The 72089-nt window shown below is 41.9% G+C and overlaps 1 long non-coding RNA gene across 1 annotated transcript; it reads left to right on the top strand.

The window, feature by feature from the left end:
• The first annotated feature begins 19851 nt into the window (after nucleotides 1-19851).
• Nucleotides 19852-33236, top strand: LOC115086211. The gene is made up of 2 exons (XR_003855156.1): nucleotides 19852-19933; nucleotides 31457-33236. It is a non-coding gene; the product is annotated as an uncharacterized LOC115086211 (long non-coding RNA).
• Nucleotides 33237-72089: the final 38853 nt, after the last annotated feature.

Raw genomic sequence — 72089 nt, 5'->3', positions numbered from 1 at the left:
GTAGTTAATTTTTGGGTCTTAATGAGGCCACACATGAAATCCCTTGAAGGATTTAATGTGTGTTATCAAATCACATGTTTAGATCTTATTAAGTGAATGTGCATACATTTTCATCTCATCAACTCATTAACATGGGCACTGACATTACTATACTGCAGGCTTGCTTTAGATTTAACATAGGTGCATTAAAGCTAATACATTGTGCATTAGGGGTCTGTGAAGTAGCACATTAAATAATGAAGTCATTAACATGCATTAAACACGAACATTAGCACAAATATGCTTTGCTATATAGACTCCGTGTTTCCTTTAAATGCTGCTTGGTACCAGCAATACACTATGAATATAAGCATTTTATAATTCTTATGTAAATTCATGCCTAATATCCACATCTAATTCCTAAGGTAGAAGGCAAAGCAGACAATTTGCCTTGCCTTCTGGTGACAGCTATCTTTGATGTGCATATGGGACTCTTAACAGGGGAGTACAATACCTGTTAATGGCACAGCACAGTGACTTTCTCTGGATGGCAGTAGTATCCATATGGTGAATTGTTTGTGATCTGGTTGAAACCAGATTGAAATGAAAAGTATTACGATACTATGTCATTTAGGACTTGATTTTAATCTGTGGAGGTAAAAAAAAAAAAAACCTGCAAAAACAAACAATTCAGTTATAGCGATGCATTTGATAGAATGAATGTGCCTACTATCCTCTAGCTTCTCTTTACATTTTTTTTATTTTGCAAACTATAATTTTCTACGTGGAGCATATTCTACCAGTTTTCTGTGACCAGTGAAGGACACTTAATATGATTTAATTATATTATCTAACCAAAGAAAGCAAACAATTAACACTAAAAAATAAATCTTAGAATATAGATCCATTATGCTGCAAACCATAGTATGGAACAGAACAGAACTTTATTTTTATTAATGGATAGGAGTGAAGCCACCTAGGGTTCAAACCTCACTCCATCTCCTTATGACCTTGGGCAAGTCATCTTACTCTCTGCTGCCTCAGGTAAAAATATAAGGCCGGATTTACTAAGCATTTTTCTGACAGAAACAGAATGGGAGAAAAGCCGTAGTAAATCATGGCCTTAGATTGTAAGCCCTTTTGGGGATAGGGAAATATTTATAATACCTGAATGGAATCCTCTTTGAAGTGCCAAAACTTGGAATTTAATTATATGGTAAAAGGATATCAAATTTACTAGAACTACTTGTATAGCAAAGGCTTTTATAATATGGCCAAAGCATTGCATGTGGAGTTAATATCAGCCATAGTTGCTTTCATTTGGCTGCAGCAAGCATCAATTGAGGTAAGATCATTTCCAGCCAATAATATTTCAAGATGAAACCTTAATACTCCACTAATAGGGATTGTATATTTTAAATAGCTGCACGGGCACACATGTACATGTATATGCCATTTCTTGCTAATGGACGCGGCCATTTTATAACATATGAGCATATGATATAAAATAGGCTGTGCGTGCGTGCATATACATGCAATTTTATATTGATGCGTGCATGTGCGCACAAATGCCACCTCTACCGAGTAAGTGAAGTGGTTTTAGTACACACACAAGCCAACTCAATTTCCAGTTTCCCCAGTTCATCCCCAGTTTGCCCAGTTAAGGGATAGGACTTCCTAACTCCCGTAGTTAATAAGCCTACCTTTTACCATGTTAGCCCCAACTCTTAGATCCCTGCTAACCACTTCAATTTTTTTTGTTTCAGAACTTGCCCGCCATCCATAGCAGAAGTAAAGATATGTGGTAGAGGACTCCGGCGCATGCTTGTGGGCATAAATACTTATGTGCAGATTTCATGGGGAAATCTAGGAATCATGCCCTACCTGGAGGGCACCCACCCTTTATTGTACATTTTTTTGTGCATGTATTGGGAGATACGTGCACACTGACACGCTTTTAAAATCCGCACAGTGAGGAGATTTTAAGATGGCCGTGCTGACTCGCCGCTTGTGAGTCATCTGATCGAACCCAGCCGTTTTTGCTTCAAAAAATGCCCCACTCTGGCAGGAAAAGAAGGGCCAGAGAATGGGATTTACCTGTTCAGTCGTCGGCTGTGGACTTCCAAGTACGCGTGGAGGAATTAATCCGGGAATGGGCTCACTGGAGGTGAGCCGGCAAGCAGAGGAAGCCGGTTCCCTCCCTGAGCTGTCCGTTAGGGATGTGCAGAGCAAAATTTTATGTTCATATTTTTTATGTCCGAAAGGGGGTCCCACTTGCGGCCAATATGGACATAAAAAAAATCCAATGAGTTGGGTATATGTACATATGTGCAAAAAAAAAAATTTAAACCCCCTCACCCTCCTTAATCCCCCCCCCCCCCAGACTTACCACAACTCCCTGGTGATCGAGCGAGGAGTGAGGACGTCATTTCTGCAATCCTTGGCGAGAAGCATGTGACGTCGGCGGCACGTCGAGTGACGCCGGCGTCACGTGATTCCCGGCTCGTTCGCGCCGGACGGCTCGTTCGGCCCAAAAAGAACTTTTGGCCAGCTTGGGGGGGCCTCCTGACCCCCCCAAGCTGGCCACCCCTACTGTCCGTCTCTCTCTCCCCGGAGGAGCGGCTTGCCCCCTCCAACCCTGCTGAGGCATGTGCACTGAGCCGATCACAGGGTGAGCCAGCAGAGGGAGATCTTGGAGATGCTGCAGGGCCTCCCGATTCAGCGTTTTTTCAAATAGCACCGATTGGGGACTCAGGAAAGGCAGGAGACTCGTCTGCCGACGGTGAAGAAAAGCATAGGGAAGATTCAACATTTACAGAGACAGTTTGCCAGCCAGTGGAACTGGTAAGACCCTCATTAATAACTTTGGATTCTTTATGAGATGCTATCCAGACTTTAAATATTAATATTGCTCATCAAATTAGCTCTGCATTTAACTCTTTTTCTAACTTGGATACTTGTCTGAGATCTGTGGCGGTAAATGTGGTTGAAATGAAGAACTGTGATTTAAACAAGATGGAGTTGGGAAAAGTGATACGTTTACAACAAAATGTCATAAAGGAAAATCAAATGCTGGAAAATTTAGAAAATCAATATAGGGGAAAATATTTACATTTTATTAATTTCCCCAAGGATCTCATAGTGGCCCCAAAAGAAATGTGGAAGAGATATTTAATGGAAAACTTGAAAATTCCTGAAAATGTTTTTCCACTTTTCTCACATGTATATTATGTACCATCATTTAAGAAGGGTCCTGAAAATTTAAATGAAGTGGCAGAGCTTAGACCTATAGTTAAATCTTCTTTGGATGTTACAGCGCTCTTGGAAACTTCTCAAAAAGATTTGATTAAACCTGCTACACTGATAGTCTCTTTTCTGATGGAATCAGATAAGGACTGCATCCTCAGAATGTTTTTCCGCCATAGGCTGGAGCTTTTTCTCAATATGAAGATCTACGTGTTCCCAGATTTCTCAAAACAAACTCAAAAAATAAGAAATCAGTTCTTGTTACTTAAACCAAAAGTTTTAGAATTGGGAGCTTTTTTCATATTAAAGTTCCAGAGCAAATGTTTGATAAAATATCAGAATGCCTTTTATGTCTTTTTTCAACCTCCTCAATTGTCTGCCTTTTTCTTGAGTAAGATAACATCTACTCCTTTGTCTAACAAACCGTCTTTGACAGAATGAAGTTCTGCTCAATGTATAGGTCCTCAATATAGTCAGCTTTTCCTATACTTATTAATCAGTTTAATGTACTTAAAATTGTGACCTTGACGTACATAGGGCTTTTAAAATCTACCTGTATATCTCCCAACAGAACTTCTGAAACTGGCTATATCTTATGAAAAGTCCTACAAGAAATAATAATCATGGCCCACATAAATTACTGTTTTAACATTTCCCTCCTCTAAATAAATAGCAATGGGTATGGGTTGGCAGTTATCATGGTACAATTAGAAAACTCTGCAATTTTGACTCATTATAGGTATTATCAGGCAGCTGTAAAAAGGTTCACAATTTTTTAAGGCCTTGCATGTACTTGTTCATTTTAATTTATTTATTTATATTTTTTAATTACATTTTTTGGCACTTCAAAGTGTACATCAAAGCAGATTACATTCAGATACTACAGGTATTAGATACTTGTCTTAGTAGGAGGTAATGCCTTGTAATCTTATTGTTAGTAGTAATGTGCATGCCAGATCCTGAACTCACTTTCTCACAGCAGTGGGAACAACAGAAAATAGATAAAAAGGCAGATATTATAATAAAATATTTTACAGACAATAGAAGCTTGTTAGAAAGTTTATATTACAAAGAATTGTGCAGCTGTTATAGTGAATGAGAGAAAGATGGAGGAGGGGGAGGGTATTGAAAGGGTGAGACCTGAGAAAAGGTTGTGAAAGGGTTTTTTTGTGTGTATATGAACATCCCTTTTTAATAGTCAGAAGTGGTTCAGTGATGTAATCAAGACAAAAAGGAATGATACAATTTCTTTACCTATAAGTCAAAAGCATGTTTCTTTCAAGTTTAAATCTGCCTTCTTATTTAGTCATTGTTTTTGATGGTTTTAATCTTTGTTATTCAAAGGTTGTAATTAGGTCAATTTGTATATCTTTGTTTCCTGTGAAAGCATATAGGTAATTAATTTAGAAATTACTTAGTGTCTTAACAAACAAGGCATTACCTCCCACTATGACAGGAGCCAGGTGTATGAGGACTTCCTTCTTGTGTGATAATTTAGAGAAGCATCTATTCAGACTTGGTTAAATCAAGATTGGTATATGTGTATACAATATATATATACACACAATGCATGTAGGCCCAATAGCCTTACTGAATTACTCGAGGGAGTATATTTGTAGGCATACAGAAATCCTTGCAGTATCATAAAATAGCTTGCCATATCACCGTACAAGTGCTTTTTTTTTGGCAGGTGGAAAAATTATGGGTCACAAATTATGAGTATATTCAAAATGCCAAAGCCTTTCTATTATTTTTACAATGAGCAATTATTAGGACTATAAAATACTGTGAGGGTAACTTTAAAACAACATCACACTGCTGCATATAAATGTGCACAGATCAACAATAGGATTTTATAACCCATGCAAATCAGATACATATGTATTATAAAATATGCACATTTCTATTCCGCAAAATATGCATGCAAGAACGTAAGAACATAAGAAATTGCCATGCTGGGTCAGACCAAGGGTCCATCAAGCCCAGCATCCTGTTTCCAATAGAGGCCAAACCAGGTCACAAGAACCTGGCAATTATCCAAACACTAAGAAGATCCCATGCTACTGATGCAATTAATAGCAGTGGCTATTCCCTAAGTAAAATTGATTAATAGCCATTAATGGACTTCTCCTCCAAGAACTTATCCAAACCTTTTTTGAACCCAGCTACACTAACTGCACTAACCACATCCTCTAGCAACAATCTCAGAGCTTTATTGTCGTTGAGTGAAAAAGAATTTTCTCCGATTAGTCTTAAATGTGCTACTTGCTAACTTCATGGAATGCCCCCTAGTCCTTCTATTATTCGAAAGTGTAAATAACCGAGTCATATCTATTCGTTCAAGACCTCTCATGATCTTAAAGATGTATATTTATGCGCAAATACTCACTTTCAATGCTATTTTTACCCCTGGGGTAATTGCGCATCGAAAACGCGTGGCCAACTCCCCGAAACTAATAGCGCCCTTGACATGCAAATGCATGTTGATGGGCCTATTAGTCATTTCCGCGCAATCCAGAAACAAAATGTGCAGCCAAGCCGCACATTTTACTTTTAGAAATTAACACCTGCCCAATGGCAGGTGTTAATTTCAGCCGGCACTTGGAAAGTGTACAGAAAAAACTGTTTTTCTGTACACCCTCTGACTTAATATCATAGCGATATTAAGTCGGAGGCCCCAAAAGTAAAAAAAAAATTTAATTAAAAAAAAAATTAAATTAAATATGCCCGTGGCCCGCAGGTTGGAAGACAGATGCTCAATTTAGCCGGCGTCTGTTTTCCAAACCCATGGCTGTCAGCAGGTTCGACAACCGACGCCGGTAAAATTGAATGTCGGTTATCAAACCCGCTGAAAGGTGCCGCTTCTGTCAAAAAGGAGGTGATAGGGATACGCTAGTGTCCCTAGCGCCTCTTTTTACCGCAGGCCCTAATTAGCATACCTGGGCTTCCTGAATCGCGCACCCAGGAGAGTGGCCTAGGCGTGCTTCGGGAGAGCGGGCGCTTGCCGGCTCTCCCGCGCGGTTTTCTGTATCGGCCCATATGATATCAATTCTGCAAGATAATTAGCAGGTATAAAATTACCCGAGTAAGTTGCCAAATATACTGTGTATCAGGTGAATTTTCAAAGAAGTTACATGCGTAAATGTCACATACTATTGTAGCAATTTTCAAAAGCCATTTATTTGAGTAAAGTGCACATACGTGGGTAAATTCTATGGACAATTCAATGGCATATACTGTAGCAATTTTCAAAAGCCCACTTACTCAAGTAAAGTATATTTACTTGAGCAAAACCCAGTTTTATGCATGTAAATGCTTTTTAAAATCAGGTCAAGCCAAGCAAATTTTAAACGCCACCCAGATGTGCACGAATCTCCCTCTGTGCACACATCATATTCGATTTCAACAAGGGGCATGATCTCGGTATGGTCTGGGTGGAGCATGGGCATTTTGGGGCATGGTCAAGAGATGCGAGTGTAAATATGTGCCCCAGTGCACAGCCGGGACCTTTGCCATGAAACTTTACTTCTGCAATGAAGGAGGTGTAACTGTAAAAAACAAAAAAAAAATGTCATTTCAGAGGGTTTAAAGGGTCTGGGGTAACAGGGAGGAGTAGAGGCTATTAAACCAGGGGGGTGTGGAGGATCTAGCTCAAAACTGCAAGAACTGGTGGACTAACTGGTGAAACTAGTCATGGCAGGGACATGTGCCGGTTTAAAAATACCCTGACTTACATGGTAGAAACCCGATTTACGCACCTGGGCACACTTAAAATTGTGTGCACATGAACACACAAGTTATAAAATGGTTGAATATCTGTGTGCACACCAGCAGCGCCGGTTTGAAAGTTGCCATCTCTGTGTGCTGTTAGAGTCACTCGCTGTGCCTAGCTGTAATTTGGTGTGCAACCAAATAGCAGGAGAAAGTCCCTAATCTCTCTAAGAGAGTTATAGTGTGCTTCATCAGTGTAAGACTACAATACAGCTGACACTGTACCAGTGGCTAGTAGAAAGACAAAGACAGAGAGATTACCTGTTCCTTGCAGTGTGTATAATGATTTAAAGGCAACCCCCCTCCACTTTTGCTGTGTAAAAGAGTCAAGGGGAATTTAATTCAGACAACAACTGTTGAGGGCCTTGACTTTTATGGTCTGGGGAACTGATGAGCATAGGGGTAACCTGCTTGGAGCAGCAGTTGTTACCCTTAAAGAAGGCATGGGATTGCTACCCTTAACTAATAAGCCTTGACACCTTAGACACAACTGAAATCACTCTCTGCTTTGATGGTGGGGGGTGGGGGGAAGAGGAATTACATTTATATGACAACCAATACAGACACTGACATTTATAATTTGGGGTATTGATATGCAGACATAAGGAAAAAGCACAAGACTGCTTCAATGGCCAAGTCCATAAGCAATGCACATCATCTCACTCCCTTTTGATTTCCATTACTGTTCTTGTGTTTACCACTTCTTCTGGGAGGACATTACAGAGTCAGACATCCATCATCCTTTCCATTAAAAAAAATATTCCCCGTCTGTGAATCAGGTGACCATTTACTAGAACAGCTCCCCATTTGTAAGTAACAGTTCCATTTTTGCCCCTTCCCTTATTGGTTCTTTTACTGACAGTGCCTCAACCCTTCCCCATATCCTCTGAAATTCAATTGCTTTGTCTTTCTTTACATAAAGTGGTACTTCTTTCACTTTCCAGTCTACTCTTTTCTTTCTGAACACATTATAGGCTGTCATGACTATAACCCTTTCATGAGACTCATTTAATCATATCTTTTTGACAGTAATAAATAATAATAGGTAATATTTATCTGTCATTAGGGCTTACAAGTCCAGGATTTTTTTTACCTGGACTATGAACTTTTGTGATTATAGCCTTCTAGCTATTTTTCCTTCCATTGTCTCACCACTATAGATTCTCATACTTCCCGACACTTTTTACAACCTGTTGTTTATAGGTAGTTTCATAAAATACCTTTTTGTGTATTCTAATTCCCCCACTTGCTTTTTTGCAGTGACAGACTGATTCAACAAACTTTCATCTGCCATGCCCGTCATCTTGTTTTAAACTCTTGGAAATGTATGATCTTTACTATACCCCTAGGATTTTGGTTCCTCTTTCAGGCAGATGCAGACTATCACTGTAGTAAAGTCTTTTATGTTTTCATACAATATTAATCCCCAGGAAATCTAAAATCCTCCTTTTTGTGCCTGCTGTTCAGCCACACATTGTGAAATAGCCTATCTTCAGGTAATACATCAGAAAATGCCACACTAACTGCCAAAGACCCTCCTCTATGTTTTTGACTATAACATTAATCATATTTTCTTTCTACTTTAGCAATAGCTAAGAATGTTCTTTATATTCTGGCTAGCTATAGATACCATTTGGCATTTGAACTTCTATCCTCTTAAAAGCCTGCCCTCAGATCTTCTGAATATCACTTTTATGACCAATTTGCTGTTTAGGAAAATCTGAATCTTGCCAGGCATTTGACTTCTATAGTCAAATATAACTGAAGGATGAATCAAGCCCTGAGTAAAATGACATGTACCATTAGTGAAAGTCAGACCCAGATACTATTAGGGATGTGCGCTCATTTTGGATGAATTAGGCAATTTCAAAGAAATTGCCTAATTCATTCAAAGAAATTGCCTAATTTGTCCTGTTTCAGGAAACCCAAAAAATGAACGTAATTTTTATGAAATTTTGGAAAAATTTGTTTTTCAGGTTAGTGCGTTTAAATGTTAGCATGCACTAATGGGGAGTTAGTGTGCGCTAACCCGAAATTTTGTGTTCCCCGAAAAAAAAAGCCCAAACCGCAGAAAAACACAATTTCCCGCTGCGGGCAGAAACCGAAGCCTGAACCGATAGGTTCGGGCTTTGCACATCTCTAGATATTATCAGCAGCAGGCAGATTTTACTTTCAAAGAAGAAAAACATTGTTTAATTGAAATACTTGTTTCAAATAAAAGTATTGTATAACAAATCGCAGAAAGATTAAATGATTTCTTTGCTTCGGTGTTTACTGAAGAAGATGTTGGGGAGGAACCCATAATGGAGAAGGTTTTCATGGATAATGATTCATATGGACTGAATCAAATCACGGTGAACCTAGAAGATGTGGTAGGCTTGATTGACAAACTGAAGAGTAGTAAATCACCTGGACCGGATGGTATACACCCCAGAGTTCTGAAGGAACTAAAAAATGAAATTTCAGACCTATTAGTAAAAATTTGTAACTTATCATTAAAATCATCCATTGTACCTGAAGACTGGAGGATATCAAATGTAACCCCAATATTTAAAAAGGGCTCCAGGGGTGATCCGGGAAACTACAGACCAGTTAGCCTGACTTCAGTGCCAGGAAAAATAGTGGAAAGTGTTCTAAACATTAAAATCACAGAACATATAGAAAGACATGGTTTAATGGAACAAAGTCAGCATGGCTTTACCCAGGGCAAGTCTTGCCTCACAAGTCTGCTTCACTTTTTTGAAGGAGTTAATAAACATGTGGATAAAGGTGAACCGGAAGATATAGTATACTTGGATTTTCAGAAGGTGTTTGACAAAGTTCCTCATGAGAGGCTTCTAGGAAAAGTAAAAAGTCATGGGATAGGTGGTGATGTCCTTTCATGGATTGCAAACTGGCTAAAAGACAGGAAACAGAGAGTAGGATTAAATGGGCAATTTTCTCAGTGGAAGGGAGTGGACAGTGGAGTGCCTCAGGGATCTGTATTGGGACCCTTACTTTTCAATATATTTATAAATGATCTGGAAAGAAATATGACGAGAGAGATAATCAAATTTGCAGATGACACAAAATTGTTCAGAGTAGTTAAATCACAAGCAGATGGTGATACATTGTAGGAAGATCTTGTGAGACTGGAAAATTGGGCATCCAAATGGCAGATGAAATTTAATGTGGATAAGTGCAAGGTGATGCATATAGGGAAAAATAACCCATGCTATAGTTACACAATGTTGGGTTCCATATTAGGTGCTACAACCCAAGAAAGAGATCTAGGTGTCATAGTGGATAACACATTAAAATCGTCAGTACAGTGTGCTGCGGCAGTCAAAAAAGCAAACAGAATGTTGGGAATTATTAGAAAGGGAATGGTGAATAAAACGGAAAATGTCATAATGCCTCTGTATCGCTCCATGGTGAGACCGCACCTTGAATACTGTGTACAATTCTGGTCGCCGCATCTCAAAAAAGATATAATTGCGATGGAGAAGGTACAGAGAAGGGCTACCAAAATGATAAGGGGAATGGAACAACTCCCCTATGAGGAAAGACTAAAGAGGTTAGGACTTTTCAGCTTGAAGAAGAGACGATCAAGGGGGGATATGATAGAGGTGTTTAAAATCATGAGAGGTCTAGAACGGGTAGATGTGAATCGGTTATTTACTCTTTTGGATAGTAGAAAGACTAGGGGGCACTCCAATGAAGTTAGCATGGGGCACATTTAAAACTAATCGGAGAAAGTTCTTTTTTACTCAACGCACAATTAAACTCTGGAATTTGTTGCCAGAGGATGTGGTTAGTGCAGTTAGTATAGCTGTGTTTAAAAAAGGATTGGATAAGTTCTTGGAGGAGAAGTCCATTACCTGCTATTAAGTTCACTTAGAGAATAGCCACTGCCATTAGCAATGGTAACATGGAATAGACTTTTTTTGGGTACTTGCCTGGTTCTTATGGCCTGGATTGGCCACTGTTGGAAACAGGATGCTGGGCTTGATGGACCCTTGGTCTGACCCAGTATGGCATTTTCTTATGTTCTTATGTTCTTAAATGAATATCCGCATACCACGCTACTCTACTTCTTTCATGTCATCTTGATTTTCTCTCGCTCCCCTTACATTAGGATACAGGCTACACCACGTGTGACTTTCACCTTTCGTGCATTGCATTGTTTGTAGGTATAAGCAAGCTTATGGCAAGGGAAGCTGAAGAAGCAGTTATGAAGGCAAAAACAACTGTTCATTAGGCGTCAATACAAGGACAATTTTCCTAAATCAATGAGTGTAGTCCTGGCTAATAGGGAGTAGGGGATCTTTATCATTTTTTAGATTCACTATATTCTGTAATCTTTGCACAGCATGTAGTTTAAGGCATTTATCAGTTGATCTATATGTGTGTTGAATTTTCTATTCTTTATCATATGGCACATTGATATTATAGACAGAAATCTTGGTACATGTAATGCCATATTGCTATAGTAATGTCTGGATGATTGAGTGATGGGTGTTTTTGACTTATCTACATTGATGAAACTATACTTACATGTTGCTGTTGTGCATTCTTTGTGCTCTATTTATAACCTTTACCAAATGGTTAATAGTGCTGTGTACAACTACCACCGAGCTCGTTGGGTAGTTTGTGTATTGAAATGCAACTATAACAGTTTAGGATTTACAAATAATGGTGTTGCATAGCTAAAGGCAAACCTGCATCCATTGCATCACTTGATAAGATCAGCTGCCAGCGCATTTCACGCAGTCTCTGTGTGGCACAGGTGATTCAAGATATGGTGGCCGGCTGTGGCTTCCTACACCTATAGTTATCTCTAGAACACTAGAGGGGAGGCATAGTGAGGCACTCAGGTCCATTTGCACTGTCATCAAAAGTACCTTTGACATTTTAAACAGTCACCTCAGGTGTCTGGACAAAATGGTGGTGGGGGGAGGGGGACACTTACAACACAACATACGCACAGCTGCTGAGATCATGCTTTCTGCTGCATGCTTCAAAATTTAATAGTCAGGTATGGCATCCCTGCTGAGACAATCCAGAATCTAGAGGAGGATCTTGTGGTGCCCTCCTGCTTGTCATCAGGAGATGACATAGAATGGGAGCCAGTTTTGCAGCAGAATCATTGAGTGCTACTCGTATAGGTCATGGCCTACTAAAACAGTATTTCCGATCTATGTTGAGCGAGTGCTCCAATGCAAATACCCTTCTCTTACTCTCTTTTTGTTTTCCAGGATCACATTAGCTTCTGTTTGGCTATGTAAGGATTGCCTCTGTGCAGAAGATAAACCTGAGGGATAGGAAAAGACTGGGGGAGGAGGGAGGGTGGACACTTTGCATAATATGGTGCATTCTGGTGACCCCATGTCCCCTTTACACCTCTGGAAGACATATTAACCTCAACTGGAAAAGCTAAAAATACTTGATGATCACTGTTTGCATGTACAATAAAGCTGCCACTTTAACTTTTAATTACAGTATCTCAAACAGGTGACAATGAGAAGACAGCTGGGGCAACTGGTGGTACCATCCTATGCATATGTTTCTCTCTACCCATGAATAGCCCTGCAATGCATCTAGCAATAGTCAATTGGCAGCAGGAGCACCACTTATGTGCCACTTTACTGGCTTGCACAATCCCCTGTGTGTGGGAACTGCTCCACTTGTGCTTCTTTTGCTAGGTCTTCGGCCCATTCTGTGTATGTCTTTCCCTGCCTATCCTGTTTCAGATTTTGATATCATTTGCTAAAGGACAAATATTTTCTGATAATCCTTCTACAATTTTACTTAAAAAGCTGTGGAAAAGAACTGGTCCAAGGACCAATTCCTGCAGAAAACTACTAGTAGAGATGTTCATTTATTCCAAACAAAAGTGCAAAACATGACAAATGCTAATTTGTTTGATTTGGGGGGCTCTGAACTGAATCAAGGGCCCCCTCGCCAAATGAAACAAACCTTATTTGTTCATTTTGTTTTAAACTAATACATCGGGCTTAGGTCTAGGCCTGAAGCCAGGGTCTCACCTAAGGTATATCCAAGGCCCATAGCATGGGCAGTGGCATATACTGGAGCAAGATGCCTTAGGCTTTGCCTTTGCCCGAAGCCGGGGCCTTGCCTAGGGCATAAGCCAAGGCCAAAAGCAGGGGTTATAGCCTAGGCCCAAGCATGATGCCGGGGTCTCAAAGGAAGCATGGGCCAACAAAGGAGCCTCGGCCAAGACCCCAAAAAGTAAAAAAAAAAAAAAAAAAAGAGTACTTACCTAATCCATCTGGTAATCTCACAAAAGCCAGATCTTGATGCTTGGGCCTCAGCCTAGGCCAGGGCCCAGACCTAGACCTGATGCCATGACCTGACCTGAACTCCGGGTCCCAATGCCAGGGCCTTTGCCCAGACCCACACCTGATGTCACGACCCACCCCAGAGGCCAGGTCCTGATGCCTGGGCCTGAGCTCAGGCCAGAGCCTGAGCCCAGGCTGACACTGCGATTTGATCCAGAGGCCGGGTCTCGATGCTGGGGTTTGGCCTGGACCCAGGCCCACTGCTGCAACTCATCCTGGAAGACAGGCCCCGATGCCTGGGGAGCCGAGCCCAGGCCTAATGCCATGACTTGCCATGGAGTCCGGGTTCTGACACCTGGACCTGGGCCTAGACTGGAGCATGAGCTCATGCCTAATGCTGCAATCTGACCCTGAGGCCAGGTCCTGATACCAGAGCCTCGGACCAGACTCAGACTCGACATAGCAACCTTCCCCAGAGGCTGTCTCGAAGTCTCGGCATCAGCCCAGGCCAGATCCCAAGCTCAAGCCCGACACTGTGACCTGACCCAGAGGCTGGGTCCTAATGCTGGAACATAGACCTGGACAGAGGGCCCAATGTCAAGACCTGACCTGGATGACAGGTCCTAAAGCCTTGTCTTCAGCCAAGGCCAGAGCCCATGCTCAGGCCAGATGCCACAACCCAACCTAGAGGCCAGGTCTCAATGCCGAGGCCTAGGCCTGGACCCAGGCCTGACGTAAGGACTTCACCAGGAGGCTGAGTCCCAACACCTGCGCTTCAGCCAGGGAGTTCCTCTTCATGGGTTCTATTTATTCTTTGGCGCATCAATGCCAAATAACGTCATTCATTGTGTTCATGTAGAGTTAATTAACCCTGGCCCACTCACCATAGCGGATAGTGCCATTTTGATATACGGCATTGTATGACATTGCTGTTCATCAAAATTGAGCCGTCTGCTGTGGTGACTGTGCCGGAGTTAATTAACTCGGTCATGATGCCATCATTTGACACTGAAGCACAAGAGAAAGAAGAGGGCCTGAAAAAAGGAACTCCCTGGCCTGGGATCTGAGGTCTGGACCTGACCCTGGGCCAAGGCCCAGGAGTCGGAACCCGGCCTCCTGCCTGAGGCCCTGGTGTCGGGCCTGAGTGCCTGCCTAGCCACAGCCTAGGGACCTGACCTCTGGGTCAGATCGTGGCATCGGGCCTGGGTCTGGGCTGAGGTACCGGCTTTGGGACCTGGCCTTTGGCTCGAGCCGCAGTATCAGGCCTATGTCCAGGCTTGACCTAGGCTGAGGAATTGGCCTTGTGTAGGACAATATTGCGGTGACATAGCTTGGCCTCAACCTAGCCCTAGTCAGCAGATCCCCACAGACCAGGTAAGAGGTGGCCGGGGGGATCCTGGCCCCAGCATTTTTCCAGAAGGGTAAGAGGGAGGCCTAGTTTTTGTTATTTGGTTCATTTTGTATTTTTATTATAGTTTGATTTGGGGTTTTTTTCACATGAATGAAATGAATCAAGCAATCCATGATATGAAATTTGTGGGGAAAAAAACTTCCTGAAAACCAACCGAAAAGAAAAACAATTTTTTTTTTCTCCTTCACATTCCAAACCACTAATAACACCCCTTTCCTTTGAATTTCTATTTGCAGCTACTTTGTTGACTTTCCCTCTACCAGTTTCTAACCCAATCTGTCACTTAGGGATCATGCCAAGATTGCTCAATTTATTTGTACGTTGCCTATGTGCAACTGTGTCAAAGGCCTCAATGAAATCCAAGTGGACTGCAGTTAGCATTCTCTTCTGATCCGACTCCCTGGTCATCCAATCAAAAAAATAATAAAAAGCCAAGGACACCATGATATGAGTGAAAAATACAGCATAAGACCAGAAACTGATGTGAAAAAATGTGAGAACTCTAATAGAAAAAACATTTAATCAAACAGTTGACAATTGTAATGCACCTTTACCCAAGCATAATATAGATAAAGGAGAAATGATGTAAGCAGATTATTGCTAGATTCTTTACAGATATCCTTCCTGTGTTTAATGGCAAAAAATACAGCCACAAAGGGCCTAAATGAAAATATAAACAAATCATTTTATCCTTTATCACACAGGTGAACACAGCAAAGAGCACATCATGCAGAAGTGATAACCCTATCTAGTATCTAATATATTTCAAGCACTAGGAACAACTGATGCCATACTACTTAAGCTAGTACAGTTCATAGGTGTGCGACAGGCAGCAACATGAAACACACTCCAATAAAGTCTAAACATTTGTAATCCAGAGGGGTGGACAGGCTGGATCACACCACTACAGCTCATGTGCCTTTCTTTATGTTGATTTTCTGTAACGGAGTATCTGGCCTAAGCACTACCTTTCAAGCAATGACCTCATATTCATTTGACAGAAGTGGAAGACGAGATGCATAGCACCAAAGAAAAATTGGTGAAGAAGAGAACATCTCTCCATGTTATCCCTGGGGCACTTTGCAGGGGCAAGAAGCTAAGGGAAGATAGCAAGGAGGCACATGTAGATGGCAAGGCACTTGAAGGAAATGCACTCCAAAGGAGGCAGAAAGCAGGAGACAAAAGGCTAGAGTCATATAGGATGGAAGCTTTGTACAAAGCAAATCCACTATCTCCAGTTTCAGGGAGGACTGAATACTCAGACGGATGTGTCAGCCACTGCTGTATCATTTCAGTATCCTTTATATTATAATCAAATAAACATCACTATTCTAATATCACTCTGGTGTGAGCTACAGAATCTGTAGTGGTCATATCATCTTTCCCTATTTCATGCAAACATGCAAGCTTACCCTGTATCATAGATCCTTAGACCCCCACCCCCCACTCCCAATTAACTTGTAGGCCCATAGGCTCTCTCCAACCTTGAGATTTTGATAATTATACTCAGCAATCATTATGATACCACCATAACCTCTGCCAAAACAATCCTACAAAAACACATAATTGATCATCATACTTTTAAATATTAAATGGTGTTTATATAGATGGCTAGGTAGATAGCGAGCATGTTTCTGAAATCATGTCATGGTGTCTGATGAAAGTTGATCTATGATTTTTGGTGGTAGACCAAACCAAAAATTAATGAAATATCTACATTTATCAATTAAAGGCCTGATTTTAAAAAGCATTTTACACCCTTAAAAATGAGTTTTACTTGAGTAAATGTATTTTACTCTAGTTAAGTGCGCTTTTGAAAATTGCTACAATAGCAGTTACATTTACACGTGTACATCTTTTGAAAATTACCCACTTTGGTAATCTCTGAAATGACTGGATGGATTGAAGAAGGATATTTCCAAGTAGTATGTGAACATAAGAACATGCCATACTGGGTCAGAGCAAGGGTCCATCAAGCCCAGCATCCTGTTTCCCACAGTTGCCAATCCAGGTCATAAGAACCTGTCAAGTACCCCAAAACTAAGTCTATTCCATGCAACTGATGCTAGTAATAGCAGTGGCTAATTTCTAAGTCAACTTGATTAATAGCAGGTAATGGACTTCTTCTCCAAGAACTTATACAATACTTTTTTTAAACCCAGCAACACTAACTGCACTAACCACATCCCCTGGCAACAAATTCCAGAGTTTAATTGTGCCAGTACCGACACCTTTTTTTTTATTGCTTGCAGGCCTCATCAGCAGTGATTTTGGTTTATATATTGCTATTCATGATACTTCAAATTGGATTACATTCAGGTAGTACAGATATTTCCCTCCTCCCACAGGGTTTACAATCTGAGGCAGTGAAGGATAAATTGACTTGCTCAGGGTCAAAAGGAGTGGTGGTGGGATTTGAACCAGGGGCGGATTGGTCTATCGGGGCTTCGGGCATGCCCTGGTGGGCCGATCAGCCTGATCACGTGGTTGGTGTTCACAGCGGCCCCGTGCCTGCAGAGTCGCTGTGCCTAACACAACCCTGTAGGAGCTCCTCTTTCTGCTCATACTGCCTTTTCATTTTCAGCACAGAGGCAGCATTGGCCTGGACCTGAGCTCCTCCCCCACGCAGTACCGCGGTGGCGGGAGAAACTCTTGCCTGCTTCTTCTTGCAGCCTGCTCTGCCTTCCATGCCGTCGCGGTTCAAGAAAATAACTGCTCTGCTATGAGCAGCTGGTGGGAATGAAGTGCGGGAGCTGCTCAACTGGGGGCTGCCAGAAGGCCCTGCAGCAGTTTTATGGGGGGGGGGGTTCAGCTCCCCGAGGTTCTCATGATTTGGATTCATGCAGCGATGGCAGCGATAACGTGGGTACATGGGCCTGAGCTTGCTTCTCTTCTTTCCTCCCGCTGCCTTCATCACACCTGCTTTGCCTCACTTGTTCTCGAGCCTCCTCTGCCGGGGACAGGAATGCACAAATTTCCAGGGACTACCTCACTAGGGGATGAACACTTCCTGCTTCTCCCAGGCGCAACTGCCTTCATGCTCAGCCCGCTAAAAAAAAAAATTACCAGCGCCCCCTTGCCAGCATCTGGGCCTTCAGCCTGCCCTTACCGATAGGGATCCCTGCCTGCTGAGGGAACAACAGGATGCCTACCCAGACCCTATTCTTTTGGAGCCCTGCTGGAATACCCCTTGACCACCAATGTAAAAGTAAATAAAATATATTTTTTAACTTATTCACAAGAAGAGTGAGAGTGAGTCACTGAGTATATATGAGCTAGTGTGAATTTAGAGCATGTGTGAGCCAGTGTGTCACTGACATATATGAGAGTGCGTTTGTGAGTCAGTGAGCGCATGTAAGTCAGTGAGCATGTGTGAGCCTGTGTGTCACTGAGTATATGTGAGAGTGCAAGAGAGTGCATGTGTGAGTCAGTGGGCACATGTGAGTGTGTGTGAGTCAGTGATCATGTGAGAGAGTGTGTGTTTGTGACAGTGCATAAGACAGAGTACGTATGAGAATGAACGTGTATTAGAGAATGTGTGTATATAAGAGAGAAGAGTTTGTGTGCACCCCTGTGCCTGCCTGATCCATGACAATCTCAGAGTGATAGGAATCAAAAGTTCCAAGGAATAAAAAGTGCGGGATCTTTAATCCTTATTTTTAATTATTAGATGTTATTAAATGTGTCTGCTGTTTTAAAATATTTGATTGGTTTCTGATTATTTGATGTTCTATTTGTCAACTGTTTTGAAATATTTATTCTTTTTTTTAGAATGGTTTTAGTATTATGGTTGAAGTTTTATAATTTTTTATTTTATCGTTTGATATTTATGAGGAATGATGGTGATTTTGTTTTTCTGTTGTTGCACTGGCTTGTAGCTTCCAGTTCAGTTTTTGGATGTTTCTGTTTGTATATTATGGTCTTTTTATTCTGAGTTTGAAGGTCTGTTTGTGTTCTGCATATGTAATCAAGGTGAAGTATTCTGCTAGCATGAACTTTCTGTTTAGGGATCTATAACAGCCTGATTTGTTTTCTTTTTCCAATAGGAGATGTATTGATGTTTTAGAGTCTGATGTAATATTTCCCGTGTTACCTTTTTATAGGTAGCATTGTAACTCTTTGCGTTCTGTCAGTTAGTGCTTTTTGTGTGGAGGTTTTCTGTATTGTAATTGTAATTCAGTTTACCCAAGGCTTTCTGAGATCCAGGCTCACACTCAGCAAGCAGTAAAATAGGCCTACTGCCAAAAGCACATAAGTGCCATGCTGGCTCAGACCAAAGGTCTATTAAGATCAGTATATTATTAACATTCAAGGAGCTAAAAGCCTGGAATGGAGTGGGAAGTTGGAGCATAGCAAGGAAACAGGAATGCAAAAGAAGTCAAGCAGGAATGCTGAAGACAGAAACTGGAGAAGTCTTCTGGATACAGATAACAAACAAGGAGCTAGAGTATGAAGACCAGGAAGTAGGACCAAGCTCTGACAACCGACTGACAAAACTGCCTGATTATATAATACAAATCTATTTCAGAAACAAGATGGTCACTGGGGGGTAGTGAGAGGCAGAGGACTGAACAGATAGTCCAAACAGCTCATAGCACCACTTGCAGGCTGGATGTGAATTTGGTAATGGATCCTCACAATAGCATTTTATTTTTGGTTAGTGAATCTAGTATGTCAGCTTTGGAATGTGATTGTGGTTTACACCATACAGGAAAAAAATGCATTTCTGCTCCTGTTTCTCCACTGCTACCCTGTATGCAGAGTTTGGCTTTTAAGGGATTTCAGTTCAGTTTTTGTCTGCACATTTCTTTTCTGATTTGTAGTCACTTATCCTTTATTTTAGGAGGGTCTGTGTGTGTTCTGGTTGTGTGACCAGGGTGAGGTAGTTTGCTGGCATGTAATTTCTGTGCAGGGAAGGGATCCATAGCAGTTTATGTTCCCTTTATTTATTATTTATTTATTTATTTAATATACTGTTGACTGAACCATCAGAGCAGTTTAAAATTAAAATAATCAAGCATAAGTTAAGCAATCAAGCATGTAACAATAATAATACATAAAACAAAGTTAAAAATAATCACGTAATTAATACATTTAACAAAATTGAACCTAAATTAATCTTCTATAAAAGTTTGGTCAAACAGCCAGGTCTTCAGTATTTTAGAAAACTTCAAATAATTTCGCTATACCTGATTAGACAGCTGCAATGTATTCCATGAAGATGGAACCAGATATGAAAATTCAGGTATGTTAACTTATCTATTATAATAATAATTGCTGAGAGGATTTCAATTCCTCAGTAGTTTTATAGGGAACAAGTAGATCTGTCAAATATTGAGGACAACCAGTATATAAAACTTTAAGAACTAGAAATAACATTTTGAATTTGAATTTATATTTCACTAGTAAACAATGAAGTTTATACAAAATTGGCATTGCTTTAGTATCGTATTTTACATAAAGTTCAGTAAGTAAGTGACTTTTAAAAAATATTTATTTCAAAATTGTTGCTTCCTTTGCTCAGCAATTCCTAAATTCCTTTACATTTTTCTTTTGGCAATTACAGTGGAATACAAAGGGCAAATGCTCTTTAAAAAGACAACAGGAAGGATAATTAATTGTTTGTAGTGCATTGTTAAATGATTTAATGTCAATGAGAAATATCCTTGTATGTCACAATAAGGGGTCCTTCTGGCTGGAAGCTAGTGCTGTAGTATTTGATAGACTACACAACTACCAAGTTGACATTACTGGACAGGAGAAGACAGAATTTATTATGACTTAAATTTTCTTAGTCCATGGCACACTATTTTAAATTTAAAAGGACCAATTGTAAGCTTTTACATTAAAGCAGGAATGGACACTACCTGCTTAGAACCAATGAGGAACAGGAATCAAAATCTAATAAGCCTTCTTAAGTATAAAAGATGAGGCTGCCATTATTTAAGTTGAGAGAGGGAGAAATACAGAGATGTCCAGATTAATAAATTTTCACTGCACCCCTTGGACTCCTGGATCACAGGATAAAGATTATCTATCTATTCCTATCATTAAATATGCCTGTTTAAATGAAATTAGGAATCAGGCATTCTCAGTTATTGGGCACAGGCTTTGTAATTCTTTACCCAAGTGTTTTGCCATCTATAGATGGCCTATGACTATTTTGCAATCAGCTGAAAGATCTTTTGTTCCAGGAAGCTTTTGGTATACTGCCGAAGTAAGGAATGTCTGCAGTCTGCATTTCTTGTTTTTTTAGAATATTATTTTATTATATAAGAATGTTAATTTGTGTTTTATTATCTGTTTGTACTCTATTTATCATGGTAGACCCATTATAAGCAGAATAAATGTTTCTAAATAAATAAATTCATAAACGAGGTGAGCGGTTTAACTGTAGCTTGACTGCAGACAGAGAGAAAAAAGGTAAAGTAGTTTATTATTGCTGCTTTCATATTCTGGCAGAAGGAAGAAGCATAGCCTTTTGTTGTGAGTGTGTGTAGGAGTTTTTTTTTTTAATCAAGAGAATTAATGTGATTTTTAGATAAATTGTGTTTTGCTTATTTTACAGTTAGCTTCACAGTACTAAAAATAGTGCCTATTCACTATGGGGCGGATTTTAAAAAGCATTTACATGCGTAAATCTGGGTTTTACGCATGTAAATGCACTTTACTCGAGTAAGTGGGCTTTTGAAAATTGCTACAATATATGCCATTGAATCGTCCATAGGATTTATTCGCATAAGTGCACTTTACGTGAGTAAATGGCTTTTGAAAATTGCTACAATAGTAGTTACATTTATGCGCGTAACTCCTTTGAAAATTACCCCCTATTAGTATTAGGAGAATTTAGTTTCAGTGACCTTTCAAAAGACTTGTCTCAATTTAATTTAGATTAGAGATAGAATATGATTTCATTTGTGAGAGTTTGGACATCATCTATGTGAGGCAAGCTGACCCCGAATCTATGCAGAGCTCTGAACCCCAAGCATCTGCAACTGCTTCATCAACCATCTAGACTATAGATAAGTTCATCTAAAGTGTTCAAATACCATGTGAAATTAAACTGAGAACACGTTAATATTCTACCCAGAATTTAGAAAGGAATTTTGACACTCCAATGTTTTAATTTCCTTGAAGTGAATGAAGTGAAATGAGATATAGGGTAATGTTAGTGATTAACTGTTGTAATGTACAAATAAGTAATTTTCTTAATTTTCCTATGATAATAAATTTTTTGTTTACCATAATGCTATGTACTTCTGTTTCCTAAAGAGCAGAAGAATTTAAATGAGCTATATAAATGTGCATGTACTGAGTTTTTTGCATTACTTGCAATAATAATATGGGTGAATTTTCTAAAGGCTATATGTAAAGAAATGAACATATATGTGTATGAGTGTTATTTTAAAAGCAACTTACAAGTGAACATCATCTTAGATTTACTACAGCTATTTTATGTGTGAAGTTCAAACTTTCATAGTGTTTTTTGACCTGGTGTTTGGCAGGCTGGCTTCTCTGGGTGACTGGACACAGCAGCAGGCTAAGGGGTGGGAGTGACTATGACTCAGACAAACAGGGCCACACTGGGTGGGAACGAGTGAGACTGGGACACACTGGCCCATACTGGTGGGTAGGAAGTAAGTGTAACAGGGACAGATTGAGCTATACTTGAGGGAGGGAGTGAATGTGACAGGAACAGACTACTATGTGGGGGGTGGGAATGAGTGTGACTGTTACAGACTGGGCCATACTGGGATGTGAGTGAGTGGTGATTAATCTAATTTCGTAATTAATCAAATAGGCTTAGGGATGCTCATTAGGGGTGTGCAGTAGGGATGAGGATTCGGCATGGTTCGGGGGCCAATGAAGCCCGAAAAGAATTTCGGAAAAATTTGTATTTCAGGTTAGCGCGCGCTAACTTTAAATCGTTGGCGCGCGCTAATGGGAGTTAGCACGCACTAACCCAAAAATCAGGGGCCCATGAAAAAAAAAAACCCGAACCGTGGAAAAACCAAAGTTTCCCGCGGGGGCCCAAAAATGAAGCCCGAAATGAATTTAAAGAACAATGCACATCCCTAGTGTGCAGTGCTTTTTTTAATGTCATTTTCATTTTGTGTCATTTTTTGCTTGATTTTGTTTTAAAATAGATTTATTTTTCATGTTTTCCTATTTTTTTAGTTATTAGAAAAACACTAAGGGGGTCATTTTCTAAAGGGATTGCACGCGTGCGATACCTAGATCGGGGCAGGTTCTGGGCGGCGTCCACATCAAAAGAGGAGGAGTCAGGGTGGCACCGGGGAGAAGACATCGCTGATGGCGAAAAGGTAAGGAGTCTTATCGCCGTCAGTAACACACCCAATAGCACCACCTTTCACTGTGGCGCTATTGGTTTGCGAAAGCTGGCAATGATTGCACCACCGTGGCTTTCGCTGGCCCACCCCCCACTTCACACCCCCCCCCCCCTCGGTATTGCGTGATTCACAGAGGTGCACGACGATAGAAAATCTAGCCTTAAGTTAATTAGCATGCACTAAATAGACAGTGCACACTACATCCAAGTTAGTGCTCACATACGGGTTCATTTTCAAAGGCCGGCATGCATAAAAACCGGGAGATACATGTGCGGCCAGGCCATGCGTTCCAAGGGGATTTTTAAAGGCCTGTGGTCATGCACATATCTCCCAGTACATGAGGAAGAACCAGAAAATCAAAAAGGAGCGGGCTGGGGGAGGGCCATGGACAGGGTCTGCATGGACCATGGGCGGGCCATGGGTGGGCCAGGACAGCACCATTAGGCATCATCCTGGTGAATCACATGCTGGCAGATGGCCAGCCCATGCAAATTACTGCTGCTCCAGAGAGCAGGTAAGTATGGAAAAAAAACCTCTAGTCAGAGGGATTTTAGGGGTCTGGGTGAAAAGGAGAAAAGGCAGGCAGAGTAGATAGGAGGTTAAAGAAGTCCCCTCCCAGTCTGCTCCTTTATTGGAACCGCAAGCACATTGGCACCCGTGCACTTTTTAAAATTAACCTTTAAGTACATGTAGTGCACATTAAAACAAAATTCAAAAAATAACAAAATCAGCATTTTTTCATTTGTTTTGTGGTTCCAGTGAAAGGAAATGAAATAGACAATGTTGTTAACATTGTCTATTCTGTTTTAAATGAATGCACATCCCTAATATTGATGTAACAGTGGTTGAGGAGGGAGAGAGAAAGAAGGAGGAGAAAGGGGAAGAGGAGGTAACCTTTACAGGGAGGTCAATATTGAAACACCACTTAGCTGGTTATGTCAGCCACTGTATATTCAGCGGCCAGCACTTAACCAGCTAACAGGTCGATACAGTAACGTGCAGTTAAAGATTCCCCGTCTGTAACGTGCTGGGAGCGCACAATACAGACGAGTAAGGCCATCCAGCGATACAGTCTCCAGTTTCACGCGTCCTTAGCGTTTTGTAAAATAGACACATAACCCTTTCCGCACCCAGCATGTAAATGAACGAAAAAGCTGTATAATGAAGGAATTAGCTATTCCCCTCCGATACTGTAACGGGCGCTGATATTATCTCCTTAGGAACCCGCTGTTTTGCCGCGGCCTTAACGTGTTAGTTTACCGCCTCCCCCTAGTAGGAGATAGGACTGTGAGTCTAGTAACAAATCCATCGACACCGCTTAAGATACTCAAACACAATAAAACAATAAGCCTGGCACCCTCCTTGATGTAGTACGTCCCGGATGCCCCCCCCTCCCCAGCGCGCCCGCCACTACCCCTTTCATCAGCTGCATCCACCCATTATGCCCCTCACGGGCATAATGGGTGGATGCACAGAGCGCTCCCACTCAAATCCGTTCATGGGTATATACCCTTTCGCCCCCCTCACAGTGCCATGCTACCACTGCGACCCGGCAGTCCCGTGAGGCCTACAAAAAAAAAAAAAATCCCCGGCTCCCACGCCCCCGCACTGGCCCGCCGACTCTACCCCCCTCCTCCCGATCGGGCGGGTAGGCGGCGGCGAAAAGCAAAAAAAACCAAAATCAATTTTTTTTTTTTCAAAAAGCGACATCACACAATGCATAAAATAATTTCTCCAGCCTTAAAGCGACAATTTTGGTTTTTTCCAAAAGCGACTTACTTTTGGAATCTGTCAAGATCCCAAAAGTAAGTCGCAAAAGTAACGTACTTTTCTGAAGCCATCAGGAACACGATCTTAGCTCCTCCGGACGAAGACGAAGATGGCCGCCTGCACGGGGAAAGCATGCAATTGGCAGCTGAAGACGTGACGTCACGACGTTTGGCGTCACGGGATGTGACGTCACGTCTTCAGCGGCCAATTGCATGCTTTCCCCCGTGCAGGCGGCCATCTTTGTCTTGAGCTACGATCGTGATGGCTTCAGAAAAGTAAGTTACTTTTGCGACTTACTTGACAGATCCCAAAAGTAAGTCGCTTTAAGGCTGGAGAAATTATTTTATGCATTGTGTGATGTCGCTTTTTGAAAAAAAAAAATTTGCTTTGGTTTTCGCCGCCGCCTACCCGCCCGATCGGGAGGAGGGGGGATAGAGTCGGCGGGCCAGTGCAGGAGCGCGGGAGCCGGGGATTTTTTTTTTTTTGTACGCCTCACGGGACTGCCGGGTCGCAGTGGATGCAGCTGATGAAAGGGGTAGTGGCGGGCGCGCTGGGGAGGGGGGGGCATCCGGGACGTACTACATCAAGGAGGGTGCCAGGCTTACCGAACCGCTGCTATTGTCTCTGCTCGCAGGTCTATTTCGCCGGCTTGCTGCACGCTTTCGCTTTGCTCGCACGCTTTCGCTTTGCTCGGCTCTGCTTTTTCTCCTCTCCTGTCTGTCTTCGCCGCTGTGCCTCACCTCCTCCCGGAGCAAGGCTGCTTTCGCGCCCTGCTCCGGGAGGAGAGACACAGCGACGAAGCAACAAAGACTTTTCGTGTTTTTTACACTTCCTGGTACCTGTCATTTCAAATGTCAGTTGAAATGACATTTGAAATGACAGGTACCAGCGCACCCAGGTTACTGTATAGGCGCTGTATTAAGCGCCTATACAGTAAAATGGGTTGCGCGGGCATAACCCTTCCCTAACGCTTTAAAGCCGCGGCATGCATTTGCATGCAATTAGAAGAGAGTATCGGGGACTTAGTGAAGAGAACTGTGCGTGCGGGGAGGAAGGGTGCGCCTGACACTGCCGCACTGTTTCTACTGCGGCCTTACTGTATCGACCCGTAAGTTCTTAGCCAGCTAACTTGGGGGGTGGGCATTGGGTGTAACGAGGCGGCATTATTTAGACATATAAGTTTTCTGGCTAAGTAGCAATATTGAGCCTTAGCCTGTTAAGTTATCCGGCTGACCAAAAAGCTTTAATATTGCAAGGCTAACATGTGAGAAAAGGAAAAAGGGAATGGCCATGCTGATTGGTAGAATTTGGCATCACAGAACTTTTACGACATCGCGGCTCTCAATACATCATCGCAGCACACAGTACATTATCACGCAACATGATATTTTCTACAGACTATAAATAGTCATTTCCTGTCCCTTCTTCTCTGAGGGTGTGTCAGGTGTTGGAGTGAGAGAAGAGGAGGTTAGTGCTTTGCTGCAGTTTGGCGATTTCTGATTGAGTAGTTTTGTCAATTGTTCTCCTTTGTTTCCCTACACCTTGGTCTTTTGTGATATTTTTTGGAGTGAAAGAAATTATACGTCCTGTCTGTCATTTTCTGTGGTGTGGAGGAGGAGGAGTGGAGGAGTGGAGGAGGAGTGTAAGGAGTGTGCGGAGGAGGAGTGTGAGGATTGGAGGAGTGTGCGGAGGAGAGAATGGAGGGTGAAAGGTCTGGGAAGAGAAGAGAGAAGAGGAGTGAGGAAGCAGGGAGGGAGGAGGCAGAGGGAATGGGTGGAGGAGGCAGGGCCGGTGCAAGTGGATTAGGCGTCTTGGGCGAGCCTTCTCCCTTACTCCCCCCCCCCCACCCCGGTCTCTGCCCCGACTCCTACATCGTTCTCGATCATGCCCACCGACTGTGTGGTTTTCTGGGTCGCGAGCAGTTTGGGCACTGCTCGCGGCCCGCCAAATCTCCACTCCTCTTTGCCACCGCTTACGGCCCCATATGATTTGCACCCACTGGCGTATCAAGGGTCTCCAGCGCCCGGGGGCTAATACATTTGTGTGTCTCTCCAGCATCACCCCCGTTATTCCTTCTTGTACTAATGCTTAAGGTCACAGAAAATCAGTGGCATCTCTAGACAGAAGTTGTTTTTTTTTGTGGGGGGAGCCAAAATGGCATTTCTTCATCACACCACCTCTATAGCATGGATCCTGCTTTAAAACTGGTTAAAAAAAAAGTGTTAATAAAAAAGTCCAAAAGGTCTTTGCGTAATTTTAAAAAGCTGGCCAGTTTCACCCTTCTAGTAAAACTACTATAAAATTATTTGATAGCCTCATTCAACTAATTCTATATGGCTATGAGAGTGAAGTCTGGAATATATAGGAAGGGACAGAATGTCAATATAAATCCTGCACCTCCAGTTCTCTAACTCTGTGCATCCACTAAAATCCCCCCAAACAATGGAGCTTGGATGTTTCCCTTACAGCTCATCATAGTAAAAGATATTTTCAAATTCTAGTGTCACCTCACAGTAACAGCAGCACAAACACCTTCCACTGCCAGGCACATTGTGAACTAACACAAAACCCTGATAAAAAAGACTCTCAAAATCTATACTGCAATCCCATTGTAATATAACAGTAATAACACCAAGGACTCAAACAACAATAACCCTACCTGGGAAAAAGCAAAGGTAAATATTACACTGGGTCCTAGAATACCAATACACCACCTACTGAGGAAACAAAACAAACCCGATTGCTATAGATCCCTATACAGACACTACATGCTAGCAGAATCTCTCATCATGGTCACATACACAGAGCAGAGACAGACTCTCACCAAACACAGAATACAAAATAAAGGAGCACAAATTAGACAAAAACTGAAATGGAAACTCCAAGAAGCCAGACTCTGTGTATTAACAATAGAAAAACAGAACCACCATTCCTCATAAAACAAATAAAATCAGGAAACATAAAGCATCAGTTATAATAGTAAAACCATAATAAAAGAATATTTTAAAACTACTGATAAACAGAATTTCTATTAATTAAAATCATATACATTTTTTACCATTTCCCAAACACCAATAAAATATTTCAAAACAGCACATATATCAAATAACATCCAATAATTAAAACTAATAAGGATTTAAAAAAGCCCCTTCTGTCCCCTTCTGTGGGAGCTCTTGATTTCCAGTTACCCTGATATTGTCGAGGATTAGGAGGTCATCCTCTCTCTTTCACACATACTCACATGTCCATTCTCTCTCACACATATGCTGTCACATACATACACATTCATGCTCTTATATCCACCATAACCTCTCTCTCTCACAGACAGTGACACACTCTCAGGCTCTAAGACACTCTCTCCCCCTTCCACACACACACCCCCAACACACACAAACTCTTACTCCCCTGGATTTTATCATAGACACTCATGCTCTCACACTCACTGGCTCCCTCACATACACACAAACACACACACCCAGGCAAGCTCCCAGTCATTCTCACACAGACACACACACACACACACACACACACACACACAGGCAAGCTCCTGGTCATTCTCATACCACTCCCTCCCCATCCCCCAGGCATTCACACATTCATTCTCACACACAGACCCCCAGACAGGCACCCATGCATTCACACACATACACCCCTAGGCAGAGTCCCATTCATACACATGCACACACTAAAGGCAGACCCCCCTCTCATTCTTTTGCCAACAACCTTGGACCCTCTCTCATTCCTCTGCTGCCATTGTCACTACTGCCGCATGGCTATTGGGGAAGCACCGATTGCTGCTACTGGCACTGAAGCCCATTCTGCTGCCTCCTCTGTGCAGGCCCCGTGGGCTTCCACTTCTTCCATGCTGATCTCGTACATTGTGAGATCCGCATAAGTGCACATTCCCAAAGAGTGCATGTGCCAATCACTAAAAAGTTTTGGTTTTTTTTTTACCTTTGTTGTCTGATCTTAGTTTTCTAATCGGTTGGTCACAGGCTTTTTTTGTCCACCTTCCCTTTCTTATTTTTTTGCCAATTCCTTTTATATTGTCTTTTTTTCTATTTCTTTTCTCTCCATCTTCTTCCCTCAAACACACAGTCAGGTTCTCATTCTCACATGCATTTCTCTCTCACACACACACACACAGGCTCTCACTGTCACATGCTTTCTCTCATACAATCATTCATGCAACAGTATCTCACTGGCACATGCTGTCTGAGTCTCACACACACAGGCTATCTCTCACTCCCACATGCTATTTTATATATTTTATTTAATTCTTTTATATACCGACCTTCATGACAATTGTCATATCAAATCGGTTTACATGGAACTAGGGGATAACACTCTTAACAACCATTTAACAATAGAGCAAACAGAAGAGGCAAAGTTACATTTAACAAGGAGATCAAACTTGGGAATAGAAGAAAAAGAAAGGAAAGAGAGACAACCCTTAAGGGTATAAGAGGGCTGAGCAACGTATATTACAAGGTAGGCTTAAGTTGTAAAGTTCCTAAGCGGAACGATTATGGGAAAGCTTGGCGAAACAGCCAGGTCTTGAGTGTTTTTCGAAATGTTTGTAGGCAGGGTTCCTGTCTGAGGTCTGGTGGCAAATTGTTCCAGATAGTGGGTCCTGCTATCGAGAATGCACGTTCTTTAGTGGCGGAGAGGCGTGTGGCTTTGGTTGAGGGGGCTTGCAGAGATCCTTTGTATATTTCTCTGATAGGTCTGGATGAGGTGTGGAGTTTGAGCTTGAGCAAGCTATCCAAGCACAGGCTCTCACTGATACATGCTCTCTCTCATACAATCATTCATACACACAGTCTCTCACTGGCACATGCTGTCTGAGTCTCACACACACAGGCTCTCTCTCACTCCCACATGCTGTCTTGCTCAATCACAGGCTCTCACTGTCACATGCTGTCTCTCTCACACACACAGAGGCTCTCATAGGCTGTCTCTGCAAACATTCAGGTCCTCACTCTCACACACAGTCTCTCAACTCACTCTCACACACACACAATTTCTCAACTCATCTCATACACACAGACAATTTCTCAACTCACTCTCACACACAGTCGCTCAACTCATACATGCACACACACACACACACACACACACACACTCTCTCTCTACAGACCCTCAGTCTCTCTCTCACCTCTGGGTCTCCTCTTCGTGGGTCGCCACAGGATGGGCTCTGCAGCGGCCCTGATCTTCTCGAGCCACGGCGACCCTGCTAGCGGGCCTCTTCCTCTTCTCGGGCTGCTGCAACTTGGGATTCACGGCGGCTCGTAAGCGCTGCTTCTCTTCTGCATGCGCTGATGCTCCTCCTCCTTCCTGCCCACGCGACTCTGGCAACATTTTCTTCCGGGGCCGCACAGGCAGGAAGGAGGAGGAGCACCTGCATGTTTAAACGCGACCTTTTTCTTCAGGCCGCAGTGACGTGAGCTCCACCACGGCCCTGCCGATCTGCCTGCTATGTGTTGCTGCTCAGCTGCCAGTGGGATGAGGTCCACTGGTGGTCGCATGAGGCTCCCTGCGCCCGGGGGCATTGGCTCCCCTTGGGATACCACTGCTCGCGGCGCCCCCTAATACTCGGCGCTCTAGGCCCAGGCCTAGTTCACCTAGTGCTTCCACCGGCCCTGGGAGGAGGGCAGGAGTGCCAGGGGGAGTAGGATTAGGAGTAGGAGTAGGGACAAGGCTAGAAGTAGAGAAAGGCAGGAGGGACGGGATAGGAGGGTGGGGTGGGAGAAGGGGCTAGGCAGGAAAGACTGGTGAGAGAAGTACATAGGGTTAGACAAAGAGGTCAGAGGGGAAGGTATTTGGTAGTGCAGGGTGAGGTGGGGCTGAGGAAGGCTCGGGAGAGGACAGCGGGATGGAGAGTGAGGGCAGGGAGGACACTTCTCCGGGAGAGGAAGTGGCTCCCCCTTCAGCCAGTCAGCCTGCCCTATGGCACAGACTGCGTGCAATACGGTTCAGTGGGGCAGAGAACAAGCTTCTGATTGCTGGGGTCCTGCAGAACTACATCTGTCTGTTTGATAACAGAGCAGCAAAGATCTCTAAAGTAGCTAAAAGCCAAATTTGAAGGAGCATTGCCCAGGCCATCTCCCAGCATAGCAGCATTCAGTGGAGCAAAGAGCAGGTTGCACACTGGTACAGAGACATCGAGGCCCAGCTGAAGGCTAAAGTTGCAGAGCAGTCAAAGTACATGTGGCAGACTGGAGGAGGAGCACCCTGCCCAATCGTGGTCACTGACATGGAGCAGTGACTTCCGGAAAGGCTGGGACCAGACATGTTCGAGGGCATGGATCAGTGTCTAGACACCACATGGCTGGTCAGTTGAAATCAGCCAGAAATGGTGAGACAGCAACTTGTGTACATATAGGGGGGTCTTTTACTATGGGTTTTTACCAATAAGAATGGCAAAAAGCATTTAGTAAATAAGCCTCACACATTGCCATTAGAGGCAAACTTTGGCTTTCATTAATTAAACCTTTTTCCTATACACACTGATTGAGAAAAATGTTTTACTGAATCAGACACTGTAAGCTGGCAAAGTGCACCTCTGATGGCAAAAAAAAAAAAAAAAGTTTTCAAATGATAGCATATGTACTTATGTTTTTTTTGTCCCTTCTCTATTTCCACAGCTTTCGAACAGGAACATGCCGGTCCCAGCCAGGATGCCCAGGGACAAGCAGGAATGCTGCAGGGAGCAGCCAAGCAATCCCTTTCATGTAGAGGCCTTTAACAATGGATGCTGAGACACAAGTCGAGCTGGAGGAGGAGCAGCAGGAGGAACAGGAATCACTGCACCTGTTCGCCATGCACTCGCCTTCAACATGAAGTTCCATAAATGTAGACCTTGATCTTCAAAGTTTCATAGATTGGCAACATCCAACCAGCAGCCTACATGAGTCACAGAACAGCCCAGGTATGTCACTACTGCAGCCTCTCAGTCCCTAATCACCACTAACACTACTGCCAGCACCGACAGCACCTCAGCAGGGCCCTCACAAGCAGCCCCCCTCACACCGGCTCCATCTGCACCTCCATCTGCACCTCCACCAGCAGCCCCCACACCTGCTTCAGCATCCCCCATATCAACACCACCACGACCACCAGCCACAGAAGGCATGACATCACTTGAATCCCGGCTCTTGCATATCGAAATACATAACCTGCGCAGAATAGGTCAATGCCAAGCCTGCATCATGCAGCAAGAAAACACTCAAAGCACGAACACCATAGTTGCTGCAATAAGTAATTTAACTTATGTCATGACCCAGATATTGCAGCAAATGCCTGAATTGCCAGAGTCTTCATGCACATCAATGGGATCGACACCCTGCAGCAGTCCAATAGAATCTCAATGCTGGAGGGGTCAGCCCAGCAAAATGCCCCCCCCAACTGGAAAGGGGCAGGGAAAGGGGTGTTGAGCACCAAAGATCTCTGTTTTCAAGAAAGGCCATGTGCTTGTCACAGAGTTGCTGTGTTGTCTAGATGGAAGAAACTCTCTCTCTCCATGCTGCGGGGTGTGATCTCTTCTCATCTCCTGCAAGTGCTGGCTCCATGCTGCTCTTTGTGGTGCTGGGCCTCCTGGCTCCAAGCTGCTCCTTCTCATCCTGGGCCTCCTGCTCTGTCTTCAGCTCCTGGAATGCTGATGGCATTATCTGCATTCTGTCTCCAGCTCAATACATGGTGAACACTTGGATCGTTCTGCTCCTTACATGCTGAACTGTTTGCTCGTTCTCCTGCTGCTTACATGTTTTACTGTTTGATGATGGTCCTGCTGACTACATGCTGAGTGCTGACCGGGGGCTTTGGCTCTTTTCTTAGAGTGCAGTTTTTGAACATACAGTGTGTGTGTGTGTGTGTGTGGACTTTACCAACAAATAGCTAGTCTGGGCTTTTGCCTTTCCTCTTAAACTGCACTCTTTGAACAGGCACTGTTTTGGGGCCTTCACTGATACGTGGCTGTGCTGGACTTTAGCTTTGCTCTTTGAGTGCACTCTTTCAACATGCACTGACTGTGGTATTAACATGGTCACAAATGTGTGTCATTTATGTAGCTGTTAACAGCTATGCTCTGGTATCAGGGGTGCCACTTCCTCTTTCGGGGGCCTATTTACTGAAGGATTTTTCCAGGTTTATTTAACATGGCAAAAATGCTTAGTAAATATCCCCCAATATAATAGTTGTAGTCATCATTCTGCATTAAGGATAACATGCAATACCTGAATATGTCATGATGCTGTTTGCATTTATTACTGTTCAGGTTAACACAGAATGTGCAGTGAAATAAAATGTACATTGTTCTGTGCAATGTCCTATGTTGTCTTAGCAGAATGTGATCAAGAAAGCAAATACCATTATTTCAAGCAGTGCACTACATGTGTTACTTAATGAAGTGATCACTGTTTGAAAAAGTTTAATTGTCCGTGATGTCCTTTCATTGTGTGGTTTCACTATATTATGATAGGTATGGTTAAATGTTGGGTGTCAACATTACCTTGCGTACAGCAATGCGTTGACACATAAAAATAATTTTCTTTTAGGGAGCATGCAAGCCTGCAATGGCCGAACCAATGCAATGAAAGCTCAGTGTATGCTGGTACAGAAGATCTGCAGAGGTCAATACACACCCTTACTGTGGTACGTCACTCTGGGTTTTGATCTCTTTCTTAACTGTTGGGTTATCACACTTTTACTTACATGGCCCTTTCTGTCACCAGCCAAGTACCTTACAGAGCTACACATGATTGACTGTTTCAGTATAGCGTGTCTGATGTAATGCTTTAACATACAGTGTTCATGACCCAGCATTATCTTTTGGCTCCACTTCCTTCTGTCACAAGTTGTAGGGTCTTTAAGCACATATATTACATATGTCACATAATGTACACTGTAAAACATCAAAGTTGTGAACTTTGTTTAGGTAAAGAAGCCATGTCCTGTGTGGTGAAAGGGTTGCAGGTGAATACATTGTTATAGCCAATGTTAGCAGCAAGCTTAGCATACATACCAATCGGAGAGCGCATATCTCTCCCATTCTAAAAGATCTTCACTGGTTCTCAGTACACTTCAGGATTCTTCATAAATCACTTACAATTATCCACAAATATATTCACCATCAGACCCCCCTTGATCTGCTACACTCCCTCAAACTGCACTCGACGGCCAGACCTTTAAGGGACGCCTACAAGGGATCCTTACATGTTCCTCCTATTAAAGTTGTACAACACTCAAACATCAGAGACCGGACATTCTCCATCACAGGTCCCTCCATCTGGAACGCCATGCCTCCGGACCTCAGGCAGGAATCTTGTCTACTAACTTTTAAAAAGAAACTAAAGACATGGCTGTTCTGCCGAGCCTTCCCCGCCACTAGTCCAACAGCCTGACTTAGAATTGTCCCAGCAATCATGTAAATAAACAAGCGCTAAATCATGTATATATAAGTTATCATAAGAACGCTTACAAGTTATCATGAGGACGGCTCCTTGCCTCCCTCATATACTCCCTTGTATATTATACTCTATCTTCGTTCCTCTTCTTATTTCCTACTCCAAGTTAACGCATCCTTGTTATAATGTAACTTTATACTCCTTCAAATTGTCTCTTGTTATTGGTTGGTTATAGCTACTGCTTGTTCAATGTAAACCGAGTTGATTTGATTTGTATCAAGAAAGGCGGTATATAAAAGCCTTTATTAATAATAATAATAATAATAATAATAATAATGCCATGCACAAATTCATTAACTACTAATGGCAAACAATGAACTACTTCCATGTGTTATAAGATGTAATGATTTTCCTTTTACAGTGTCTTCAGTGTTTCCAAGTATGCATTCATGCAGCTATGTGCATGTTTATATGTTTTTCCACATAGCTGTACGCATACATGCTTACACTGAAGGCAGAAACAAACACTGTTCCCTGGGTACAAAACAAACCCTGTATTAACTATACACAGTACACTGTTTGAAATGGGGCAATAGGCATCACATATTCACTGCCCTTTTTTTTTACAATGCACAGATGGTGTGTTAAGGTGGCCTGCTGTGCCTACCTGTATGCCAACTGTGCATGCTATTCAATAGTCCATAGAGTTTATCTATGCAAAAATAGTTTCAATATCTACATAGAGATTATATGAATACTTTTTGACATCTCAAAGTGACCATCAAGTGTTAAAAATCATCCATATTATCTATATATAGATATTGAAACTATGTTTGCATAGACAAACTCTATGGTATGATCGAGATTATATGATTTAGTGTTTACTGATTTCTTGTATACATTGGGTTCATTGATACTATTGCTATTCAATAATAACATATGGAGAGACACAACACATATACTGATAAGGAGCTCAGTAATAGCATGTTCAACATACTTCTGAGAGAAGTGAAGGCTGCCAGGAGGTAATAACCACCCCCACCCACACACAGAAAGGAATAGACTGCCAAATGTACATGCTGCGTGCTTGCCTGCATTATGGTATGATTTCATATTGTGATGAAGTGCAGCCAGCTTTGAGGCAGGAAAACTCAGGCTGGATCAATCCTGGGAGAACCCAGAGCCGAGTTAAGCAGCAGAGGGTGCCGGGGAGCAGAAAAGGGGCTACTACTCCCAGATTCATGGAGGCACAGCTGAGCCAATGGGCAAGAGAGGATGCTGAGTATGCAGCGAGACCGAGCCCCTGTGACTCAGACACACTCAAACTAACGGTGCTGGAGGAGGAGGGCATACCGGAGTGGTACGACTGGCCAGAAAGGCTGAGCTCCTTGGGGGAGGAGGAGGAAATGGACACAGATGCCCCAGCAGAGGAAGCCGCGGACTCCAGCATGGAAACGGAATGAGTGGCACTGCTGAAAAGGGAGGGGATTTTGTATGTTTGGGATATTTTACTTTATTTTGCTGCACCATGTTTTTGTTAAAGGAATGGGAAAGCCGTAACCTGCTGCACAACTGAGGTGAGTTGGGGCGGGTTGTGCAACTCCCAGGCAGGGCGGTTTTTGCTGGCTAGAGAAGCCAGGCAGTGTTTGCCCCTTACAGGTGGAGGTTTGTTTGAACCCACTGCGAGTTGTTTTGTGACCCACCTGTAGTCATTGGGGAGGGTGCTATAAAACAAAAGACTGTTACATACTGTCTACAAACTGTTTTGTATTTGCTGGGGAACCTGGCTGGACTGGCTGCCAGGCAGTTCTCCCGGCACCTGTGCAGACTCTGCAAGGGCCTGGAGACCTACGTCAAGGCCTGGAAAACTGGAGTGTGGCAGTGCTCGGTAGCGGAGATCCCTGGGGAAGAAGTGATTCGGGGACAGTGCGGCGCTGGACTACCCTCCTGTGAGTGATGTCATACGTGACCCGCGACAATATATATCTTCAACCATTCTTCCTCAAATTAACATACGGCACCTTACTATTATTAATATTATTAAGTAAATATATGTTGTATTTTTCATTAATTATTGTTTTTTATTTTTCATTTAGTATATTTCTGTAATTTTAATAGTTTTTATTTTATTTTTAATCTATTTTTATTTTTATTTTTGATTTTTTTCTTGAAATATTGTACACCGTTTTGATTAAACTATGTTTGTAAAAGCGGTATATAAACATTTTTAAATAAATAAATAAATAAATAAATGTATCTTGGGTATTGTCCAGCAGAATGTACTCATTTAAGTGCCTGTTCCCTGCAATATATCTTTACTATGAAACAGCTTATTGTTGCCTGTCTCAAACACCCTTGAGGAATTCATAAGGGTCAGTGGCATATCTCAGTGTGGGTAGGCTGGACATCCTATAAGCATGATGTTATGTGCCCTACTTCAATTAGTTCCAGGAAGGAGATTGCACAGTGAGTCATTGGAAGGGGAGAGAAACCTCAAAAACTGTACTTAACCTTTCAATGTATCCTGGATACCACAGGTGTCACCACGCACATCTCTGACCCTGAACAAACAGTACAGATATACTGTGACATGAATGGTTGTTAAAGAGGCTTCACAGTTGTAACACCATTTGTACAACTATACATATGAATGACTGTCACATGCACACTCTGTGCATAACATAACTACTCCATTACAGTTATCCCAAACGTGATACTTCACAATTGTGCTACACACAGTGTAAGTTCATGTACTTTGCTATTAAGCTGCTATGAACCAAGGTGTATATAATAGGGTGCTGTCACACAGCAAGAAAGGTTACCACACACCAAATGTGTGGCAACAACTTCCACAGTTACCATCAGGAAGTAGGTACTAAGGTCCCTGGACAGATATAATAGCATGGCTTATGTTGCAGCTAACCTTTACAGTATATAAAAATGGGAGGAGGAGGAATAGCCTAGTGGTTAGAGCAGTGGACTGTCGCTCCTTGTGACCTTGGGCAAGTCACTTTACCCTCCATTGCCTCAGGTACAAAAACTTAGATTATAAGCCATCTGGGGATACAAAAATACCTACAATACCTGAATGTAAACCGGTGTGATATCTCAATTGAGATCGAATGTCAGTATATAAAAATAATAAGTAATAAATATAAAAAGAAGGTGTTTCAGAGGTTATGGTTACATGTCAATAGTTGCTGTCACTCATTCCTCCACAGACAATATGTATACCTCCTCATCTGATCAACTGTCAATGACATATATCACCCCTACTTACTGGAAAATTCCGTGGCAGTAAAAGAGTGTTTGTGAAGATGCGTACAAATAAAGGAAATGATAAAGCATGGGTAGCACATCAGATACTTGCAAACAGGAGCTGCCCTATATTATAAGTACACAGTGGCCTTTACAATGGAGTATGCATGTACAGTCACAACCTGTTTGCCTCACAGCATTGTGGAAAGAGAACATGCAATACTCATAGAACAGGCCACCTCAGTATGTGGAATTCATAATGTGTAACTGGAGTTCTAGGACACTGTACAGTACAACTCTTCTTTAGCAGTACATACATGTCATGACAGGCATGTACATGAGAATCAGCCAAAAAGTCATTTAGCATGGAAAAGAAAGGACTGCATTTGGTCCTGTCACATCTGTAGCATTTTTTAGAAGGTTCTATCAATGTATGTGCTTTACAAGGCCTGTGAAAGAACAGATGCACTGTTTACACTGCTAGGTTTTGAGGTATAATACACATACAGATACAGGCCGATACAGTAAAAGTCGCGGGAGAGCGGGCAAGTGCCCACTCTCCCGGCGCGCACACAAGTCACTCTCCTCTGCACGCGATTCAGTAAAAAAAAATATTCAAATTAGGGCCCACGGTAAAAGGAGGCGCTAGGGACACTAGAGCATCCCTAGCGCCTCTTTTTTGACAGGAGTGGCGGCTGTCAGCGAGTTTGACAGCCGATGCTCAATTTTGCCAGCGTGGGTTCTCAAACCCGCTGACAACCATTGGTTCGAAAACCGGACGCTGGCAAAATTGAGCATCCGGTTTTCAACCCGCGACCCGCGGGCCGATTTTAAATTTTTAATTTTTTTTTAATTATTTTTAACTTTTGGGACCTCCGACTTAATATCGCCATGATATTAAGTCGGAGGGTGCCCAGAAAAGCAGTTTTTACTGCTTTTCTGTGCACTTTCCCGGTGCTGGAAGAAATTAACGCCTACCTTTGGGTAGGTGCTAATTCTGAAAGTAAAATGTGCGGCTTGGCTGCACATTTTACTTACTGAATCGCACGGGAATAACTAATAGGGCCATCAACATGCATTTGCATGTTGCGGGCGCTATTAGTTTCGGGGGGGGGGGGGGTTGGACGCGCGTTTTCGACTTACTGAATAAGGGGTAAAGCTAGCACGTCGAAAACACGCATTCAAGCACGGGTTAACAGTGTGCTCCACCGGAGCGCACTGTACTGTATTGGCCTGATAGTGCTTATGTGTAGGGAACAAACGGATGTGCGTAATGCAGGAAGACATGACTATCACTGAGACGTAACCCACTATAATGTTCCTGAAACCTGCCATCTGCAGATGACACTGAACCTATGTGTTACAGAGAAGTAAAAGGTATTGTAACCATTGCCCTACATTGGGTCAAACGTTTTGGAGCAGATATATGGCTGTAGTTACACTTTATGAAGTGTACAGCCACAGAGCCCTAGAACTGAAAAATTGAAGGCAGGACAGTAGAATAAGCACTTTCCTGTATTCATTCATCTGCGAGTGCATACTCTTGCATCTTTCAAAAGAGGGGACGCCTGGAACACAACATAACAAAAGGGAAGACACTGATTTCTTGAACATCCGTTGCAGGGTAACATGCATTCTGGAATGCTAAAAGTACATTTGAAGCAGCTGTTCACATAGGAAAACATTCCCCACATAGCACTCTCCCTTTAACCCAGCCAGTACTGCAAGGTCTGATTCCAAAGTTGTTTGATATGTGCAATAATGCGGCTGGCTGTCCAGAATGAGAAGTATGTACATGTTGTTTTTTAATGGCAATGGCAGCAACATTAACACTTTGTATACCTGCAGCCATGGGAGTTACATGATTGCTGTTTGTTCATATGCAGCACACTGGTATGCAGGTCTACATTGTACTGTTTGCTCTCTGTTGTCATGATCTACCGTTGCTGAGTGACCTCTGTCCTAATGTGTTTTTCACAAAAACCACAGCCATGATTGAGGAGAAAGTTCTCTTGCACATCTGTAAACAATTGAAAAAGAGTATATAGGTATGTGCATTTCATCTTTCTGCATGCTACTTTGTGCATTCACATGCACATAGGACCTTCCGTTATAAATTAAAATTAATACATAAGTACTGCTGTCTATCTTCAGGGTGCAGGAGCATGTGGGACAGGGTTCCTTCTGCATGTGAGGCTGATAATGTCAGACACTGTTGATGTTTTAAGGCCACAATGTGGTAGAGATGGCAACGAGTGCAATAGACTTTATTAAATGTCTGTGAATAGCAGGCACAACACATGGTGGCAGCCACATGTGTAGCATATCTTGATAACTGTCAGTACTTTATTAGAAGTACACTGTTCACCTCCAGTTGAAAACAAAATCATCAGCATCCATATCTGTTACTATGGCACATGCTGACATACTGAGCCCAGAATTGACACAAAGACAATGAAAGACATGACATCAGCAGCTAACTGCCCTAAGGCACACATACCCTTGAAGGGTAATAGGAACATGACCCATATCAGGTAAAGTGTGCCTGTATAAGGTTTTGGAGAATCTGCCTGCCACTGAGCATATTCTCCTGGTCTCCAGCAAGGAGACAAGGGGGGTCTCATGGCAAATCAGGACGTATGTCCATTAGTCTGTGCTATATAGCCACATTATGGAACATGCAGTACAGCAAGACAATCTTTGCTACTTTTGGTGGGGCATACTTTAAAGCTCCACCCATCTTGTCCAAACAGAGAAACCGACTTTTCAGAAGGCCGAAGGTGCACTCTATGACATTGCGGGTAGCATTTAAGGCCTCGTTGTATCTCAGCTCAGCCGGCATGTTAGGCATGTGTATGGGGGTGAGTAGCCAGGGCCTGCAACTGTTCCCTGAGTCTCCTGCGGCAATGACAGAAGTAAAGCATGAATGTATGGTTTGTTACCTTCAGATTTGACTGGCAAACCACAACATCCAGTAAGTGTATATAACCTACTCAGCCCCTTTGCTGAGGCGTGAAACGTGATGTGGGTTGGCGGAGAGCATATTAGTATTATTGTTCTTTGCTACACGTGTTGCCAACATATACACAAAGTGAGGTGATATGTGCATTACAACAGCCTCTGATGTTAGCAATGCAGGGCTTGTATGACAGGGCCTTACAACCCAGCAAAGGGTACAGCTATGTACCCTTTGCTGGGTTGTATATGCATAAGAGTACAGAAACATGTTGTACCAGCTAATGGGGTTCTTCAGGCAGTGGCTGTTATTTACTATCATGGAAATGCAGAAAATAGAGCACTTCTGCAACATGCACTGCACACTGCTTGTGATAAATGTGCATGAAGCAGTACAGAAAGTATAGGGTACAATGCACATGACCCATCAACAACTGGCCACATGTGAAAGTGCTCTGCCGGCAGTGTACACAGGCCACGATTCACATGCACATGCACGTTCTTACAGCTTTGAAGGGGAGGATAGAAATGGGGCCTTGTAAGACATTAATGCATGCAATGCATATAGTGCATTCAGACTTTAGTCCATGTGCCTTCTGCTCTCACAAACATTTGCTAGCACTTAGAAATTTAGATTAAGAAAGGCATAACCTTGGACAATGTGGGGCATACATAACTGAAAATCGGATGAGTTATGCCACCAATCGCATCCTCCACCACAGGTAGCCATGCCCTGTTTGGTGACATGATCCACATATGGAAAAGCATTGATGTACATGATAAAGAAACAAGGTCTTACCTACAAGCCAAGCATCACCGTACAGGCCAGCCTCAAAATTGTCAAATAGGCCTGATTGCCTAAGTATAAAGGAATCATGCGCAGCTCTCAGATACCTTGGCACCATGTCCAAGATGTGCATTTGAGCGTCGCACACCACTTGTACGTTGATGGAGTGGAACTGTTTTCTGTTGCAGTATATTTCCTCCCTCTGACAGGGTGGTATGATGGTCACGTGAGTGCAGTCGATAGCTCCGATTACATTGGGAAAGTGTGCAAAGGCATAGAAACCTCTCTTCAAGTCCATTAAGTCCTGCCTGTCATGAGGAAAATGACAGGATAGCTGTAGTTATTTCCTGTGCTAAATCCTGTGTTGCTGTATTACACCAGATGCTAATGGTCCTCATTTGCGATAATGTGCGTGTTAAGGCCCTAGTGATAAATGACCCTGTAAATTAGCTAGATAACTCTATCCAGCAAATTTAGATAATAGATGTATTTTTTATATCTACCGCAGAGATTATACAGGACTAGGACCCGGTTTTTGGATATGTCATAGGAGCAAATTGTGTACAGGTTCAGATTCAACAAAGAAACCACATTCTACCTATGCAAGTAGTTAGAGGGAGGAGTAAGTGTGACTGGGAAAAATTGGACTATACTGGGAAGTGGAACATAAGGGCCAAGCCTTACCAGTACACTTCCAAGGTTACTACCACTCAGATATTTTTTGGCCACTGGTACCTTCCAGACACCTCTAGTGATCACAGCTAGAGTTAGCCAATCTGCCACTTCCATATGCATTGACAATTCCTAGCTAAATTTCTCAGGAAAACACAGCACTATATATTTTTCCCTCAAAGCAGACAGCAACAACAATAAATAATGACTGATATCTTCCATATTGCAAGCTTCCTTTCTGTCTTGGAGGCTATCGATTACACTCTATTTTACCCTATTAGGGCAAAATGAACCAATGAGACCACTACTGAATCTGCAGGTAGTCTGCAATGCAAAAAGGATCATCATGGACATCAAGGCCAGGTTTCCAGGATCCAATCATGATGCCCACATCCTCTCACAGTCAGGAATTCATGATTTCTTCTAAGAAGGACACATTACCGAGGGCTGGCTTCCAGGTAGAAATGTATTTCTCACCATACAGCATCTAACTTCTTTTAGTCTTCATCATATCTAGGTAGAGTGATAGCATTGACCCTGGAGGACTGCTTCAACCTTGACCAAAAAACAACCCCACAGGTGACAGTAGATATCCCTAAAAACCTGCTTCATAATCCATCTAGATAACCCACAGACTGCTGCAGATATTCACTGCAACGGAGCTTATCAGCAACCAGAGCATCATTGAGAGAGCCTTTGGCCTTCTCAAAACATATTTCTGCTGCCTGGACAGCAAGCTATATAGGAAAGGATCACTCTGATACAAAGTCAGTTTAGAAGGTGAAGACACATGTATTTACATGAGTGACAGATGTGCAGGAAAATGTATACAATCAATGCTTTCTTGGCCACCCTCTTTTTCAGTATTGAAGCACTACAGGCTTTGTCTGTCCCAAATGTATTCCTCCAAAGCAGGGTTCAATCACTGCTGACTGTGCCCTTGTGGGGGAGGCCTGGAAACTGAAAGTAGTGATAAAGTTTGATAGCTGCAGGAGGGGCCTGAATGGCTATGTTGCTCCATCGAGGGAATGTGAGGTTGCAGAGGAGATGGCATGGGGACAGTGGAGAACCTCTCCTCTTCAGCCACCATACTAACTAAAGCCGTGCCCATCCTGGCAGAGGGTGAGGATCCCACCTGTGCCTTCGGAGAAATGAGAAGCCTCTCTTTATGTTGGTGGTGGTTTTGATAGAGGTAACATTGGTAAGGGTGGTGTTGGCACATGAGGAGGTTGAATCATTATGGGTAATGGCGAAGCAATATATGGGGAGCTGCCAGCAGGGCAGAAGAAACTCCAGCATCTCCCTCCATACTGCAGTCTTGGCCTGCATTTCTTCCCACATACCCTTCAAATCCTGCCAAATGCCCTGCATCTCCTCCTATACAACACTCTTCATGTGCTGATGTCATTCCTGGACCACTATCTCCTTCACCACTCTAGTATTTAATTACAGCATGTGCCTCTCAACTGAAGTGGGCTGGACATCCTCCTCCAGTCCTGAGATTGGGTATCCCTCTGCCGAACTTCCTTTTCCTTCAACAACTGCATACCATCATATGTCTCGTGTGTGTGACAAATTCTGTGTTGGCTGGGTTTTCGTCTCCTCCTCTTTCCCCCTCCTCCATGACAGAGTGGTAATGATCAGGTGATGGGTATTCATCAGCTGATCCCTCCTCATCAGTGTCCCCTTCTGGGCTTGCGGCAGCACCTGTGAATGCCATCTTGTCCGTTTGAAGCCATTGGGTCCAGGAGTATCAGAATCCTAGCCTATCTCCTCACCTGAAACAAGGAAAAGTGTACATACGTTCAATATGCATGCTTTATGGGGTTTTATCTTCATACTCACTGGACCTTCCTTTCTGGCTAACATAACAGCTCCATGGTCCCTACTCTAGCACCTCCCATGCTGAGAAAGGCACCATGAAGTACCTGTCAAGTACCAGCAGGCATGGACTGCATATACCATGTACATTATACACTCAGACTCACAAAATGGCATGCCTCATGACTGCTGGCCCTATCAGCCTTATGCACATTTCATATTTAAAAAAAATGAACATATTTTTATGCAAGGAGATAACCTTTTTCTGGCTCATGGAAAATGACACAGCCCTTAACTAATATCTTGAATGAGGCTTTAGCTGGTCTGAGTGCTCTCAGTATGACAGAAGTCTCTAGCTTGTCTGATGTGAGCATTGTTTCAATATGCAATGAAGGAGCTCCCTTAGGTTGGATTTCTTCACTGCGTAGCAGCATAGGGCCCATAGCTCCATAGATAAAGCTCAGGGGAAAGTTTAGAAGAAGGATAGGAGTCTTGGGAAATGCAGAAGAGTGGAGAAAAAAAAGAGGGTCCTATGAGCTTGGGACTAGGGTAGTGCAAGAGGTAGATCATCTTCCCAGGGAATATAAAATAGAGTCTGCATCTAATTCTGCTACAAGTAGCCCTAGGTTGTAAGGCAAGAGAAAATGACCTTGGAAGAAAAGATTTCAGCTAACTAGCATCTACTGAGGTGTATCAAGGCTGAAGACCTGACCTGTTTTGGGGTCAGGAGGCGAAAAGAAATCATTATATTTGATATTTCTGGATAGAGATACTATTGGAAAACCATACAGAACTGATTCATATTTTAATATTCATTTCCTAGCCATTAGTCAGTAAATCATTTTTTTTCTACAACCGCACAGGTATGCAGAGTGTCGTTTTGGAGAGACTGACAAGTGATAAGGAAGTCTCTGTGAATAAGAAAACATTGCTTTCCCCCTCCTGTTCAGGAACCCCAAGAGGTTATGAGGCTTTGTGTGGTCCACGGCCCTCCCTCTGCCCACATGCTCTGGACATTCACTGGATAGGGATTACTTATATACATGTATAATAGTTTACATTACACACATAAAACTCACACACAAAACTCAGTCAAGTTATCTCATATTGGTACACATGGTATCCTTTCTCTTTGGCAACTCTTTCCCCAACCAGTGGTAAAATACCCTACTATTGCTATGAAAGACAAAGTAGATTTTCAAATTTACAATGTTTTGGATTTCTATTCTGCCTCATGCCATAGTGCTCTAGGCAAGCTACAATCTCAGCAAATAGAAAATTTTAGTATTTCTTGTTCCTCACATCAAGACCAAAGACATAACACTCAGCTTAAAAACAAATCAACTCACTAGAAAACTACTGGCTAATTTTCAAATGGCCTGCATAATGGTCAAGTCAGCATGTACCATGTACATTATACATTCAGACTATACCAAGGATATTTAAAGGGAATTTATGTTCATAGGTTTGCTTGAAATTTTGTGGGTAATTGTCCATGTACGTGAAGTGATTTACTCACATAAAGTTGCAACTCCTCTTTGGAGGATATAACATTTGCACATATACTTAACATATTTTTTAAAATCAAAAGGTGTGCACCTAAGTGTGACTCAACCTCCCCATTCTGCCTCTGCTCAGTTTGGGCCAGATTTTAAATGCCTTGTTTGCACTAGAAGGCAATCCATGTATTTGGTGCTGATTTTGAAAACCACTTATAATGCACATTTATGCGCATGAGCAAGCTAAACAAAAGGGGTGGAAAAAGGGCGGGGCATGGGCATTCTGCAGCGGGGCCAATAGTAATGCATGTAAATCTGTCTTTTAAAACTGGAAGCTGTGGCACGCATTGGCTTATTAGCTGCATATATTTTACTGCTGCTCCGGATAAGGAGCAAGTTTGCAGAAATCACATTTTAGGCCGAACACGACAGGGTGAGATGTCCAGATCAAGTGGGGGGAGTGCAAGCTGAAGAACTAGAGGGGTCTGGATGACCTCAAGATAAACTGGCCAAACTGGTGAACTAATTGGTAAAACTGGGAATGCACTTTACACGAGCATGTTTTAAAATCTGCTTACCCGCACGCATTAAAGCTGACAAAGTCCTAAGGAAGATACGCAAAGTATATTTGCTCAAGTAACGGCTTAAAATTAGGAGCACTCTTACGTGTGATAGGCATCTTTTAAATCATATGCTTGCAACTTAGCACACAATTTAAAATTCTAGCTTATGTCTGTTCGTGCTCCCATGTGTGAGTGTATGGGCACTTTCGCGCTTCATTTAAAGTTACCATCCTTGCGTTAAAGTACATGTGAAGTCACATACATTTTCTTGAACAGAGCACAGACCCATTTTGTAACAGCCATTTTCATGCATAAAACATTTATGCATGGAAATGGCCTTGAGAATTGCTCCTTAATGACAAAATACAAATAAGGACTCTCTTCAAAATATTTTAAATGTGGAAACAGCTACACTTAGTCAAAACAAAGGATACTGTAACACCACAATTTACATACTGAAATTACTGATCACCACAAGTGAGGGAACATTTTTTTAATTATACCAGACCTCATAAACAGGCATAGTTTGTAATGCTAAATAGCATATATTCAAGTTTGCCAGATTTTATAATCATAGGTCATTGATAGATCTTTTCGATATACTTTTTGGTATGCTTTCGTGAAACCATTGCACCAATAGTGAAGAAAATACAAATAAACCATCATACCTGACAAAAAATAAACTAAAATACCTTATTCAAAAAACAGCCCAACTACATAAGTATTAAAACAGCATCTTCCCAAACCTGCCCAGTGCTACCACCAGAACTTTCACACCATATCCAACTACCCAACTGGTCTGCCACAATTAAAACAATAACCCATCCCCCCCAAAAAAAAAAAAAACAGGCCAACAATCAACCCACCCCAAGCAACCCACAAGTACCCAACCACTTCCTCATATTGATGATGGGGATGGATGAGATCGCCAATCATGGCGATCTCATCCATCCCCATCATCCACAACCTCAAGAGACCATCAGCAAAAAAACAAGCCTTACCACACGCTTTACAAAAAAGACTCATCCCTATCGTCATCTCACCTTTAAACCAACTACTGGGACTGTCACTTTTCACCTTATCACTGCTGAACGCACAGTCTTTGACTAAGAAAACTCACCTGCTTCAAGACTATCTGCTGGAAACAAACACAGACATATTTGCAATCACTGAAACCTGGTTAAAACCAGAAGACATTGCTACAATCAACCAACTCCCTACTCACTCGTACAACATATTCTCAATCCCCAGACTCAAAAAGCGAGGAGGAGGTCTTCTTCTGGCAGCAAAAAAAACACTAGGAATGTCGCTACAAACTTCAATATCTTCACATTCTCTAGAATTTGCCGTATTTAAATCCTCTCACCTTCAAATCGGACTTACATACGCCACCCCAGGATACCTCGAAACCGATCCATCACCTTTGATTGAAAATATAGTAAAACACATCAACTCCGACACACCAGCGATACTATTGGGGGACTTCATGTGGATGTATCTCCCCATTCTCACAGCTGTGAAACTCTCCTAAGCACACTAAACTGCATGGGTTTCAAACAAATAATTAAGGAACCCACCCACAAAGCTGGTCATACGTTGGACCTCATTTTCATTAACCAGGAACTTACTCTTTCCTCTCACCCTACATGCCTTCCAGTTCCCTGGTCAGACCATAAGCTGATCAACACAACACTAAAGATAAACCTACCTACACTCCCAGAAAAGCAGAATAACACAATCCAATTCAAGAAAATGTGCAGCCAGGAAATTCTCAGCAACAGCCTATCAGATGAACTTAACCAACTGGACCTCACTAACGCGTACTCAGCCATTTTGTCCTGGAACAACATTACCAAAAAAGTGGCTGATACTACATGCCCAACTATTACCAAAGCTCCTCAAGCAAACAAGGACAACAGAAAACCTTGGTACACACCAAAACTAAAATCCTTAAAACAGGATCTCAGAAAAAAAGAACAACACTGGCGTAAAAACCCAACATACACCAACATCACGGCATTCAAAACCATGATGCACCATTACAGAATATCCATCCTCCAAGCAAAAAGAGACTTTACTCACAAAAAATCCACCACTTCATTTTCGACCCTAGAGCGCTTTTTTCTTTGGTCTCATCCCTCACTAAACCCCTACCAACATCCATACCAGATGATAAAGCAGCAAGCAAAGCAGAAGAACTGGCAACCTACTTCAAAAACAAGATACCAAATCTACTAACTCAGTCCATCAATAATAACAATAATAATTACACTACGCCAGTAATACCTCGAGCTGCAGTCTCATCACAAAAGGCTAGCCTTAAGGAATTCGAACCGACCTCATCCTTAGAGATCGAAAATATCCTAAAAAAGCTCAAACCTTCTTCTCACTCTCAGGATACCATACCCACCAATCTCCTCATCTCTTGTTCTAAAATCATATCCAAACCCATCGCACAAATCATAAATTGCTCCTTCTCTCACGGGATTGTACCTGACCCACTAAAAATGGCAATCATAAAACCACTCATAAAAAAACCTAATCTTTCTCCTGAAAACCCAGCCAATTTTCGCCCAATAGCTAATCTACCATTCATCGCAAAAATCTTGGAACGAGTTGCAAACAAACAACTAACAGAATACCTAAACGACCACAACATTCTTTCCCCATCGCAGTTCGGTTTCCGCCAATCTCGAAGCACCGAAACCCTCCTAATCTCATTAACGGACTCTATATTACTTAATCTTGAAAACAGACAACCGTGTCTTCTCATCCTCCTAGATCTAACAGCAGCTTTTGACACGGTCAATCACAACACATTAATAGATTGCCTGGCAGAAATTGGCATCAGAGATGAGGCCCTCAACTGGTTCAAATCGTTCCTACAGAACAGACAGTATAAGGTCAAGATCAACAAGGAAGAATCTCAACCAGTCACCTGCAACTTAGGAGTCCCACAAGGATCATCACTCTCTCCAACCTTATTCAATATTTACCTTCTGCCACTCTGCCAGCTCCTCATCAACCTGAATCTCGTCCACTACTTATATGCAGACGATGTTCAGATACTGATTCCAATTACTGAATCTCTCCAAAAAACTCTGGACTTCTGGAACTCTTGCCAACAAGCCATCAACAACTTACTCACTAGCCTCAACTTGATCCTTAATCAAAACAAAACAGAATATCTCCTCATTTCCCAAAACGGAACCTACACACTTCCAAGTACCATCTTGTCAACTCAATTAACAATAACCCCACAAGTCAGAAATCTAGGAGTTATACTTGATAACCAAATGAATTACAGATCACTCATAAATAACATCGTAAAGGATGGATTCTTCAAATTACAAGTCTTAAAAAGACTGAGACCACTCCTACATTTCAAAGACTTCCGATTAGTTCTACAAGCAATCATTCTCACGAAAATAGATTACTGCAACTCACTTCTACTGGGTCTCCCTGCCAACGCCATAAAACCACTACAGATGCTGCAGAATGCTGCAGCGAGGATCTTAACCAAGTCCAACAAAAGAGACCACATCTCACCCATCTTAAAAAGCCTACACTGGCTTCCCGTCAAATTCAGAATACTATTCAAAGTGCTCTCAGTAACCCACAAGGCAATACACAACCTGGCACCACTCGAGCTCACATTCCCTCTCCAACTCCACACATCTTCCAGACCAGTGAGACAAGCCTACAAAAACAACCTTCAAATTCCACCGATGAAGTCAGCATTAAGTAAAAGAGCTTTCTCCACAGCTGGGCCTAAACTCTGGAACTCTCTCCCATCAGAGCTCAGATCACTGCAATGCTCCACTACATTTAAAAAAAGACTCAAGACTTGGTTATTCAACCAAGCTTTCCCATAACATCAACCTGCGAAATATCCCTGCCAATATCCCCTCAGTGGTAACACGCTAGAGAACTATATAGATCTTCTCTAGAAATCACATGATCTTTGGCAGTCTATTATCTTTGACAGTCTATTATCTTTGGCAGTCTATTATCTTCGGCAGTCTATTATCAAAACCCAACCTCTAGCCTATATTAGGCACCGCTCATGTTAATTATGTTATTACCCCCATATATCTTAATTATGTTATTACCCCCATATATCTTAATCCAAGTTAATTCGACCTGTTCATTGTAAGACATTTACTTGTCATTGTTGTTATTGTTTAAAATGTAAACCGAATTGATCAATAATTTTGTTATTGGAAAGTCGGTATAGAAAAATGCTAAATAAATAAAATAAATAAATATTCAACAATCCTCCTGCCCAGTCAAACTGGAAAACTACTAGTCCACCCTTTAATCCCTTAAAATAAAAAAAACCCAGCCAGCTCGTTATAACTCTAAACATCAAAGGTTTCCCCAGAAAGAACTATCTTGATCAACTTCCTGAATTTCAGAAAGTAATTTACCAACTGTGTTTCTGTTGGAAGTTTATTCTCAGTCATGGTGCACTGAATCTAAAAGCTTTTGCCAAGCAGATACCAAGTCAACTGTACTTATTGTGGAGAAGGTCGTTTAACATTTCCAAAGGCAAATTCAAGGAACTCATGTTTACACCAGATAACTTGTACTTCTCTTTTCTCAACTGTCAATTATCTGAAGTTAACTCTGAAAATACTACTTAAAGAAAATTATCAAACTGTATTAATTGCTCAATATTTTCCAATAACTCCATTTTAATAACAACTGAACAATGTGTTTAAAAAACAGATATGTTTCAAGATATTCCAAAGATATTTCATATTTGCTAAAGACAATGAAATCACATTTTCATATTTTTTTAGAATAATTTATCTGAAGTATTTTTAGCACTAATAACTAGGGATGTGCAGAGCAAAATTTTATGTTCATATTTTTTATGTCCGAAAGGGGGTCCCACTTGCGGCCAATATGGACATAAAAAAAATCCAATGAGTTGGGTATATGTACATATGTGCAAAAAAAAAAATTAAACCCCCTCACCCTCCTTAATCCCCCCCCCAGACTTACCACAACTCCCTGGTGATCGAGCGAGGAGTGAGGACGTCATTTCTGCAATCCTTGGCGAGAAGCATGTGACGTCGGTGGCACGTCGAGTGACGCGGCGTCACGTGATTCCCGGCTCGTTCGCGCCGGACGGCTCGTTCGGCCCAAAAAGAACTTTTGGCCAGCTTGGGGGGGCCTCCTGACCCCCCCAAGCTGGCCAAAAGTTCTTTTTGGGCCGAACGAGCCGTCCGGCGCGAACGAGCCGGGAATCACGTGGCGCCGCGTCACTCAGACGCGACGTCACGTGATTCCCGGCAAGTTCGCGCCGGACGGCTCGTTCGGCCCAAAAAGAACTTTTGGCCAGCTTGGGGGGGCCTCCTGACCCCCTCAAGCTGGCCAAAAGTTCTTTTTGGGCCGAACGAGCCGTCCGGCGCGAACTTGCCGGGAATCACATGACGTCGGCGTCACGTGATTCCCGGCTTGTTCGCGCCGAACGAGCCGTCCGGCGCGAACTTGCCGGGAATCACGTGACGTCGCGTCTGAGTGACGCGGCGCCACGTGATTCCCGGCTCGTTCGGCCCAAAAAGAACTTTTGGCCAGCTTGAGGGGGTCAGGAGGCCCCCCCAAGCTGGCCAAAAGTTCTTTTTGGGCCGAACAAGCCGTCCGGCGCGAACGAGCCGGGAATCACGTGACGCCGGCGTCACTCGACGTGCCGCCGACGTCACATGCTTCTCGCCAAGGATTGCAGAAATGGCGTCCTCACTCCTCGCTCCATCACCAGGGAGTTGTGGTAAGTCGGGGGGGGGCGATTAAGGAGGGTGAGGGGGTTTATATTTTTATTTTGGCTCAACAATCGCGATTTCCCACATATCGAACATATCTATGTTCGATATGTGGGAAATCCGATCGTTTATGTCGAATCTATTTTTTAAGTAAAAAAAAAATATGAGTTGCGTTTTACTAATGCGGTCAATCCGAATGCACACCCCTACTAATAACATGCATGGACTGTCCAGGCAACTGCTGTCAATATTTGTTGCATTTGCATTTCCTCTTCAGTAATAAAGTCTTACGGTGTTGTGCTACATATCTCTTAAATATTTTTAATAAAAGACATTTTAAGCTCAGTTTATTCCAATTACTTGATAATGTTTCTATTTTCTTCTTTTTCTCTCCTTTCCCGACAGGATTGTGAATTTCTTCTTTTGTTTTTGACTTTGATAGCTAAAGGTTCATTTTCTCTTTCAGTATCAATACTATAAAAATTCAAATCCAGCTGTTTCATTTCTCCGGGGAAGTTAACGCAAGTAGTAAATGACACCAATGCATTGATTCAAAGGTTTAAGAAGAATGGAAACTCAGCCTATTTTTTATCTTTTATCTACAGTATAGCAGATTCTTCTTTTCCGTTAGCTTCTGGATTTATCAGAATCAGTATAGGCTTATCTGTATTCTACAGTGGGGTTTAGGCCATAAAAGAGCCTTTTTTTTATGAAATGACTGCAAGTCCTGATATGAAGGTAACATATTATATCTACCAAGTGTTGTATCGAATGACACTGGCTGCAGATTTCAAAGGGTCACATTTGTCTATTTCAGTAAAGTGTCAATCACACTTTCAGATGTTCTGTTAGGTTTGAGAAAAATATACTGAGTTTTTGATCAAGATATTATTATCTGCTTGCTATTGTAAATTCACAGAGTAACAGACATTATTTTATTATTATTTTTCTTTTTTTTTACTTTATGGTTGGAGTCTGCATAGGCCTCAAATAGTAACTAAAGACAAATCCCCACTTCCTCTCCTTCCACCCAGAGGCGCAAGGATAATTAAGATCTGCAGTTAGCTCTCTCAAAGAATCTCTGAGGTCCATATTCAAAGGGGTTTGTCTGGGTACTTTTCAAGTCCCTCTAAATCTCTTTCCTAAAGTCACCAAGCTACATTTAACCAGGTAAATGCCTGCAATTCGCACTTCTGAATATGAACTTTTCTTTGTTCAAATATTCTGTAAAATACATGATACTAAAAACATATTAGTTCACTTGGGCTTTATTGTTAAGTGGACTTTAACTCACAGGGAAGGAACTGTTGTCTGAAATGAGTAAAATTAGCAAAATAGATTTTGCAGTGCCTGGGTTTAATATAAGCTGATGTAGGGAAAAGTGTAGCTCTCCTTCATAACTGATAATAACTAATACATTCGCTATACCATTTTGATCCTGATGGTTCTATTTTAGCATCTCCTATTTAGGTCTTGTTCCTTAAGAAGGTCTTTCTCTATTTTTACTGTCATCTAAAGAAAATGTTTTCAAGGCTCTAAGGATATGTCATAGCAGTGGTGACCAGATGCTCTTTTTGAAAATACTACAAGGGGTTCAATTTAACCCATTTTTGTGTTTTTTGCCATGAGTCCAATAAATGTGCACAGGGCACCTAACTTTCAATCCTATTCACAATACTGGATTTGCATGCATAATTTGATGCATAGAGATGTATCCTAATGCTTTATAAACTGTGCAGAGGATTGCTGCACAGTTTATAAAGTATAGCATTATTCTGCTCTGAAATTAAACGTGTATGTTTCATTATGCATGAAAATTCACAATGCAATCAAAGCACTTATTTTCTCTATTTATAATCATATGTGTATATTTTAAAAACAAAAATAAATATAACATATGTATAAAAACCCAGATTTATGTTTGAAGGCTGGTATATTTTAAAGCATACGCCTATGCTGTTTTGAAAATAGTTGCATGCATACTTGAAATCTCTAGTGTGCCAATAACTCCACCAGTTTACCCAGTTCATCTTCAGTTCATTTAGGCCTGGATTCACTAATGGCGCGAAATAGGCAACGATACGGAAGCTTACCGTTTCTCTGTCCGCACTGTGTTCGCAGAGTCAGCCCCGGTACCGCCCCGACTCCTCCTCTTCCGGGGCCGACTCTGCCCCGATGTTGCTTTCGCACGCGTGCGCTAAACTTTCTAGAAAATAAACCCCTTAACCCCTCTAATACTTCACCCTAAATTTCCCCAGTTCACCTAGACCTCCCACCCAAAATTTGCAGAAAACAGACCAGTTGGATTTCACTTGTTCTAGTTAATTATCAGGTATAAAATTGTAAAAATGTTTCATCATTTATACACATAAACCTCTTATAAAATATACCAACTTCTGCATGTTCGTCTTGATCCCAACCAGGAAAGCCCCTTGACCTCTCCTTTTTTTGCATTGGGTGCATTTGTCTTTGTATGAAGATGATCTGTGGGCAAAGTGGTGAGTATTTATAGTGTTCTTGAGAGTTCCTCATTCAGAGCAGTCTAGATATCTTTCTCAAATCATGATGGATATTTGCTTTTGTAAAATATATTTCAGATTTGTTACAGTTGCTATTTAAGGTCATTCTGGTTTTCATTGCAGGATGCCACATTCATTTAGGATGAATTGAACCCTTTGCAAATAGCAAATAAAAAAATAGGAAGAACATGTAAGATTAAAATATCTTAAGGAAGTGGTGCGTTAAGGAGCCAACCAAGGTTATTTTTATTAGTCCCCCATAGAAAACCTAAATTCTTTGGAACATCTATTTCCAGACAGTGATACAGAAGGGTAATGCCTGATAGGGAGGAATGAACACCCAAAAATAAAGAATAAACACCAAATGCATTTGACTAACCAGATGAAACTTTCATTGCATCCTAAAATGAGTGAGGTTGCAGTCATTTCCAGCAATTGAGGAATAAGAAAATTGTTGTTTTTTGTTGGGTTTTTTTTTTTAGTATTGATTATGTCCTGCATTCTTGAATGACTTTTACAGATCATTAACTTTGTTCTCATTTTCCAGATCTCCATTGAACTTGGAATTGTTTTCAGATTTTGTATCGGTCTATCAAGATCACATTAATACGCAAACAATTTACTTTGCAACATGATCACTCTCCATCTGTTATTGTAAGATACTTGGGAGTCTGTCATATTCTGTACTGAATGTACCCATTATATGTTGATGAAAAAAATGTTACTGTTCTTTTCAGTCTATTGTATGTGCACTTTTTGGGGATGCTGTGAGAATGAATTATTGTGTTTCTAACTTTAATATCTTTCTTTTCTTTCCTATAAAGCATAACTTTAAAACAAGTATATGCATGCCCATATACAGAACTATATATGTACATGTGCATGCATTATATAAAATACACTTAACTCTACCAAACAAAATATTTGTGTATCTAAAAGATATGCAGCATGTATTTTCAACATAGCCAGATAAATAGGTGGGCCTGCGCCGATTGGCCAGAGCCTACCCTTGACGATGCACGCCCCTGTGATGGAGGCCTGAGGAGGGGGGCGGGGGGGTGATGGAGGAGCGGCAACTGTACGAACCCCCCTGCCTGCCCTACCTGTTCTGGCAGTAAAAGCGCTGCTTTTACTGCCAGAAGCGAGGTCATGGCCCCACCCCAGGGCTATGATGTCATTGGGATGTGCCAGCCACGCCGGCAATAGATGCAAGTGGCATTTTAAAGGGCCACAGGAATCCCAAAGCGATCTTTTTCGGATCGCTCGACTGGAGGCAAAGGATCGCGGCCCAGGTGGGGAATAGCACGGTGGCCCTTGTGGAAGCACGAGATCGGCGCGGCGGCCCTACTTGAGTCGCTGGATCAAGTTTCCCGGCGAAGAGGCAGCGATCAGGTGGTCTCCTGAGGCCCTGGCTCGGAGAAATCCAGCAGCGCAGCAGAAGGCCATGTTTCTGATTGAAGGAGGGAGCCGATCGTTGGAGGCAGCCCGGAGGAAGGTTGGATATCAGCACAAAAACTGCAAGTATAAAAATAATAATAATAATAATAAAATAAAATTTGAAATATAAAAATTACTTAAAAAAAAAATATATATATATATAATTTCTTGTTACTTCTATTTCATGTCCCTCTCCCCCCTCCCCTTTACCTCCCACGATCCGAGATGTGATGATGGGGGAGGGTTTGCGATGGTGCAGACTCGGCCCCGCGGTTGATTCCTGGCCATTCGGTCCCCACACGGCCAGGAGGGTGGGTCCTGCTATTTCTCGGTGCTGGCTGGGGGAGGTAGGGGGGCCTGCCGCCACATGGAGTTGCCCAATGTTACAGTAGCAGCCTATGTGCCAGGAAGCCAGGGTTCATGCAAGCCCTTTGTGGATAGTAAAATATCTACAAAAAGCTAATCCCTGGTTGGGAGGGCTATCTATCCGGGTACCTTCGGGTAATATAAAAAAAATAAAAAATTAATAATAATAAATGTAATTACATCTTGCTGGTTTCAGGGATTAACTGACATGGGGCCAGGGAATTGAACATGAGTCAGAGGGCAAGGTATAGGGCACGCAGGGATTAACTTAGATGGGGCTAGGGGGGTTGAACATGAGGCAGAGGGAAAGGTATAGTACATGCAAACGGAGGTAGGGCGGAGAGTAGTGCACAAGGCCAAAAAGGCCAGTTGAAGGTTCCCCCACCCTGGTTAAACAGGGTGGGAAGGGACACTGGCGAGACATCACACCCAGTCGGTACATGAGTTACAGCAAGGCACTAAAAGGATAGGCATGCAAATAGTCATATTGGGTCACAAAAAAAAATTATAATAATACTAAATTATAAAGAAGGGGGATAAGGTTAATAACAAATGAAAAGTTTGATAATGTATTTGCAGTCTGTCTACAGCCGCAGGCATGCCACTGCATCGGGTCAACTAGCTGCAACACGGCTTGATGGAGATGGAAATAACTGGTGGAAAAATGTGAGTGGGACGAGCAGTACAAAGGAGCAAGGGTAATGAAAAGAGAGTTAGCGAGCAGCCCAGGACAACTACACAGCAAGACAATAGGTGAGAAGGAAAAAGAATAAGAATGTCCAGAAGTAGAGGAAGAAGACGAGGTGCTAGGGGACCAACTCATGGCAGGGGACCAACTCCTGGTAGAGAACTGAGTCAGGATGAGATGGTGCGGCAGGCGAGCAGTAATCCAGTCACTCAAGGAAGTGGTGACACGGCGACATGCACTACTAATAAGGAGGTTGTGACAAACGAGGACAATGTTTTACCAAAACAGCAGTACGCCATTGAGAGAGGGACAGCAAGAAACGAAGCATGACATAGAACACTTGAAAACACACAACCACAGTCAGCAGGAGTGATGAACGAAGATCTACCAGCAGAGAGGCATACCCTGATCAAAGCAAGGTTAATTGGGACCAAGGTTCCCCCAGACGCAGGAATAGAAGATACCCACCTTGGTATGATGATGACGCAGACTGGTACCCCAGGCCACCATGCGACAGTACCTTTCCGGTACCATTCCCAGGTTGGGACCAGGAGGGAAGATGGCAGGAAGGAGGGCAGTTTGGAGTAAGGACCCGAAGACACTACTACCAGCCACCATGGTGATATTGGCAAGCACCACCACGAGGAGTGTTTCACAATCACAAGTGGGCAGGTGCTACGGCATACATTGGGATTTGATCAAAATCCATCAAGGAGACCTGCCGAGGACAATGTTGGCAAGTTAGAAGACTCACCTAATAGTGCCACAGCAGCAGCAGCAGGTGAAGACAACGAGTTGGCAAGGCACAGTGATGTAATGGTGCAACAGGAAAGCAGAAGCGATGACGAGAGGCCATCTACCAGCCAGCCTGAACAAACATTATGCAACGAGCATAGCAACATTGGTGAGTCAGGGGTAAGCGGTCTAAAAGTGGGTTCTGAAGGGGCAGAACAGGTACTGACGATAGCAAAATCAAAACGCAGAATAAAGTGCAAGCGCAGTTCCAGTTCTAGCTCAGGTAGCTCTTCCTGAACATCGTCTTCCGAGTCCTCTAGCGACAGCGAGCAACAGATAACAACAGAGTCGGTAGACAAGAGGCCAGGGGCCCACCAGCTCTGACCACATTGTCCGAGCTTTGGGAGGGCGTGCCAAGGAGATTGAGGAAGAAAATCAAAAAAAGGAAGTATATAGACATCTTTACCATTCTGCATGGGCGATGCAGATCAGAGGGGAGAAAAAAACAAACAGCTGGATTGACAACTCTGAACAAGGAGAGGAAAATTCCAAAAAAACATAGTGAACTGGATAAATGCTTTTCTGTACATGACGAGCATGGTCGGACACTGGGACCCGTCACAATATGAACCCATGTTGAGCTATGCAGTTAACATCTTACATGCATACCAGGAACACGAGAGTTGGGCGTGGCTCAACTATGATGAGAAGTTCAGGGACAAAATGGAGGAGAATTGCTTCATGACATGGGGAACGCAGGATGTGAGTCTCTGGATACAACAGATGACTAGGAAATGCACAGAGCAGGGAATGCAGCCATGGAATATAAGGAGGACATCGCCTGCCCGATATGCTGCAGGGCAAGCACACGGACAAGATAACACATGCTGGAGATATAACAAGACAGCATGTACATTCCTGGACTGCAAATTTAAGCACAAGTGCACAGCATGTGGTGCACTGCACCCAATGACAAAATGTCCAAAAAAACAGTCAACGGGGAGTAAGCATAAAGTAACTTGAAAAGGGGCAGTTTGAAAAAGCACCGACAACCGTCAGATTGGAAGCAATTCAACCATGACTGGACATATACCCGTATCATCAAAAGGCACATAAAATAGCCCAAGGATTTTGTGAAGGTTTCATAATACCTTTCCAAGGCCGCATAGAGGAAATACATACCAGTAACACACCATCAGCAACCCAACACCAAGATATAGTGCAAGCAAGTTAGAGACTGAACTCGCACTGGGCAGAATAGCTGGTCCGTTCAGCGAACAACCATTTCAGCACATGTTCCTCTCGCCATTGGAAGTCATCCCCAAAAAAAGAAAAAGGCAAATACCAGCTGATACAGAATTTATCATACCCACCAGGTTGGTCGGTGAATGACCAAATGCCACAGGAGGAATGCACTGTGCAATACGCATCATTCAATTCAGCAGTAGCGCTGGTAAGAGCCTGTGGAAAGGGAGCCCTAATGGTGAAAGCAGACATCAAATTGGCCTTTTGGTTACTTCCAATACACCCGGAAAGTTTTCCGTTACTGGGTTTCAAATTCAAAGATAATACTTCTTTGACAAATGCATGCCCATGGTATGTTCAGTCTCATGCATGTACTTTGACCTATTTAGCTCATTCTTGCGTTGGGTTACGGTTCAAAGAACAGCATCGGACAACATTGTTCATTACTTGGATGACTTTCTGTTCGTGGGACCTAGAGAGTCAAACTCATGCTACAGCCACTTAGAGGAATTCCAAAAGATAACCGAGGAATTTAGAGTTCTGCTGGCAATCAGTAAAATGGAAGGTCCGGCAACCATTATATATGCTTCCTAGGCATCAAGATAGATTCTAACAAAATGATAGCGAGGCTACCAGAAGAAAAAGTTGACAATCTTCGCATAATTATACAACAAGCGACCTCAGTTAAGAAAATAACCCTGAGGGTCGCCCAATCCATTTTGGGATCACTGAACTCCCCATGGGAAGAACATTCATGCAAGAGCCATCTCTAAACCATGTGAAACAGTCTTGTATCTCAGAGTTAAAAATTTGAATATTGTTGGGCATTGGTAAAATTTTTATATTCTAGAGGTTTTCACAATACTCTCACTAGTTTATATGTTTGCACAGTGATGTGCATGCCTAGTAGCACTATAACCATTATAAGAAGTAGTAATAGTGTTAACATTAAGATAGCAAAATTTATCTGCATTGTTTGTCTAGTTTTCAACAAACTTAAAACTAATCTTGTATAGTTAGGGACTATATATTTCAGGGTTAGCTGTTCACTTTCTTGATTGAATATACTACTAGATTTGCAACAGTAGTCTTAATAAAGAAATAATGTTCTTGAATTGTAATGAGAAAAGTATGTTTACAAGAATTCCGTATCACTGCTGCCTTAGGCCTAGATTCATCAAAATGCTATAATTTTTGCATGGATAACATCATTGATAAGAAAAAGGGGTGTGGCTATGATAATTTAAAAAATTACCGCACACTATGCATAAGTAGTTTATTGTGATGTGTGTAACGTTTTTGCACCCCATCAAACTTGTGAAGTGCTGTGTGTGACAGAGAAAGAGAGAGAGAGAGAGAGAGCCTCTGGGGTGGCACACATAGTAGTCAACTCGAAGTGAGGTTTCAGTGGTGGTGCAGGGTTTTGGGAACAGTTTTCCATGCAGAGTGAGATGTGCAAACAGCACAGTACACCTCAGTGAAGATTTGATGTCATTTGAGTGAGGAAAGTCACACAAAGATGAGATTTCTACGCTGTTCTCTTGCCTAAGCTTGAAAGTACCCTAGGGAGAGAGAACAGCGTAGAAATCTCATCTTTTGCAGGCCACCAAAACCTCACCTTGAGTTACTGGCTGGCTCTCCTATAGCAGTATAAATAGTTGACTACTATGTGTATCACCCCAGAGATGCTCTTTCTTTCTCTTTCTCCCTCTCCCTTCCCTCCTCTGCCTGAAAAGGAATTTGCAATATTTATCGCAAATTGCGATATAGCCTGCAAAAAAAGATGTATTTATTTCCGGCATTAAAAGCGTGTGTGCTATTGCATGGCGTGATAATGCCCCTCAATTTCATTAATCCTACCCAAACCTCTCCCCAATCCCACCCCTTTGAATAAATTTACCAAACTTGCATTCATGCTGTGATAAATATCACATGCATTATGGCGTTATTGTGGACATTAGTGCCATAATGTACTTTGATGAATTACCCTGTTAAATGGTAATTTTCAAACCGGTGCACATACACATATTTTGTGTGCATATGTCAGCCCGTGCCCAGGGATGTGGCCATTTTATAACATATGTGTGTATATGTGTGCATGTTATAAAATAGCTTTGCCACGCGAATATGTACACCAAATTTAAGTGGACATGCGCATGTGTAGTCAAATCCCTTCTCTACCGCATAAATCATGGGAATTTACAAGGAGCACACGCCGACGACATTCCCAATTTTACCAGTTCATCTCCAGTTCATCCAGTTAAGAGATAGTTCCTCCAAAGCCCCCTGGTTTGATAGCCTTCAGTCCCTCCAGTTAGCTCTTACCCTTAAAACTCAGCAGATCTGCCTAGTTTTCCTTAATTTTTAACTTACACGGCATCCAAGCAGAAGTAAAGTTATGTAGCACAGGACCTCCGCATGAGCTGGGTTGCACAAATATTTACGCACACATCTCAGATTCACTCCCCCAAAAAGCCCATGTCCCGCCCAGACCACACCCACACGCTTCACCCCTTTTTAAAAACTGTGCATGCTGTAGGAGATATATCTTGGCATATCTCAGCAGCTTTTAAAATCTACTTGGCCCATGCAAGCATGTCTTCTTTGTGCATCCCCTAATTAATGTACGTGTCAGGCTTTGAAAATTCACCTCTTAGTGTAGAAAATTAAATTACAAGGCTCTCTAGTTATAGAAAGTGAATCCAACTAATTTAATCATTAAAAAAAAAAAAAGAATTGTTATAGCATGCTGAATGAAAGTCATAACTAATCATCTTTTAAAACATGTTTCAAAAGCTTTCAGGCGGATAGAGATTGGTGTAATTAGTTTATGGGATTTCATCAGTACATGGACCAATTTTGTGGATTCCTACCAAAATTCTATAGTTTTTTTTTTTTCCTTTGGCATGTAGAACAAAGTAAAAATAAGAAAACCAAATTGCAAAACAATATTTGTTACAGCTACATATTTCTTAAGTGAAAAAGATTGTTCGTTTGCTGTTCAAGTTCTGTTTTATATACATGTGCTAATGATTGATTAAATGCAATTTTTCATTTTATCTGTATACTAATCATGAAAGTATCAAGATGAGAGATGAATCCATTGTGTCAAAGTCATAAGCAAATCTTTCATGCAATAATAAAAAATGAACAATCAGCATTGTTATTATCCACTAGGAGTGGGAAGAAGAAACATTTGAATTTTGTTTTAATTTTGTTTTCAAGGGTTTGATTTTCCACGGATTTTGTTTCATCAAATGTTTATTTCATTAATTTAATTTAAAAAATGAAATAAACATAAAAAATATATAAAAAAAAAAAAGAAAGGTGCCTCCCAAGCCCCCTGCCTATCCTTCCTACCCGATAAAATGCTAAGGCCAGGATCCATTCCAGCCCCCACTTACCCAGTTGGGGGGGATCCAACACCAAGACCTAGCCCCAAGCTGAAGCAGGGGCCTTGAGTACAACTTAGGCTAAGATAGCAGAGACATACCATGGCTTAGGCCTAGGTAAGACTGAGACTTCAGCCTGGACCTAAGCGGATGTGACCTGGAGGCTGGGTCTCGATATTGGGGACTCAACCTAGGTTAGGGCCTGTTCCCAGTCCTGATCCTGTGATCCAACCTGGATGCCTGGTCCCGATGCTGGGGCCTTGACTTTGACCCAGCACACAACCCACAACACAACCTAGAAGCCAGTTCAAGATGCCAGATCCTCAGCCTGGAATCAGGCCCAACATCAGCGTATTAGCCCGGAGTCCGGGTCCCAACTCTGGCGCCTTGGTCCAGGGTCAGGCCCAGGCCTCAGAGCCCAGGCCTGGGAGTTCCTCTTTATCATTTTTCCTTGTTATAGGAAAGCCAAATGATGACATCCACTGAGATCACACTAGAGTTATTTAATTTCAGTGCATTCACCCCAGCAGATAGCGCCATTTTGATATATGGTATTGTACAGCATTGCTGTACATCATAGTGGCGCCATTCACTGGGGTGAATGCACTGGAGGTAATTAACTTCTGTGTGATCCCAGCATATGATGTCATTTGGATTTCAAGTGCTGAATAAAGATGATGAAGATGAGGACTTGGCCTTTGGGCAGAGGCCCCGGTATCAGGACCCAGCCTCTGGGTCAGGCCGCAGCATCTGATCTGGGTTCAGGCTGAGGCCTTGGTGATGGAATCCAGCCTCCAGGTGGTATCACAGTATCAGACGTGTGTCTGGGCCAAGGCCTCAGTGTCAGGACCCGTCCTCTGGGTTGGATCATGGCATCTGGCCAGACCCTGGCATAGGCTAGGCCCCAATGTTGGAACCTGGCCTCCAGGACATCACATCATTAAACATGGGTCCAGGCCAATGCTCCAGCATAGGGACCTGGTCTCAGGACTAGCGGGCCTGGGTCCACATCCCAACCTAGGTTGAGGCCTAGGCATCAGGACCCTGCTTCCAGGTCACATCCTGGTGAGAAGCCTGGCCTAGGACAAGGTCCAGGCCCAACACCTCAACACAACCTAGAAGCCAGTTCATGATGCCAGTTCATGGGCTTGGACCATCACCTTGGTTCTCTGGAGCAGATACATTTTTTATATTTTGGGGGTCTCATTCAAGATCCCGGCGATAGGCCTTTGCCTTGGCTAACACCCCAGTGTCACACTGATCCTTGACCGCAGTTCATGAGTTGGGTCATGGCATATGCCTAAGTTAGACCACAGCCTCGGGCCTAAGCCTAGTCCCAGGCCCTGGCATCACACACTGGCCTAGGCCGAGGCCTTGCTTTGGCTCTTGGCCTATTTCATAGGTGAGGCACTGGCTTCAAGCCTGGGCCTAGGCCCAACAGATCAATTTTGTTTTCAAAGCGAAATGTGAAAACCAATTAAATTTTGCTGGATTTTTAATCCCTATTATCCACATGGTTTAATGAAATAGAAGAATATATCTCCTTCAGAAAAAAGAGATATACAAATCTGTTAATTTATCCATGGTGACAGTTGATATGCCAACAGAATCACATTTTGCATCCATGGTCCACTCAAATGAGCAATTCAAAAATAAAATCTAACATGAAATTCTGGAAATACAAAAACATGAAAAAATTAACAAATCATGAAAATACAGCACACCTGTCAATTTTCAAGTTAAGTCCTGCAGGTTCTATAAAGTATAACGTTAATATACACTTATATTCCAAATATGAAAGAGAAAGATTACTGTTCCCACCACAGATGTATGCCTTTGCTTAGTCCAGCATAAAACAACAAGGCTTCTAAAAAATATGAAGATGGCTAACAAAATGGAACATGATAGGCACTGGCAAGACACAGCTTCTGTGTTCAAACTGTTCAGTCTGTTATACAATGTACAATTAATCTTATCAAAAAATAGTAGTAAACATGGGAATTGTATGCCATAAATCACAAAACAGAAGTTGCAGACTGTAAGATAAGATAGAGAATATTTGTTTCCAGTCCGTGGGCTGAAAAATACACTTACTGGTAGTTCAAGCATTTGAGAACAAGTAGAACAGTGGCCACATTTAATGTGGCAAGGAATGGATAAAGCGTACAATGGAACATCAGGTTAAGAACATATGAACATTAAAACTGCCATACTAAGTCAAACCAAAGGTCCATCAAGCCCATAATTTTCTTTCCCATAGTAAAAAAATACCTGGCAGAATCCCAAATAGTAGATAGATTCCAATCTGCTTACATCCAGGTATAAGCAATGGCTTTCCACAAACCTACCTGATTAATAACAGTTTATGAAATTTTCCTCCAAGAATATGTCCAAACCTTAACTTAAACACAGCTACACAAAAAAGGTAATTTTTTTAAAAAGCGCGCAGGCGTCCATGTGCATGCGGTTCCCGGCGTGCACACATGGATGCACTGATTTTATAATATGCGCACGCCTATGCATGCATGTTATAAAATCCATTACCTGCATGCGCAAGGGAGGAAGCGTGCCAATTTGGGCGCGTAAGGGGAGGGAAATTTTACATGAAGTGCGCGGTGACGCAATAGACCCTTTCCCCGGTTCCCTCCCAGTCCGCTCCAATAAAGGAGTGGAATGGGAAGGAACTTCCTAAACCCCCTAGCTAACCTGCCCCCCTTTTGCCCTATTCACCCAGACCCCTGAAACCACTCTATCCTTTTTGCTGCCGGCCAGCATTACAGTGCCTAATGGCACTGTCCCGGCCCACGCATGCACCACTCTGCCCATGCCCCCCCCCCACACTGCACCCCACCCAGACCCCACCCAGGCCCACCCCCTTTTTGTGAGCCAGTTCTTCAGTGCGTTCCAGGAGATATGCATGTGGCCGCAGGCCTTTGAAAATCCCCACTGCATGAGTACAGCCCAGCCACGCTGTTTCTCCCGGTATTAATGCATGTAGGCCTTTTTAAAAGTAGGCTGAAAGTGTCTTTATCACATTCTCATCATTGAATTCCAGAGCTTAATTGTGCATTGAGTGAAAAAATATTTGTTCCTATTTATTTAAGTAACTTCATGAGTGTCCTGTTGTATTTTTATTTTTTTAAAGAGTAAACAACCAATTTGCCTTTACCTATTCCACTCTACTAGTGATTTTATAGACCTCTATTATATCTCCTCTCAGCTGTTTCTTCTTCAACTGAAGAGCCCTTTTCTTATAGGGGATCAATTACATCTACTTTTTCAATTTGGTCACTGTTCTCTGTACCTTTTTAAGATGCATTGACAAGAACTATACACAATACTCTGAGTGTAGTTATAACATTTATGGTAGTCATACATAGATATTATGATATTCTCCATTTTATTCTTTATTCCTTTCCTAATAATTCATAATATTCTCTTTGCTTTTTTTTGAGCCCTCAACAAAACAGAAACTAACAGTGTTCTTCCTGGTTATATTTTTATGGATATGATTCTAGGATGGCAAAGCTAGTTGGGAAAATGCATTAATTTTGAAAGATTTGTTTAGAGATAAGAGAATCACTATATGACAATTGCAGAGGTTGGAGACCCTTCTTGTGGGAGTTAGTTCCCTTTTTAGGTTGGATATTCTATTGATTTATCAAGCCCACACAGAGATCAAGCAAAAACTTTAGGAAATACTATTATTGGTAGCCAAATTGTTGTTGTAGGTTTTTGTATTTTTTTTTAATATACTGACCATGGGAATTATTAATATTCAGGTGGATAAGAGGGTTAGGAGAAGTACGGTGTTGTTGGGATAGTCATAAAAACATATATAAAGCCATACACCAAATCATTATACAAAAATATAAAAATAATTCTTTATTCAAATGTCAAAACAACAAAAGTGAATCATAAAGATAACCAAATACAAAAAAAATCAAGCTAAATCAAATGTAAAAATATCTAAAGGTTCACAAGGCAAACACATGACAATCATGAACCTACACTAGCTAAATAAGGATCCAAAAACTAACAACTATATATAAACACAAAACATACAAAAATAATACAATTATATATATATATATATATATATATATATATATAAATGAAAACACACGTAAAGGACAACAAACACTGCCATAAATTCAAGAAAGAAATAGGGGAAAAAATTCAGAGGGAAATAAAGAATAAAAAAAGGGGGAAGAAAAAACCTTTATTCAAAAGAAGACTTAAAAAGGAAACAATTTAAGCTGAATAATAAATCTTCATAATACTTCCTCATCAATCCTCAAGATGGTTTATGGATATCATCAAGAGACAACATTTGTAGAACAAAGAATTTACTCTTCAAGGTAATCCAACATGTTTCACCCATATGGGCTTCATTTATGGTATCAAAATCAATCAAGTTGTCCAAGGATAAGTCAGCATTCAAATAGGATATATATCAATGTTCCCCACCAGCATCTTCACAACCAGGCAAAATCCAATGCCCACTTTTTTTAAATCTCTGCAAGCTGATGTTGATATCTGTTTTGTTTGTTTCATGCCAGTGAGCTTTCAGGTGTGGCAGTGTCTGTCTCAGTGCAGTGGACTTTGGATTTTTCCTGACAGAGGTTTGAGAGTTGGCTTTCTTTTGGGAGTAGGTGGTGTTATCCATTCTGGAACAATTTGCTCCAGAAAAGCAGAGGGTGTTGAGGCAGCCCTGGATTTGTCAGTAGGCACTGATTATACCTGTACATAGGGTGGCAAACATTTCGGGGCAGCAGACTGACTAAGATTTGTTGCCTTTCCGATCTACTGAATCTTATTCAACACAGAACAGCCTTCTGATAAAATGATGCAGACCATTACTGGAGGTGAGGGGTTAAAAGCACCAAAAATGCCTAAAGGCTCCAAAATCTGAAATGTGTCCCTATGTGGAAGAAGGTTAAAAATTATGTGCCTTGGTTTTCTTCTGAGCTTAGGTGCTTTAAAAAGAAAGTCGGTAGGTTAGAAAATCATTAATGTAAGAACAATAGATTAGATTCATCTGGATTGTCCTATAATACTCAGGCAACAAAATATTTAAAGGTCATCAAGGAAGTGAAAAAAATTCTGTTAAATTGGAGCACTGTTTTATAGAATTATGGAGCAATTTTGACTGTAATTCATTTGCAAGCCCACTATAAGAATCTTTTTTTTTTTTTTATCTGGCCCTTTGGTGGTGCTGTGTAATGACGTTGCAGTTAATTTTCATTCTAAAGTATTAGAGATTTAAGGATGAAGAGGTTAGATTATGCTATAAAAGTAGTGGAGGTGCAAGTAGTGGGGCAGTCATGAGAGAGTACAGTGGTAGATTTCTTGGGAATGTTGTTCAGGGGTTAGAATAGGATAGTTTTGTCTCTACTTGTTCCTTATCCCTAAAGATTGTATTTAGAACTTTAAGGCCCACTTGATCTGATTTGGATATCTATCCAGCCAGTTTGATTAAAGGAGCTGGGAGATACAGACTAGGCAACCATGAAACTGACTATCCTTCAATTATCAAAAGTTGAAAAATATGGTGAAATAATTTACATAAACAAGGAAACCTTTTTTAAATTATTTTTCTTAGGGTCTCAAAGTGTTTTTATATGCCTGCAGTATTTATCTTAAATTGATCTGCTAGTAGAGTTGAGGAATAGGATTTACATGAAAAAATGGTCAATAATTGTTTTAAGGTTTGTATTAAGGTTTGTTTGGTTTTTTTTTTCAAATGACAGCTGAAATCCATCCTGTTTGTAGAATGAAAAAAATATATATCTTACTAGTTTCCTTTGGGATGTAAATATAATGAATGATGTAGATTGCATTTGTCAGTTTTTCAAATGTCAGGTTTATGGAAAATATTATTATTATAGTTGATCAATGAAGTATTTAGCTGTTCATTGAATTAATTTTTATTTTGACATGCGGTCAGTTTGTATGATTTATTTTGTTAACTCTACCATTACATAAAGCTTGCCCTATTTAAAGTATTTACAAACCAATACAGCAAGATTACTTTGGGTGAGTGCTATGAATAGATATATAGAAAATATAAGAATTTAGCATGGGCTAATATTTATGCATTTATTCAACTCTTCCATCACAAAATTTAACATAATGCTTTCAACTCGTAAAAGTTTCAAAATGTAAAAATGTTGAGATTGTGAACCTCTTAATATATTTTATCTATTTCCCAGAAAAAAGTAGAAAGTAATATTTGTAAAGCAGCCTAGGCTCTTTTTATTATTCTCAGATGCATTTATTATCAAAACATTTCCAGGAAATGTTTAAGCCAGGGCTTAAAATAGTTACTTTCATTCTACAATGATTTTTTTGCTTCTCTTTACCCACCAGTTTGCAAGCCGTCCTCCTTTCCACCCTCACCAGCTATCTTAGGGTCCAACCTGTTCTTTTTTTGTTGTTGTTGTTTAATAAAGATTTATTATATTCTGCTCATAAATTAGACAGCAAAGTGTGGTACAATGCATTCTAAACCAGAATTACTCCCCAACCTCAATCCAATCCCCATGTATAATACATTAAAAAATTCTAGAATCTCTGCTCCACCCCAAAGACCCAACCCAAGATATCCAGTGCAAAGCTTAAACTAAAAAGTAAAATAACTAATTGAAAAAAATATTTGTATATAAGAATATATACCTAATAAACAAGTCATCATATAGAACTTGTTAGTATTCCCCATCACAAATTTCTTAGGACGTAAAATGTATTGTGTAATACAGTTTTAGTTTTCTTCCCAATTATCAGTTGCTGGAATTACTAGGATCTGAATTTGCTTCCAAAAGAACATTTTATATTACTCTGCAATATCTGAGAATATCAGGCCTAAATTATTTTTTTTCACTGAAGTCTACTTGTCATGGTGTATGCAAAAATGCAAATTTGATTGTATGGAATAGAAGATAAAAAAATTATGATGCTACAATTAACAATATTTCTCAGTGTATACAGAATGTTCCAGTTGCCAAAACAAACAAGCAGAAAAAAAATAGACACGATGGTGTCTTCTTTTGGAAATTAATTAAAGAAATATATGTTTGTACTTCACAGTCATAATAACACTTTAAAAATCAATTATGCATCAGAATCACAAGTGGCCTGTTTAGAATGCAGTCTGGCTGTTTGTTTTCAATTTGTTACGCTGCAGTGAATTTAGGTTAAAAAGGTCTGCAATTGCTTGCAGCCTCAATGATTGGAAGTTTGAGAAAGTAATATGCATTTTCAAATTCCAGATTCCCTTGTCTTCAAACATTTGCAGGTATGGATTCACTAGGCCAAAATTAGGATTCATATTTGATATACCATGTAGTCATGATTTATGATATCCTTCAAGTGAACTTATTAACTTTTGTGGACAAATATTGAATTTTTAGAGTACATGCATACATTGGAATTGCAATTTTTCCAGTTAAAAAAGTAATTTTTTTTATAAACTTGGGAGGACACTTTTCGAATCCAATTATGTATGAAAATTGCCCTCCTGTGATATGTCTGAAAGTGAGTATTATTATCACAACCCATGCAATTTTAGCATTATTTAAAGGAGATATTCCCATAGCAGGGCTATCACAAGAGGTAGACACGAAGGGCAACTGCCCTGGGTGGTAAGCTGGGGGCAGAGTGTGCCATACTGCCCATTTCAGTTAATCTGTGAGTACCTCAGCCTGAAAAATCATTGAAAGCAACCCATGCCCTGGTAATCATTTTGGCCAGTGACTGCCCTGTTACTGTGGGCATATTTTAGGTGGAATGATAAAATACTTTGGAGAGAGAGAGAGAGAGACTAATTTTAAGACTCTTCTAGTAGTTTGGTATTTATACCTCTATATGAGGCCCACCTAGTTAGGGGTTAGGGGCCACTTTTACCTGCAGAATGAGACATACGAACAGAACACTACACTCTTGTGAAGATTTGATGTCCTTCGGAGTGAGGAAACTCACACAATGATGAGGTTTGTACAATGTTTTCTCAACCTAGTGTGATGGACTCTCTACCTGGGTAACATCAAGCTAGGTTGAGAGAATATTGAACAAATCTCATCTTTGGGTGTGTTTCCTCACTCTGAAGGACATCAGATCTTCACAAGAGTGCACTGTTCTGTTCGTACGTCTCACTCTGCATGTAAAAGTGGCCCCTAACTCTTACACTAGTTCTTAAACCTCACCTCGAGTTACTAGGTGGGCCTCCTATAGTAGCATAAATAGCTGCTTATTAGGGTGCCAGCTGTCTCTCTCTCTCTCCCTCTTCCTCTCTCTCACTCTCCTCCCACATCTCAGGCTCCTGCCCAGCCTAAAAATGCCCAAATAGGATTTGTGAAAAAAATCACAAATTGCAATATGGGCACATCACACAGCTTAATGCTATTGAAAAAGGTGTAGCTATTTTCTGCATTAAAACTGGTCAATATCATGTGTTATGGCTTCGCACTTTGCAAAGCCAGCCCACATTTACAGAATTGCCACCCCCAAGTCCTCCCCTTTTAAAAATTAGCATCGCAGCATGCGTAATGATGCTTTTCGCATGCGAAAACGCCATAACGCTCTTTGATAAATTACCCTGTTAGCCGGCTAACTCTGGTCATGCAGTAGAGCAGTTCTAAGGTTAGCTGGATAAACAAATCTAGCTAACTATGAGAAAGGTGGGTATATTCAACAGTACAGCTGCACCTTTGAATACCCTGCCAAAGGCCTAGATTCTTCATTTTGCTATAAATTTCGCATGAATAGCACCCATGATAACAAAAGGGGTGCGGTTAGGGCAATGTTTGAGACATTGTACAAATCTCATCTTTTATTTATTTATTTATTTATTTATTTATTTATTTATTTATTATTTATTGAATTTACATTATAAAACATCAAGCAAAAGAAACCCAACTTGAGTGGAAATACAGGTAATAGAGACACTTACTAAATTTACCATAATTCTTCAAATAAAGAAATTATGAAATTATTTCTTTCCAAACCTGTCTATCAAGCCCACAAAGAATTTCACCAAAGTTGAAATCTCTACCTTGTCCCCATTCGAGATTCTCTGTTTGAAGTCAAATGGATTTAATATCTGTCTCAATTATTGCCCACCAGGTTTACTATCTCATAATTCTTCTCTGATAGAGGTTCTGTTGAATGCTAATTTTGATCTATCTAATGGCTATTTTAGGGAATTTCAACCTTCATGAACTACACCTTTTGACTTCATGTTGATGCTTCTAATTTCGCTGTAGTGTGAAGAGAAAGCCCTGGCATGGGCTTCCCGACTTTGGGAGTGTTCTGATGACATCCTCTGTCACCTCTTACACTTCATTTCCATTTTCAAGCAGACCTTCGAGGATCCCGGTCAACAGGTGGTTGCGGATCACCAGCTTTTCCACCTTTGTCAAGGTTCGCATTCGCTCACCGAATTCACGGTGGAATTTGGAACATTATCCACAGAACTGGGGTGGCAAGAGGACTGCCTATGGGCAATCTATCTAGAGGGCCTATCTTCTGCCCTCAAGGATGAGCTGGCTGCTCATGAGATTCCCACATCTTTTGAAGGCCCAATTTCTCTGGTTGGCAAGATTGACCATCGCCTACAACAGCGACACCAGGAGGTAAAGGTCCTCTGGCCTGCTGCCTCATGCCCAGTTCGTGCTTCGAGCCCCCAGTTGAAGGCCTTACCAGCACCTCCTCCATCACCAGAGGAACTGATGCAGATTAATCGCAGGCGCTTATCTCCTGAAGAGCGCCTCTGACGAAAGAAACAGGGCCTTTGCCTTTATTGTGGTGGTTCTGGATACCTTCTGTGAGCCTGTCCCATACGTCCGGGAAACTGCTATGCCTGAGCCCGGCGGGGGTCCCGAGCTTGGGCGCTACTGTTACTGGCCCCCAATTATTAATCCCTGTGTCCCTCTTTAGGGATTCACAGTCCTTTGCCACTACCGCACTCGTGGACACTGGGGTGAGTGGCAATTTTATTCTGGATGACATCGTCACACTACTCCAGGTCCCGCTTCAACCTCTGGAAGTATTTCTCTGCATCACATCAATCAAGGGAGAGCACCTCCCTGGATGCATTTCTCATCGCACCGTGGCCTTCCGCCTCACCGTGGGAACCCTCCATGAAGCAGAAATTTCATGGTACTTCTAAAGC

This window comes from Rhinatrema bivittatum, chromosome 2 (genome assembly GCF_901001135.1).
Source record: "Rhinatrema bivittatum chromosome 2, aRhiBiv1.1, whole genome shotgun sequence".
Taxonomy (NCBI): domain Eukaryota; kingdom Metazoa; phylum Chordata; class Amphibia; order Gymnophiona; family Rhinatrematidae; genus Rhinatrema; species Rhinatrema bivittatum.
The sequence above is the reverse complement of the archived record's forward strand: the minus strand, read 5'-3'. Positions and strand labels throughout refer to the sequence as shown.